Source organism: Dendrobium catenatum, unplaced genomic scaffold, assembly GCF_001605985.2.
Source record: "Dendrobium catenatum unplaced genomic scaffold, ASM160598v2 fragScaff_scaffold_819, whole genome shotgun sequence".
Lineage (NCBI taxonomy): Eukaryota > Viridiplantae > Streptophyta > Magnoliopsida > Asparagales > Orchidaceae > Dendrobium > Dendrobium catenatum.
The window spans coordinates 689,177-761,265 of record NW_021319281.1 but is presented as its reverse complement, the minus strand read 5'-3'; the positions used below and the strand labels follow the sequence as shown (position 1 = coordinate 761,265).

Sequence of the window (72,089 nt, the reverse complement as noted above, 5' to 3'; positions counted from 1 at the left end):
TCGAGGTCCATGCGGGTTATAATTGTATTTTTCCCTTTATTGTACCTATGTGTATATAATTTATGGTACACGTGTAGGGATATTTTGAAATATTTAAAAATGCCTTATGTCCGCTTGTATGAATGTTGCGGATTCAGTGGCGATGCGTTGTAGATTATAGACGCCTTCTGTTTGCTTGCATAAGTGTTGCAGATCCGGTGGCGTTATAGTCTTGATGTTATGAGGCATCTCCTCATCTTGATGTTGACTCCCCCTTTTCTCATTCACCGGGAAGGGTTCTTCTTGAAGTCCATGGCCATTGCTTTGGAATGGACTCTTTTCAAGCTCTTTAGCATAATCATTTTCTTCTTAAATATAGGACTAAAAAGAAGCTTTGGAACAACAGGAAGTTTAGTTCTAATTTGTTCAAACATCTCTTCCATTCTACCATGAGGTGTCCTTTTTCGTACATCTAGTTGTCGTTGTACCCGACGTACTTAAAGATCTTAATCACCATTGCCGTAGGTGATATTTGTACTTGTGCCCACAGTGGTTTGTTATACCAACGATATATCCACTGTTGTTATCCACAAGTGGCTCATGTATACTTGCAGGGGACCGCTGTATCTACTACGATCTCCTGGAAGTGTTCGTAGAAGACCCATTGTTTCTGCATCATATCCATCTTTCACCAATCTCAGGTGGTTTGATGATTGTATTTGTTTGTAGGGACAGGTTTCCTACTATCAGATGACATTATTGCCATCTCAATCTTATAGGAATTGTCGTAAGAGTTCGTTGCACTGTGTATAAGAGGAGAATAATCATAGCACTAAGGATTCCCCACATGATTAAAAGAATAAGGTAAAACATTCAACCAATGACAGTTAACCAAAACCCCATCTAATTTAATATGAATAGAAGAATCCACTTGCTAATTATACCAAGTGAAAAAATGCCCAACTGAAGAAAGATCATGAAGACTAACATAAAAAATAAAGTTATTAAAATCCCACAAGTTGGCATTTGGGATAAAATTACCTCCAGATTTCTCATTAGCAAATCTACAATAGTTTAAATCCCCTAAAATAATCCACGGGGAAGAAACATTATTTGCCAAATTAAGGAGATCTTCCCAAAGAGAAATTCTATCAACAACAGAATTTGTAGCATAACTCATAGTTATAAAAATAGAAGAAGAAGAATCTAAAATAGTGAACCATGTATAAATTGATTAGAAGAAATAATGCAATTAAAAGCAATACGAGAAGCAAATAATGCAATTAAAAGCAATACGAGAAGCATCCCATTTCAACCAAATTCTACTAGGATAAGAGCACGCAAAATTATGACAACTGCCTTCTTGAAGGTAAATTCTATGTTTAGCATCAAACTCGGTATCATTAACCTGATCTAATTTAATCTTAGTTTGAAGAATACAAAAAAGCTCAACATCAAATTTATTAACAATTTTCTTGCAAGCATTAACTCAATCTAAATGGTGAAAACATCTAACATTCCAAGAAGCAATATCAGACATTAACATTAATATTTATAAGAAGAGTTTGCTATCTTTTTGACATTTTTTGATCTAGCAGGCTTACCAGAAGCTAAAGAAACCTTTAGAGCATGTTGAACTTTAGTAATATTATTCAACAATTCAATAACTTTATTTTGGATATTCAAAGTAGAATCACCAACTTTACCAGCCTGTGATTCCACTAATTGCTCCTCCAACCCTTGCAAAACTTGAAACTTATTTACCATATTAGCATCCTTATATATAACATCACTAATAAGAATATTTAAAACCGAATTAGTATTATCTAATAAACCGCAAGAAGGATCTTCTGAAGGAGAATTAAGATTCGACAAAATTTCTTTCAATCTAGAAGAATTAACATCTAATTTATCCAAAATAATATTATCAAGAATAGAAATTACATTTTTCATGTTAATATTCTCATAAGACAAAATAACATGTCAAGAATCTATCACATCCGCTGAATTCAAAGATTGCAAATTAGAATCCGATTGAAGAACCGAACCAGAATGAACCTAAATATTAGAATTATGCAGAGCATGTTGATGAAATTGAGATTTAGGAGTTTGAGAAGATTTAGAAGAACAAGAAGACAACTTCCAAATTTTCCTTGTCCTACTTGTCCCTCTATTAGATTATAGAAAAACCTTCTCTTTATCTTTTTGATCTAGAGGTTTAGACGGAAAAAGAGAGACAAAATGGACTAGAGAACCACACTCAGAATAAAAGAGATGACTTTCAATCATAAACAATTTTTAAAGAAAATGCGTTACCCGCCATAGAAACTTTAATTTCCTTAGGAAGAGGGGAATTTTTATTAATAATAACACAAACGCTAGCAAACATATGCCTAACTTGATCAGCCGTTAAGGCATCCAAAGATAAAGGAATTCCCACTAAACTTACAATCTTTGAAATACCTTCTGGAGTCCAGCAAACGAGCGGTAAATAATAATTTTAATCGAGAGAGGAATATAAGCAAATTCCTCTCGTTTAGGTCGGAACAAAGGTGACCAAAGTTGAATTATAAATGGTTTTCCAAAATAGAACCATGGTCCTCCAAACCAAACCAAGTCATAATCCTCAGGGCATGAAAATTTCATCAAGAAAAAGTCTTCACTTAAAGCAATAAGTGTAAGAGTACCTTTCAGCTTTCAGGTTTTAAGCATTACCGAAAATAATAATTCAAAATAAGGTCGCTTTCCCAACGAGTACACAACTAGAGTTTATCCCCATTTTTTGACCAAATGCAATATCTTCCTTAAAGAAATGAGCAAGATTATCCGAAGAGGGAACAAAAGAAAAACAAAAAGAAAAAAATGGTTGGAGAAAAATTGACGGGAAGTCAATAGCCCATTCCAAGATTTCTTGCCATTCGGAGAGATCCCGAATGAAGAATCCAGGGCCTTAGCACAGAAATTTTTTTCGAAATATCCCTAAAAACACAAGGGATGATGAAGAGAAAAAACCTCATAGAATTTTACAGACACCCTAAACTCTATGGCACACATTCTTGGATGCAAACTTCACCGAATCATACTATACTAAAGTTAAATATTACTTCTGCCAAACAGCCTCTTAGTGCTGGAGAGAAAATATTTTTCATTTGGGATTACTTATGTACCTTTCCAAAAGTATTCGTCTTCCCCGCCAACCCTCACGACCAGAAAACATGCTTATGATATCAACGCCCCAACTGCCTCCCACCTTCTGATGCAAATGCCCCAACTACTGTACTCAGTTCTCCTTCCTCTACCTACAAAGCGCCCGACTCATTTGGAGATGCCTCCATCTGTTTCCAGAGTTGGGGGGTTACGAGATTGGGCGTGCTTTGAGGTGAGAAAGTGGAAGGATGATGGAATCCGGTATCCCTCTCTGCAGCACCTACGGCGAGCCAGTGGGATTCTCATCTTCGTCGAGCGATGAGGTTTTCGTTGCCTGCCCTAACTGCAATTATCCTCTCTGCCGATCCTGTCTAGAAGAGATCAGAGAAGATCGGGAAAGCTGCTTGAGGTGTGGCGAGCCTTATTTTCATGCCGGAGGTCTGCTCTTGTTTCTTTTTCTAGACTTTTGCATGCTGATTACTGAGAGAGCTTAAATTTTGAGCATGTATACTTATCTTTTTCACTTGAGGTGTCGGTTGCAACATTTAGCCTAAATATTGCCATGAGCCACATAAATTCTACTACCTTTCTAAATCCCATTTTCTTCAAATTTTACGCTACATTCCGGATTTCGTAAATCATGTGAGAGAAATAGGATTTAAGAGATTTAATAAACAACTTCTCAATTCTCATTATGCATCTTCTAAATTTAAATCCAAAAATCTGAAAATATATGCCAAAAAATTTACTAGAATTTAACATCGATCATGCCAAACATTTCTCTGGGTGTAACACTTTCTAGCATTTATTAAATCTGGATTTACCGGATTTACTAACCGCTAATAGATTTAAATCCTATTTGTAGCAAACAGCCCCGTAAAGTTCCATTCTATTCACAGCTGGAGTGATGCCTTGTTGTAAATCTCGGATGGTAAAATAAAATTGTTTTCTAATTTTGGCACTTAATCTGCTCTGGGAAAGATTCCCTGAAAGACATGGAATCTGTGGAGCATGTAACCATGGCATCTCGTTTACAAGATGACCAGGTAGGATATTTGAAAAACTGATAGGGTATTTTGATGTTGTTACATAATCTTGTCGGGAGAATGATGGATTATCTGAGTTTCTTGCATTTTCAGGATAATGGGGTTCATGCTAGAAACATAAGCAATCTGTCCATGACGGAGAGTAGTGAACATAGGGTTTTTTAGTTTTTTGTTGTCTGAGAAATTTTAACTTCCATGAATTTTTTAAAATTTAAGTAATAAACGTCTCTTTATAATTTTTTTTGAAGAGTTAAATGATGCATCTGGAAACCCTATATGGAAGAACAGAGTACAGAGTTGGAAAGAGAAGAAAATTATAAAGAATGCTGACAAGAAGGCATTGAAGAAAACTCAGGTCCCTTTGGATCAGCAGATGGAAGCCAAAGAGTATGTATCAATATATATTGAATAAAAAGTGATTAAAATCCTATAATTTGCACTTCTTTGTTGATTAACCTTGAGCCAAATGGTCGGTCATCATATTAGTATGTTAACACAGAACACTCTATGACAACATAAATAATCATATATATTACTGGAATATTAGGAGTTGGTTGTTCTCTTAGGTTAAATGCTATTTTACACAACACCAATTGTTGTGTGACAAATGAAATCTTATGATATGAAATTGTCTCTCAGGCAGCATGAAGTTGTCATTTTCCATTGGAAAGGAGATGGCGCTCATATAATATTGCGGTATATTTTGTCAAATTTGCATTGAGGTTCCAAATTTCGAGGATTGTTTCACATCGATTTATTTTCTTAGATATTATTCGTATAGGTTCTCAACATATAGTAAACTTTCATATAGGTCAATGTTGCCTGTTATTAGCTTGTGTATATTGATTAGATTATCCTCATAAATTTGAAGTACTAAAATGAAATAAACCTATTTGGTCACCCATATTCTTTTGGCATTGACATCCACCTTTGTGGTTGTTTGTGATTGCCTCTACAGGCAACTGCTATCATCTTCTCACTTTTCCAAGAACCCCCAACCACACCCCCTCTCCTTGTTATCATTTATGTTTATTCCAATTGACATTAGAAAGAGACAACAAATATAGAGCCCCACCTAGTCCAGAACTCTATTTGCTTGTTGTATTGTCCCCTATTTCTTTTCACACTTTTTCTACTAATATTTAATTCTAAAACTAAACCATGAAGCATGGTTAATTTGCAGCATTCATCTTTATAGATAGCTAGATTTTATAGTGGCATAAAAAGGGTATTCATTATTAATAAATGATGAATGTAATAGAGACATTTCTGTGGTGAAATGGCAATTAAAAGGGCATAATTATGGTGAGATGTTATCAACCTACCTTCTTTCTCTTTATTTGATTTACCTCTTTCCTTTTTGTTTTTTGTAAAGATAGCTAGATGAAAGCAACAAAAGTGGCCTCCTTACCCTCCTTGCATGCTCTCATTCTCCACTCTCTACCTCATTTCCTTTGAAAAGATGAGGATGTAAGTTTCGGTTGCAAAATTGTAGTTAGGTGTGTAAATTTTTTTTTCCTAGTTTAGAGGTATTATTATTCGGTAAAAGATTCTCCTTTTGTTTTATATCATGTGTGTGTTCATGTAAAATTTAATCACTTACGACATTAATACTAATTGTTCTTGATGAGGATAGGAAAGTGGGGCTAGGAACACATATAAATTTTAAAATGGCACTTCACAAGTAAAAAAAACTTAAAACTTGAACCAATATTGAATTGCCTAGTTTTGTCAAAGGCAAGCTTGAATTTTGCTTTAGCCATCGGTGCTAATACTTTTATTATTGATGATGAGTTTGTTTTTATTAGTAATAACTTGACATGGGATGATTTGAAAAGGATATGAATGGTTGGAGAAACATGTATGCACCATTGGAAAGAAATTCTATTAAATTCAGGTGCAAGAGCTTCAAGTCCTTGAGATACAACAACAATAACAAGATTTTATCCCACTATATATGGGGTCTACTACATGAATCATTTTTCTCCATTGCGTCCAATTAAGAGTCAAATTCTTATTTAAATCTAATAAAAAAATATTATTTTTAATAATTCATAACCAAATCATTTTATGTTTATGAACAACAATAACAATAACAAGATTTTATCCCACTATATATGGGGTCTACTACATGAATCATTTTTCTCCATTGCGTCCAATTAAGAGTCAAATTCTTATTTAAATCTAATAAAAAAATATTATTTTTAATAATTCATAACCAAATCATTTTATGTTTACCTTTACCTTTCTTAACATAGGTCAAATATAATATATTTACTCTCCAAACAAGGATATCACAAGGCCAACGTTTTATATGACCAAACCATCTAAGGCAACTCTCTCTAATCTTCTTTGCTACTAGTGCTACTCCAGCCTTCTCACGTATATGCTTGCATCGCATTTTAAGTGTAAAGCCACTCAGAATTGAGCATCCTCATTTCTGCTACACTTAATTTTATGCTTCTCTTTTAGTGGCCAATACTTTGCACCATAAAACATTGTAGGTCTCACCACTATCTTATAAAATTTTCCTTAAGTTTGAGTGGTGCACCTATCACACAATAAGTCTGATGCATTCCTCAACTTCAACATTTCTACTAATAATATCCCAATCTATTTCACCATCACATTGAATAATAAACCTGAAATATTTAAAACGTACACTTTTTTTAATGACTTGATCAACCAATGCCACAATCTCACCACTATATCTTTTACTATTGAAATTACACTCAATGTATCCAGTTTTAAATCAACTCAATGAAAATCATTAGACTCTAAGGTTGACCTCCATCATTAAAGTTTTTGTCAACTCCATCTCTATTCTTATCAACAAGAAAAATATCATTAGGAAAAGACCTACAACAAGGTACATCCTCTTGCAAATTTCTAATAAGAACATCCACGACTAAAACAAAAAGATATGAGCTTAAAATTTATCCTTGATGCAATCCATTTGTAGGAAAATACTTGGTCAAACCACATTGTGTTTGAACACTATTAACAACTCATGTAAACATATCATTAATGACTTAAATATGAGTATTTTTAACTCCTTTCTTTTCTAGAATTCTAAAGTGCTTGTCTTGGAACTTTATCATATGCTTTATCTAAATCAATAAATATCATATCCTTACTCTGTATACTTTTCCATCAAACCTCTAAGCAAATGTATAGCTTCCATAGTAGATCTAACCGACATGAATCTAAATTGATTTTGAGAAACATTAGTATCAAGTCGTAACTTATGCTCAGTTACTTTCTCCCATAATTTTAATGTATGACGCATTAATTTAATTCTTCTATAATTCATACACTCTTTTGCATCACATTTATTTTTAAAAATGGGATACAACAATCTTTTTTCACTAATCAGATATCTTTTTAGTTTTCAAAATAATATTGAAGAGTTTATTAAGTCAAAAAATTTCTTTATCTTTTAAGCATTTTCACGCTTCCATTAGAATATCATTAGGTTTATTATTTTTGTTTCACATTTCATTTTCTTTGAGTCCTCTCCAACTTTGATTTTATTAATATGATGATAAAAACAAAAATCTATATTTATACTTAGGGTGCTAAGATCACTAATGTCAATGTATTCTTATAATTGTTATTGAAAATTTTATCAAATATCTCATCAATCTATATTGAATATTTTTATAAGAGAAGTACATTTTGTAAAACCCGAAAAATGACGTTTTAGAACTCGCACGCTTTTCGATGAGTCACATAGAGTTTTAAGTGAAATTTTTAAGGTTGTCAGATTTTGACGGGAATAATTTTATAAATTTTTATGCAAAATTCTAAGAAATTTGATATATAGAACTCATTTAAAATTTGCTTATTTCAGAAGATAAAAATGTTTGAAGTTAAGATATACCCAAAGTACCCCTAATGTTTATTCATGCACAGGTTGTTTAAGTGAGGGCAAAATAGACATTTTGCCATCTCGAGGGAATTAAAGAAATCAAATCCATTCGGTCCCTCATTCATTTCGTTTGGCCGAAACTCAACCAAGCGGAAAAAAGGGAGAAGGGGCGGACGGGCAAGGCGACTCAAGGCTTGGGTGAGTGGCTCCGGCGGCGGTTTCCGGCGACCGGGCTTAGGGGAAATAGAAGAGGGGGATTCAAGGAGGCTAAGGTGAGTTTTTAAGAAAGAGATTCATTCTTTTCTCTTAGATTTTTGGAAGAGAAACTTTCTAGGGTTTGACAAAAACCTAGTTTTTCTTTACGAAATGAATAAGGAAGATGTTTTAATTGTAGGAACGAAATTTCCTCAAATTATTTTTGAGATTTGGAAAGTTAGGGTTTTGTAAATTTTTGTTTTCTATAAAATTTGGATTTTAGGCAAATCTGAAAATAGAAATTAGTATAAATAATTTAATGTTAGGGTGAAGGGTTATTTTGATTAAATTGTGTAATTAGACAAAACTATGAATTTTCAAAATATATGCTTGCTTTATGTGATTTCAAATTTGATGTTTTAGAGGCTATTTCAAATATTTTGGAGATGAATTTAGTAATTAGATAGTTTAGATATTTGACCTACCGTTCGACCTCTGTTTCCGCCTCACCTACGCGAGCTCACCGGATCGGGTCGTGACAAAAGTGGTATCAGAGCAATGATTTAGGAACATTAATCAATATGAAAGAGCCAATAGGATGATTCTCTAGGTTAGTTTAAGTATACGGTATGTGTGTTATAGATTTCTAATTTTGTTTCATCGGTTATATCTCAGAGCCATAAACCCTGAAAATGATGCCACTGATGGCACTACGAGAGAGATTAGGAGAGAGATACCAGTTGTAGTAGAGCCTTCGAGTAGTAGCATCAATGCTACTATGGATTCTTTCACACAAATGATAGCGGCTATGACACAAATGATAAAGAGTACTCAGACTCAGGCTGGAGGCAATGGAAGCACTGTAATAGATAAAAACTTGAAATTATTCCAAGATATGAAGCCTCCATCGTTTATAGGTGGTGGACCCATAGAGGCAGAGGATTGGTTAATGAGAATAGAAAAGATAATGGAAGGAATGCTATGCCCTCAAGATAGAAGGGTTACTTTAGCTGCCTATGCCTTCAATGGGAAAGCAGAGAGATGGTGGAGAAGTCAATTACGAGAGACTTTTGGAGGAAGACCTAGCAGCCAAGTGACATGGGAAGAGTTTGTCAAGGTGTTTAGAGACTGATATGTACCAATGTCTGCTAGGAGGCAGATGCAAGATAAATTCAATAGATTGGTGCAAGGTGATAAAATTATTACTGAGTATGAGGCCGAGTTCACTAGACTTTCCAGGTATGCCTCACATATGATACCCAATGCAGAAGAGAAATGTCATTGTTTCTTATCTGGTTTGAAGTATGTTATTAGACAACCCTTGATTCCTTTTGGCATTGAGGATTATGCTACCTTGGTAGAGAGGGCAAGAAGAATTGAGAGTGACTTGCAGAATACTTAGAGGAGAAGAGATTTTCAAAAAAGGAAGAGTTTTGAAGAGGATATTTAAAGCAATCTGACTGAGGGATCAAATGGGAAGAAGTCCAAGTTTAGTTCTAGTGGAGGCAGTGGTGCAATTGTAAGTAAAGTCACTGAACCTTGTGCTAAGTGTCGCAGATTACATAAAGGTGAATATCTGATTGGTTCCAACACTTGCTATTGGTGTCATCAGCCTGAACATATAGCAAAATGTTGTCCTACATTAGTTCAGAAGACTTCAGGAGAAATGAGACCAAGTGAAGCACCTTTACAGAGGAACTTTAGCAAACCCATGATGATAGAACCATCAGTTGCAGGTTCAGTGCAAAATCAATCCAAACACAATGTTTGACCGCGAGTTTACACTTTGACTCAGCAAGAGCCCGATGAATCTGTAGATGCTGACAATGACAATTGAGACGGCTCTATAGTTTATTTTTAGTGACTTGTAATGATAAACCTGATGTTTTGGTGTTTTGAATTTAGTAGTTTATCTTGTTATGTTATGTCGTATATTTTGGAGTTCATCAGACTATTTTGCTATGATATTTTAGATGTTTAGTTTGTCATGTTTCAATGTTGAGGTTTATGTTAATGAAATGGAAGCTGTCGGTTTATTTGCAACTAGAAGTTGTGTAAATTTTGAGGACAAAATTTTTATTAGGAGGGGAGAATTGTAAAACCCAAAAAATGCCGTTTTAGAACTCACACGCTTTTCGATGCGTCGCAATGAGTTTTAAGTGAAATTTTTAATGTTGTCGGATTTCGACGGGAATAATTTTATAAAATTCTAAGAAATTTGATATATAGAACTCATATTTAAATTTGCTTATTTTGGAAGATAAAAATGTTTGAAGTTAAGATATATCAAAAGTACCCCTAATGTTTATTCATGCATGGGTTGTTTAAGTGAGGGCAAAATAGACATTTTGCTATCTCAAGGGAATTAGAGGGACCGAGTCCATTCGGTCCCTCATTCATTTCGTTCGGCCAAAACTCAACCGAGCGGAAGAAAGGGAGAAGGGGAGGACGGGCAAGGCGACTCAAGGCTTGGGTGAGTGGCTTCGGTAGCGGTTTCCGGCGACCGGGCTTAGGGGAAATCGAAGAGGGAGATTTAAGGAGGCTAAGGCGAGTTTTTATGAAAGAGATTCATTCTTTTCTATTAGATTTTTTAAAGAGAAACTTTCTAGGGTTTGACAAAAAACCTAGTTTTTCTTTACGAAATGAATAAGGAAGATGTTTTAATTGTAGGAACGAAATTTCCTCAAACTATTTTTGAGATTTGGAAAGTTAGGGTTTTGCAAATTTTTGTTTTCTATAAAATTTGGATTTTAGGCAAATCCGAAAATAGAAATTAGTTTAAATAATTTTATGTTAGGGTGAAGGGTTATTTTGATTAAATTGTGTAATTAGACAAAACTATGAATTTTTAAAATTTATGCTTGCTTTATGTGACTTCAAATTTGATATTTTAGAGGCTCTTTCAAATATTTTGGAGATGAATTTAGTAATTAGAAAGTTTAGATATTTGACCTACCGTCCGACCTCTGTTTCTGCCTCGCCTACGCAAGCTCACCGAGCTGGGTCGTGACACATTTTGATCTTCATCTTTAATTTACTTCACTTAAACAAATCTTTACTTCTATTATCTATTTACTTGACTAACTTATACATACATCTTTTGCTCTTCTAAGCTTCTAATATATTATATAAATCACAAAAATCTATTTTTTATTATGTATTACTTTCTTAGGCTCCCTATAGGTTGCTCTATATTGTTTTTTCAAAATTTTTGAGATTTTAAATCTAAATTAATTTTTATAATATTTTTTTTTATTTTTTATCTTTTTTGCACATTTTGATTCCAACACCAACTACTTTTACTCTTAAGAGCTATTTTTATTCTTCTAATATATATTTTACAACACACTTAACCTCACTAGCTATTGTTTTCCCACAAAATATAAGCTTCTACATAAATAATTCAATTCTTAAGATCTTGAGTCTTACTTACAAAAATAATTTTAATAGCATTTTTTAAATACTCATATCTAATATTAAGACAATATTTTTCTTTAATTTTTATTTTACACTCCATCTTAAAATTTAAAACTAATTAGCATTGTTATGTACATGAACTTTCACTTAGATATGCTTTATAATTTTTGCAATCTAAACAATTTATTTTTCTTATAATAGGTAACAAATATTAGTTTTGCTATGTATCTTCTTATAAGTTACAAAATTCTCATATCTTTTTTTTAAATAAAGTATTAGCAATTACCATAAGCTAGAGCAAAATCTAATATGATCCTATCATCTTTATTAGTAGCTTCAAATTTATATTCATCATGAATGCTTTGAAAATCTTCTAACACTCTGCTAATATGTTCATTTGAATCTCATCCAATAAAAAATCATTTTTCAAGAGGTATCCTTTGTATTATTTCTTTTAAGTCATTCCAAAACGTTATTTTTGAATACATATGCAAGATTACTTGAGGGGTATAAACACTTATAATGTTAATAATCTTAACATCAACAACAATCTTTAAAACTATAATTTTATCTTCAATTCTATTAATTTCTATAACATTGTCCCTCGTACGCTTATTTACAATCACATCTATACTATTTTTAATATGACTCCTATATTAATATTATAGTTTAAATCTGAAATTATCAATCACTTTAGCTTTTTTTTCCAGCCAATTTAATTTTTTGAATATATGAAATTTTTATCTTTTTATAAATCATTGTATCTATTAATTTTATTATTTTTTCTATAAGAGAACTCATATTCTAAGTTATTATTTTAATTCTAGTTTCATGGACTAATTTCTTTGTCTTCATTCATCCATAATGTGGGAACCCTTTCTTATTTAATACTATACCCGGGTGCTGATGCATTGGCCCTTGCACAATTTTTACTATATTCAGGTCATACAACATGTCGCTTTTAGGGAATGCTCTAGCATTAACACTATATATTAAAGAATTTATGTCTTGATTGTTCAACAAGTTTTATGCTGGATATCGACTACTTAACGTAGCCATCTACTTTTCTTATCCAGGGCTTGTGATTTGATAATTATAGTGTTTAGGAGATTATGAAGAGATGAAAGGTTTTAAATCTAGGGATAGAGAAAATAGTATGAATCATGATAAAGATGAAATTGATAATAATGAATGCTATTAACTTTAGGCTATACTTAACTATAATCTTTTTTGTTAGATTATATATCCTTATAATAATTTATTTAGCTTGGTTTTTTAACTTATAAAATTGTGGAGCATGATTTTTTATAATTTAATGTGATAACTATCATTTTATACTCTTTGAAAATATTCCTTATAACAAAAATAAATTTAAATAAGTGATGTATCTATTTCTTTTCTTAGTGCCTTATGTTGTTTAGAAGAGTGCTTATGGTGATGCCTAACTCCTCAAGTGTTCAGAAGCCATATTTCCTTGAGGGTGTTTGATGCGTTGGGTAGCACTTAAGTGTTCTCTTAAGTCTCACCCTAAGGCCTTAAATGATCCTCATTTATTTAAGTTTTAAATCTGTATTTGTCTTCGTATGCACTACATCGTATTAGATCAATGAAAATTACAATTGTTGCTAAGGTGTTTTAGTAAAGCAAATTATAACCATGCACTCACGGGGAATTATTAGTTGTTAGAGTTGCTTGTCAAGAAATACGAAGAATTAAGATAAAATCATGTTTTAATTTGATATTTTACAAAATTTGCGATAGCTAAATAAGTATGAAGTAACCCTCCTATGTATATATGTTATCCTTTTGAAAATCATCTTACTCATTATATCAACTAATCCACCATAATTTATACTCTCATCATTTGCTTGATATAATTTTTTGCTTAAAAAAAAATTAGTTTCCAACAATTTGATTATTTATTTATTTTTTTAATTGTTTTTTTTTTAGTTTATGCTGCGTTCCTTCATGATAAGTTATACTTATTTTTTAAAGGGTTCTAGATATATATAACCATAATATGCACACCTCGTAACAAAAAGCATATAAGAATCTTATTTCATTCTGTATGTGCTTATACATTATGAAGGTCGTTTTTTGGCACCATTAAAAACGTTAAATTCAAATGCAGTCAGAATAACACTTGGTCTTTTAAGTCTCAACCTACGGCCTTAAATGCTCTTCATTCTGTTTGTGCTTATTTGTGTTGGCTCAAGATGAAAAAATTGTTTGGTGTCCTTATTTTTAGTGCAAATAATGCTTATACTGTTATATAGTAAGCCTGCAAAGCATGTTGATTTTCATTTCAAACTTACAATTTGCTACATATCATAATGAAGGGTGTTCTTATAAGTCACTCAAATGTTTTCATTGGCTGAATCCTACCAGGAAATAATCAAAGAATTATACGAAGGCATAGTTTGCTTCTGACCTTTTTTTCCATGTTATGAGGTTGACGAAAGAAACTCTTACTAAATTAATATTTATAATTCAATGATATGGTGATTGTGTGCCTTGAAGGGTAGCTTACTAAAATGCATATATGGGAAGTGTATAATTGTTAATTCTTGAATTTCTAAAATATTTCTCTTTAATGATTTAGTTAATGCTAAGGATAGGAACTTGGAATATTGTGATTCAAAATATTTCTCTTTAGGATAGGAACTTGGAATATAGGTTCCCTTACAGGAAAATTAATGGAATTAATAGATATTATGATTCATAGGAAGTTAAATATTTTGTGCATTCAGGAAGCTATCATTCCTATATCTCGTAATAAGCTCACACCTTATAGGACTGTGATTATATTGCGATTAATAATTCTTGGGTTGTTCTTCCATTATAGATTACAAATCCTGTTGATAGTGCTTATGGTCTATGGCTAAATTCAGTCATATGCGAGGTTTGGTTTGCATTCTCTTGGGTGTTGGATCAGTTTCCCAAGTGGTCTCCTATTTGCAGGGAGACATACATTGATACTCTTTCTGAAATGTATTAATTCGACTTTTGTGAGAATTCTTTTTTGCTACTTTCGATTGATATGTACTGGCATGATCAGTTAGGATTGTAGACCATTCATCGCAAGCTTATAGTACTTTGATAGTTTGATGAGATTTTTCCTTTTGATATTTTGATATTATTGCGTAACCTGCAACTTATGTTATTAGGGTCTTTCATTTAGAACTTTTATGTCTTGAAACTGAAAAATAATTTGCTGAAAAATGTTTACTAGTATTATATGTTACAGCTGTTTTTTTTTAAACATTTTTTTTGGTGAATTTTGTTATCATGGTCATCATTGCTGTTCGTAAATGTTATGACTGAGTATATTTAGTTTAATGGAAAGCCTTGTTTAAGACATGGCTTGTTATAAAAGGTCTGAAAACTGGAAATTATTTTCAAGACACTTGAGTGGCTTTGCTTACACAAGGCTTATATTCATCTGATTTATTGAGGCTAATAAAAACTGAATTATGGTTTTAAAGATCTGCAAGCAGGTTAGTCTGACTACATTTCTCTGCTTCCTTTAGATATGAAATGGAGGGTGAATCTTGCATGCTTGCTTCTGTGGGCTTTTTTGTTAGTACTGTGGATCCATTAAAAGAGCCTCCACTAGTTACTGCCAATACTGTTCTCTCAATCCTTGCTGTGGATTATCCAGTTGAAAAGTATCGTGTTATGTTTCCAACGATGGTGCTGCCATGCTTACATTTGAGGCCATGGCAGAAACAGCTGAGTTTGCAACAAAGTGGGTTCCATTTTGTAAGAAATACTTGATAGAACCTCGTGCGCCTGAGTTCTATTTTTCGCAGAAATTTGACTACCTGAAAGATAAAGTTCAGCCATCTTTTGTGAAGGAACGCAGGGCAATGAAAGTAAGCATTTTACTTCCATAAATTAATTTTTTTATTATTATTAGTAATTTTCTCAGCAATAGAATTTTCTTTCCATGCTTTTAGATGATCTCTTAAATCCACGTATTTTGAGGTATATGACAAATTTTCTCATTATAATTAAAAGCCATTACAAGTGAATGTGTTGAATGAATGTTGGCCATGAAATTAATTGCAGCGAGATTATGAGGAGTACATAGTCAGGATAAATGCTTTGGTTGCTAAAGCTCAAAAAACACCCGAGGATGGTTGGGTCATGCAAGATGGAACTCCTTGGCCAGGGAACAACACTCGTGATCATCCAGGCATGATCCAGGTCTGATGATGGAGTCTAATCTAAATGCTGGAGTCTAATCTAAATAGCATTTAGATTATTATTATTATTATTATTATTATTTGAGATTTATGACTTGAAAATTCTTGCTAATAAAAATAAAAATTTCTGCATGTCCTACATCAAAATTGTTTTGATTAATAAGGTGATCAGTGCAAGGTACTTGAATGTGTTAGATGATAGATAGAGAAGTTAATCATGTGTATCATTAGGATTAACGTTTAGATTGCTTTTTTGATTATGTTGAATGTTTAGCGAGAGGGACCTGGGATGTCTTATTGAATGATTCTATGAAGGCTCAATATAATTAGGTAAATTTCAATTGAACTTATCTGCCACTAAATATTTTAACAATTAAGGGTCTATTAGCAAATAAAAATATCTTCATGCATTAGAAACAACAACAACAATATCAAGCCTTTATCCTACTATGTGGAGTCAGCTATATAAATCATTTTTTGTTAAGAGTCAAATTCTCATTTAGATTTAATAAAGAAATGTCATTTATGATATTTTCTAATTAAGTTTTTTTGGGTCTATATCTACCTTTCTTGATATAAGTCAAATCTAATGCATCTATTCTTCTAATCGGGTCATCAGAAGGCCACTATTTTATGTGACCAAACCATTTAAGGCGACTTCTCTAATCTTATCTACAACTAGAGTTACTCCATTTTCACATATATGCTCGTTTTGTATCCTGATTCTAAGAGTAAAGCCACTCATCCACCTGAACATCCTTATCTCTGCAACACTTAACTTAATCTTATGCTTCTCTTTTAATGGACAATATTCTACTCCATAAAACATTGAAGGTCTAAACACCATCTTATAGAATTTTCCTTTTATGTTTGAGTGGCACTTTCTATCACATAAGGGCCCGATGCATTCCTCCATTTCAACCATCCAACTTGAATTCTACTTAAAATATCCCCATTTATTTCACCTTCACTCAAAACAACATTTCCATATAAGCGCAATGGGCAATAATTTTGAAGTTCATGATAGCCTTTTAATGTATAATTCTATAATGCAATCTCTAGTTGAATGTTCATTGATGCATTGTCTCTGACCAAGCAATTCGTAGTTGCTTCCAGTGTTGCGTGAATACTATTTAGGCCCAAACATGCTGAATACTCAAAACTAGCTCTGAGATTTTAGGACTCCCAGCGGCTGAGGAAGTTTGTAAAGTGATGGTGTGTGAGGAAAATTCAACTATGAATTTTAATATTAGATATTTGCTTGATTTTCAGAATCGGGCTAATTTCATTATTATAATAAAATATTGATGTTTTTCCTAATATCATCTGAGATGCTTGAGGTTGACATGACTGGGTTCTCTCAACGGCTAAGCACTTACTCATGAAACAAGTCAATTAAGTAAAAATAAATAAATATTATTGATATATCATCAAAAAATTATCTTGATTGAACACGAATCTCGAGGAAGAATCAAATTGAAAATTTCCGAAATTAAATCTGTGACCATTCAAACGCCACTTTCAGAAAACTTACTGTCGAATTGAACGTCTTGAAAATACGAACCCAACGACACCAAATTCGACCCAATCCGAGTCCAGATAGATTCAAACCGAAGACCTAAAGCGCATTTTGAAAGTTCAAACCAAAAATTGGAAAATCAAACAATTTTCGAACGTGACATGCTTATAGTCGAATCGATCGGCTTGACGAGATGAATCAAACGACCCCAAGATCGTTGAATTTTGATATCAATAAGACATTCAAAAGCCAAGTAAACGGTCAACAATCAAAGAGATCAACATCGGCCGTACATTCAAACAACTTCCAACTTATCCTTGATCTCCCACCTATTTACTGGCCATGCCACACTCAGAAAACTATAAATTGATCTCTCATTTCTCAAGGAAGAGGACCCAAACATGGAAGATAAGGAAGAGAGAAAAACTAGAGTTCTCTTGCCACAAGACTCCTCAACCACTACTAGACTTCTCGGCTACCGACCGTCACCAAACTTCTGCTTGGTCACCAATTGAAGCTGGACTTTCACCCAGCCACCGACTGACGCCAGACTTCTACTTGGCTACTAAGTGACGCCAGATTTCTTCACGGTCACCGATTGACGTCAGACTTCTTCCCGGCCATCAACTAACGCCAGACTTCTGCCCGGCCATCGACTGACGATGAAGTTTGCCAATTCGAACATCACCAGACCTTCACCTGATCACCGTTTGTTACTAGATTTTAACCCGATAGTAGACTATTGTAATATGATCATTCTCAATTTTTAGGACGAATCAATCACTTGTAATCTATTCAGACACTTGTGGAATCATTTCAACTAGGCATAGCCCCATCATTTTTCCTTTTTCTAGGATTTTTCACATAAAAAAATCTTGTGTCTATGAATTCCCTATTTGTGTTCTTGATATCAATACAATGTTGAGACAAAAAATTCTAACTCTATCGTTGTGGGCTCCGAAAATTCGGCCCTGGCCTCCCCATTATTTTTCGGGGGAGTTTTAACAAATTAAGTTTTGGGATAAATTTTGGGAAGACAGACTTGGTTTGTAGATAAGACAACTTAGATATTTTGCCTTCATTTTGCGATGACTTTATGAGATGAGTTATATTTTCCTATAGGTGCAAGCTCTTATAGTTAATTACCCCTCCTGGTAACGAGAGAGAACTTTCGATTAAAGCTAGTCATCAGTCAGATACGTGGAAACACGTAGTATCTGGCCTATAGTAGTAGTATAGTTTAGGTGTTTAAGAAAATTAATATTTAAAATTGGAAATGCACCATCTTGCACTTAAAGCAGATGGTGGGGAATGGATGCTAGACCCGATCAAGATCCCATCGTTCTGTGGTCTCAGGCTATCATGGTCCGTGGTTTACTTAGTCAGAGAAGCTAGTCGACCTAATATAAAGAAGGATCCTTATCGGCAGTCATGGATTGCATAGTCCATGGTTACCTTGTAGACATGTGATGAATATTTACCTAAGAAAAAAAATTTAAATCCACCTTAGCTAATAGAGGGTTTTTGTGCCTTATCGATTATATCCTATTAATTCATATCTCAAAGATTTAGTGCAATTGGGAAGCATACGGGCTCTGGCCATAACTGTAATTTAATGGTGCCATTTGGCGGCAAACCACCAAATTCAGAGGGCCCCGGTCATAACTATTTACATATAGTGTCATTTAGCGACAAAATCATCGGTTAGAGGATACGTGCCACATCCTTACTGATAAAAGACTATTTAAGAATGAATCTTAGTGATATTCTTAACTAGACATTAGCGCTTTATGAGCTAAAGTTATTTTCATATTTATCCACCTCGATAAATTGTTGCGGAGGGTGAATGGATTTTGTTTTAAGTGTTTAATGGTAGAATTTCAATTTGAAATATTTGAATTTTTGATTTTTTTGGTTTTTTGGATTTTATGGGTATTTGGGTAGTGTTTTGAGTATTTGGAATTAACCTTCTGGTTGATATCTACGCTCAACACGGCCATCATAGGGGTGTCTTATGGGCATTTCAATTTCATTGATTAGACCTTGTCGACTCTATCTATTGGTTGACAGAGGATCAGATTCGTCATTAGATTTTCTTGGTTATAAGCCTTAAAAGTCTAATATGAATGTATAAAATAAATATCCCGGTTGACTTCACAGCTGTATTTTTGTTTGATGGTTTGAACCATGTCGACTCCTATTAACCCCTATAGAAGGATTAGTTTCAAACTTGAATTCATCATTTGACCCGTGTAGCATCCTTAGATATTGTGTGTGTACCCATAATATGTTTGCCAGGCCCATGCGGGTATATTATACATACCCTTCTGTGTACCTATGTGTATACATACTATAGTGCATGAGCAGGGGCATTTTAGACATTTGAAGGGTCTTCGATGGCAGCTCAGAGGAACTCATATTTGTTGTAGCCCTTATGTATTTGACCGTAGGTGGTATGTTAGATGTATGACCATTGCTCATCAAGAATTTGCAAACCTCAATAATCTTGTCCAACTCGATATTCAGAACCTGGTTGAACTGATACTCACTCACTTCATCTTTGAAGGTAATTTGATCTGGCTTTCTCTTCTTAGAACCCATATAGAAATCAATAAACAACTTCCTAATTATGCCATAATTATCATTTTCTGTTGTTGGCTTAAATAAAGAATTAATCACTTTAACCTTGGATGACTGCTTTTTATTGATACCCTATATTTCAAAACCAATGGCCACTGCCCTGAACTAATGGTTTGCGTTTCCAATGTATATCAGATCCTACTAGTTACAAGGAATCAGTACTTTTGACTAATATTAAGTGGTTGTTTATTATGGGATGGTTTAGCATCCGCTACATATTTTTCGTCATCACATTTGATCAAACTTTTATATGAGTGAGACCTCTCATATGTTTGTTTGTAGATGCCTTTGCTTATATGTGATGGGTCTCCAATGATAGTGCCCTTGAACCCTTGTGCTTGCAGAGGATTTGTGTTGTTGATTGATGAACTATTATATTTACCACTCATCACTATGCACAAGAGAATTGGTGTACTTACTGTTCAGTTGATCATTGACACTTATAGGTATACTGCTCTTCATATGGAGGGTCTTCTATTATTGTCGTATATCTACTACTTCCACTTATATGTAGATTGTGTATGTGTCAGTTCTTTTGCAGTGTGCATCTTTCATAATGTTCATTAATCATTGCTTGTAGGCACATTGTCATATTCTTCATTTAATCATTGCATGGATATCAACTTGATTGAATATCTTGAGCCACTTTAGTTTCATCATTTCTTGCTTCAGTGATGATTCTCATTTCGATGAATAGGCTCGTTCATCAGTGATTATGTATATATCATTTGAGGGACCAATCTACCGCTCAGTGAATTATGTCCTCTATTGAACATGCATCCTCCATTTGATCTTGATTGAGCAATCGTGATTGTCAATTAATGCTTGGATATCAAAAATCCTTTATGAGTCCATTATGATGATCATTTGCTATTTGATTACATTTTCATTTAATTCTTGTTTGCATGTTGTTATCTTTTTATGTAGTTCAATTAGGTCTAATATTATGCTCCTTTGCACTTAGTCCATTTGAAATCAAGTTATAGTATGATCTTTTATAATTTTCATTTAGGTTTAAATTAAGTCAAGGTCTCTAAGTCCAAGCAAGTTGTCCAAATCTTGTCTTAGTATCCTGTGGTCCAACTTAAGCCTTTGCTTGAGTTCAAATGTTCAAGCCAATGCCCAAATAAAGTCCCTCATTTCGCTAAAAAATTTAGCAGTCTTCCTCTTTTAGGGGAAACTACAAGAAACTGGGTCATCCTAGCACATTATAAGAGCATGTATGGTTGGTGTCGGGTGACACCGTGGTCTTACATCTTCGATCCCACTATGCTACAAAAGCATGTATGGGGGCTTCAAATACCTGTTGGAAGACACAAGTGGCTTTCCCTGCCACATCACAAGGGCATATACAGTTAATTAGGGACTCCACACCATGCTATAAGAGTGTATATAGAGCTTACCCGCCTCGCCGTATGTGTCACATCGAGCTTCCTCCTACTATGCTACGAGAGAATTTATAGGGCGTTTTCCAGCTCGACACAAATATCAAATGCAGGATTTTTATGTTTAGAAATTATACCTTCACGGGGATGACATTGACAAGTGGTAAAAATGCACAAGAGATTTCCCCTTTTTTTTTGAAGCTATTGTTCTCTTTTTCTTCTATTTTTAATCTTTTTATATTTTAATCTTTTTTTTAATCATATCCCCCTCCTTTTGAAACTTCTTCTCTTTCTTTTTACATATACACATACGAGCATATATACATATTTGAATGTGACGGCAACCAAGATATAAAGTAAACATTGACTAATCCACATAAGTAGTAATATTAACTTCAAATAATAATAATAGTTACTGTTAACTAATAATAATAAAGCAGGAGAAAAAATGAAATGATAGAAATGGTTTTCTGATCAGTCGGCTTTGGCTTTGTTAATTAGGAGGAATGTGTTGCTTTGGTGGGGATAATGGGCTCAGGTTGCTGTTTGGGTTTTTGCCAAATGGACTCACTAGACAAGCTACATGGGCTTTTGGAGTATGGGAGATGGTTGGGCTGCTGTAAGAATTTTTGAGAAGATGAACTAGGCTAAATATGGGCTAGTTTGAGGATACAATCAGGTTGTCGGAGTGTTGGTTTTGGGCTTACTTGAAGGTAGTTTACTACAGATTTTGGGCTGATTTTGATGGGTATATGGGCTATTTGTAACAGGTTTAGAGGGTTTATGTAGTGGGCAAATAATGAGCTTGTGATGGGATGATTTTTGTGTGCTAAAATTTGGTTGGGGAAAGAAGATATACAATGGGCTGAATTTTGTCATTACTTGGATTGATTTTTGGTTGGAGAAAGAAGATGTGTAACAAGCTTTAAACTATATTGGTAGGAGAATGTAAATAGGCTGCTAATGGGGGAAAACTCAAACAGTAGGTTTCATGTGAAAGCAATGTAGGAATTTTTGTACGAGAAGCTGCTTTGGTGCTATCCAATAAAGTGAACATGGGTAAATTTAAATCAATAATACAATTAGTGAGGAAGCTCCCTAACTATGCACTGGAATGTTTTTCTCTACTAGGGTTTCCATTTTCTCATGTGTCTGGGTTCCTCCCGACTCCATTCCCCTCCGGCTGGGAGGGAATCCTCCTCCCCTCCCTCATCTTTTATGGCCCTCAATCCAAATGACTTCCCTCTTTCCAATACATCCTTGCTTTGCCCTGTCCCCTCTTCTTTGACCCCGTTCTATGCAGATACCACCATCGCCTCTATTGATGAAACCCCTATTTTCACCATGTCTTTTGTTCCCCCCAGCCCATAAATTTCTTTTACTGCCGATGATTTGTCTGAAGGAACTTCCATCTGGAACCTTGTTTCTGGTTGGGTATTCATTGGGCCAACATCCTTATTACGAAAGGCTACTTGCGACTATGAAAATGTTTGGTAACTCAAAGGTTTGCTTACTCTTCTGTCTCACAGATGGATTCTTTTTGCATTAGAAGACTATGAAATGGTTTAGGCTGGTAGCCCTTGGTTTTTACTTGGAAAACCATTCATTCTTCAAAAATGGTCTCCCAAGTTCAAAATCAAAAAGAGATGAGTCAGCTTCTATTCCTTTATGGATCAAAATAATGGATCTTCTGTTGGCTCTTTGGACCCAATCTGGCATTTCCAAAATTACGAGTTTCATAGGTATATCATTAGCTGTTGATTCTCTTACAGCTAAAAGAAAGCATCTGACTTTTGCTAGAGTTTGTGTGCAAATTTCTAAAAACTCACCCTACCGGAGGAAATTCCCTTGGTTATTGATGGAGAAGAACTCATTCTCAAAGTTGTTTATGATTTGAAGCCTACCCCATGTGAAGGATGTGGCTCTCTCATTCATCCCTTTTCTCTTTGTTCGAACAATCCAAACCCAAAACCTCCTTTACCTCCAAAACTCCTAAGATTGCTGACTGCCCCTCAAAATCAGAACCTACAACAATCCCCACCTCCTCCAGAATCCATTTCCAACCCGGATACCTCCATTCCTTCAAAACCTGATCTCCCTCCCAGTGGAGATAAAGACCATATTATTCCAAACTTAAACTTCCCAAGTGTTGCTTCTCAAGCCACCACTTCTTCCCATTCTTCTCTTTAAGGCCTCTCTAACCCTCCCCTCATTCTTGTGAATAATAAGTTTGCTTCTCTTATATCTTCTGATCCTCCTCCTTAGGATTTGCTGGAGTGCTAACTAGAAGATAGTAATCCTTTCTCTTCTAATTCCACCTCCGAATCTTCTCCATTTAAAACGTCCTCATCCAGTCAGCAATCTCCTACACCTTCCAAAAATTCTAAAGCTAAAGCAGCCAAAAAGGCCAAATCATGCTCCCTAAACATTAATGTCTATGCCCTAATTTGCTTGCTGGAATGTCAAGGGTTTCAATAACCCTATCAAATAAGAGCTTGCAAATATCTGGTTAGATCTTATAAATTAAAGTTTTTATGCATTTTGGAAGAAAAAATTCATCATGCTGTTGTTTTGGATCCTTGGTTTCTGAATACTCATCGTATTTTTGAGAATGAAGGCTCTTGTGAGAATTTTAATCAATCTAACCTTCGTAAAATTTGGCCTAAGTGGGATGCCTCTCACTTGTCCTTTATCCCCTCCTCCTCCCCCCAAATCATACATGGTTCTCTCTACCATGACTCCTCCCAATCAATTCAGATTTTGGTTGTTTATGCTGCCAACACTGTTGAGGATAAAAGAATTCTTTGGGATACTCTGAGGGAACTTAATCCTGGTTCCCCTTAATTGTAGATCATCATTGAGGATTTTAATTGTTGTAAGCTTCCTACTAAAAAAGCTGGGGGCTCCCCCTTCTAGCTGACAGACTTGGGGAAGTCAATAATGTGATTTATGATTGTGGCCTGGTTAACTTGAGCTCTGTGGGGTTGTTCTACACTTGGTTCAACCAAAGGGTTGACCAACTAATTAATATTAAGTTAAACAGGGTTTTGGTTAATACTGCTCTTCTGGAGGCTTTCCCCCATACCTACTATAATGTTTTACCTCCCCTCTGCTCGGATCATTCGCCTCTCCTCATGATTACGGAGCCTTTTTTCATATAATCCTTGTAGATTCCTTTTCAAAATTTTTTTTGGGTTAACTTTGATGGTTTCTGGGAAGAAGTTATTTCTTCCTTCTCTCACATGGTTTCAGCAAGTCTGATTTCTGCATTTTATGGTTGTTTGCATAAATTGAAAGAGACCCTTAAGAGAAGAATTGGCCTTCTTATACCTTTATTGCTAGCTCTATCAGGGATCTTAAAAATAAACAATCAATTTATATCTCCAATTTGCAAAGTAATCCCCTTAATTATCAACTCAATGCCTCTTTTAAAAATATTACGACTAATTTATATTTGCTGGAGGCCACCTAGGCTTCTTGGATCTCTCAGTGTGCAAAAGCTAAGTGGTTGTCTTAGGGGATAACGATCTTGGGTTCCTTTATGCTAAAATTCGGGAAAGTTGTAGTCATAATATTTTGAAAGAGATCAAAACTTCCATGGGGCGGTTTAATAACCAATATGAGATTGTGACTACTCTTACAAAACATTTTGATAATCTTTTCAATGCTCCAAAACCCCTTAATGCAGATACTTATTGTATTCCTGATGGGGTCCTCGTCCCTGAGCAATTTGCTATGGATTTGATTGCTCCTTTCTCTTATGAGGAAATTAAAGATGTGGTTTTTCAAGGGCTATTAATTCGGCCCCTGGACCTGATGGATTCACCTTTGAATTTTATAAACAATCTTGGTACATCATTGGGCCTAAGGTTTGTAATGTTATTCAAAGTTACTTCTCTTCTGGAGCTTTACCTAGGGGCGTTAAAACTATTGCTCATGCTCTTATCCCCAAATGCTCCCATGCTTCCAATATTTTTTATTTCCTGCCGATTCTCTATGTAATATTTTTTACAAGATTGTTGCCAAACTGCTAGCCAATATACTCAAAAAATTTCTTCCTATAATTATTCATGATAGTCAGGCGGATTTTATTCATAAAAGAAGTTCCACTGATAATATTTTGCTTACTGCTGAAGTTCTTCGTGAATTCAAAACATCTGCCAACCTTTTTTGGGGTAAGTTGGATGTTAAGATAGCTTTTGACACTATTTATCATGAATTTCTCTTTAATCGCATAAAGCAAAAATTATTTCCTGAAAAGTTTATTCAGTGGATTAAAGGTTGTATTTTTGAGGTCTTCTTCTCTATTTGCCTCAATGGATCTCTTGAAGGCTTTTTCAAGTCCACTTCTGGTCTTCATCAAGGATGCCCACTCTCTCCTATTTTATTTAGTATAGTGATGAATGGACTTTCTTGCTTACTTAACTCCTCACATTCTGAAGCCAACTTTGAAGGTTTAAACTTGAATGGGATAAGTTTCAGTCATCTTATGTATGAGGAAGACTAATTGGATTTTGGCTCTGCTTCTTCTAGAAATGCGTCCAATCTGATGTATATCTTGGATCTTTTTTTGGAACCATCTGATCTTCATATTAATAAGGAGAAAAGCTCTATCATTCTTTCTAACAATATTTCTTCTGTTGAGGAGATTTGTGACATTCTTGGAATTTTCAATGTGGGATCTTCACTTATCTATCTGGGACTTATAATATCTTCCAAAAGACATAATTCTTCTCACTTCCAATCACTACAGAGTAGAATTTCTACTCTACTTGATGGTTGGAATGTAAAATTTCATTCTTTTGCAGGGAAAGTTTAATTTTTAAAATTCACTATTACAAATACTATTGCTTACCAAAAGGGTGCCGTAAAATCATCACTGGATGTGCTCCAAATTTCCATTCCATGGAAATATTAATGAGAAAAAAATTGTATGTCATTTCTTGGAATACTGCTGCTTGGCCTAAACATAATGGGGGATTGGACATTCATACTTTTGACTTCATTTATCATGGACTGTTTTGTTCCTTTATATGCAGGATGTACAGTCAACAATCTCTTATTGGACTTTGGTTTAAAAACAAATACATCTCTCCTTAGAAACCCCCTACTAATTCTTCCAAAACTTGGAAACTCATTTGTTCTACTGCTCATCTGATCAAACACAAAATTGGTCTCACTGTGTCTTTCTCTTATAGTTTATCCATGTTTTGGGATCCATGGTGTAATGGGAGAGCTTTGGCGAAATTTTTTGAACCTGATAGAATTTGCCCCCAACTGGTATCTAATTATATTTATAATTCTCAACGGATGCTTCCTATGGCTTTGCCAGATCATGTTTCTGATGCAATTCTTAAAATCCCTATTCATGATAGTTCTAGCATTACTCGGGATAATTCTTGCGTAATCCATTTTAAGAGCTTCACTGATCAGTTTTTCTCGGGTTTGGAGATGGTTAGCTGGTATAAAATTATTTGGCACAAAAATCATGCTCTCAAGTATTCTTCATATGCATGGATGGCTTTGATTGGTAAACTCAAAACTGCGGATGTGTTACTCACCCTCTCTATCAATATTTGTCACTATTGCCCCTTCTGCAGAGGGTATCCTGAATCACATGGGCACCTATTTTTTGAATGCAATTTTTGTATTTGGTTCTTACAACTCTTTTCATGTGGATGGATACTTTTCTTTTAAGGTCGAACCTTCTTCAAGTTTTTGATTATATTAAGGGCATGCAAAGCTTCAACATTTGAGATAAAAGCTTATGTTTTCTTACTGTCAATGGGGCTATTTATCATATATGGAAAGAGCAGAATTTTAGAAGATTTAGCGGTTCTTGGAATTTCCCGACAACTATTATTACTTCTATTTATCTTAATTTTTTCTGTTGACCTTTTGGTCGGATCACTAGGCGTGTTGTTTTGGTGAAATATAGGAAATGGTTTTATCAGTCTGCTTTTGGATTTGAATTGCTTTTAGTTGCTTAGGGCTCTGAATTTGTGAAACTTATATGAACTGTGCTTACTGGCTTGGGTTCTTGTTGGGCGATTATATTTTTTCCTTCTGTTGCTGCGTTGGGACATCTGTAACCCTCCTGGGCTTGGATTGGCTACTTTCTCTCTTTGGTTGCTACTGCTGCTTCGAGTATTCGAGATGGATGTGGGATAATTTTGGGGGTGATGCCATAGTATTATTACTCTGGATGGTGGCTATATGCAACTTACAAATGTATTGATGGCATTTTTTGCAACCGAAGGGTTCGTGGGGCGTTTTGGGTGCAATCCATTTCTTGCTGAGCCCTTCATCTTCTGCTGCCGCTCCTTTTGCCTGAAATGGAACATTTTGCTGAGTTCTTGGATGGTCTATTTTCTTTTACTCAATTTTTGACATGTGTAATCTTTTGCACCATCTTGGTAGTTCTACATTTTGAGGACTTGTTTCACTCTTTTGTATTTTCTTTTCTTCATTTTACACATGTAACTAGCTCTCTTTATCAATGAAAATTGGGCTTTGCCCTTAATTTTCCCAAAAAAAATTTAAATCAATAATGAGGTGTTGTGATGAAAGGGAATTTGAACAGATTTTAGTGGAAAAAAGACGAGGATTTTGCTACAGTTATAGGCTGAAAGAAATTTGTCGTTGCTATTGCATGGAATCTTACTGGTTTTTTTTTTTTCTTTTAAATACTGGACTTGAGGTTAGGTTGTGAAGAAATCAAAGCAGAAATTGAATACTAGCTGAACGTAGTAGTTTCAAACGGTTGGTGTAGGGGAAGATGGGAGATCGTCAACCATGGGTTGTTTGACTAAGTTGGGAAGTGAAGACCGTGGACTAAGGGGCTTCAGTGAACAGTAACTTTCTTTGCTTATTGTTGGAGACGTTCTGGCCGATTGGACTTGGTGGATCGATCTCAGCAAGCGTCTACTGCAGAGGGGGAAATTATTGGGTTAGGACACCGAACACAGCTTACATTCGGTATTTCACAATACCGAGCAGTGCTAAGCTCGGTACTGTGAAATACTGAGTACCGAGCAGTACCGAGCTCAGTACTGAGGTCAGTACCGAGTAGGAGGTGATGTGACGCATTTTCATTGGCTCCGGATATCGTTCGGTGTCCGAACCCAACAATTTCCCCTGGAGAGGAGGTTAGGAAAGCACCTATTCTTGAGGAAGAAAGCTGCAACTGTAGTTTCACTTAAAGGGGAGGAGGGCTTATACTGTGGTCTGCTAAGGAGAAGGAAGGGTTGGCTAGATTCGTTGAAGAGACCAGAGGGATTATTGGTTTAAAGAAATTTGGAAGTGTGGAGTTGGATCGGGTGAGTGGGGTTTCCCTACGTGTGGAAGCTTTGAGGATTTTGAAGAGAAGACCGAGGTGACATGAAGGGGGATTCAGTATTTTTTTTTTGGCAGCTGCAGCGTGAGTCTTCTTGCAGTAAAAAACAACTGCAAGGCTCCGTCTAATCTCGTTTTAACAACGAAATAGGGAGTGACGAACGAACACGAACAGTGATTTAGTGATTGACATAATAAGGGGATTTCATCAATACGAGGTAAAATGCATTAATGACATTAAATTAATTATAGCTTTTCCTCAATTTAGCATATAATTTTCTACTGAAAAATTTTAATTTATAAACTATATTAGTGTTTTGTCAATAAGCAAATATTCAAAAATTCCTCAATCAGTCCAAAATGGCATCGGTTCGCATGTAATTTTCTCATTTTACGTGTATTGCGCCTTGCTTTACGTGCCAATTTTGCCACATTTTTTAATTGAACAAATCGACAGTGCATTTTAGGTATTGTCAATGTTCCAGTCACAACGGCGAAGTCCGTTTTATAATCGAATGTCATTTGGTTAACATCACATATAATTTTCCTTGAAATGCATGTTATTGCTTGGGAACCACCTCTCGATTACATGCACAACCCCAATTGAATAAATTGGCAATCAATTTAGAGCATGGGCGGTGTTCCGGACATAACAGTGATGTCTGTTTGTCAATCGGACATCATTTGGGTATCATCGAGCGACATTTTTCTTAAAATTTATGCGTCAACTCAGGATGTGTGTCAACCTCCTCGCATGTCTTTAATTTAATCAAATTGACCTCAACCTTGGGTATTGTCGATGATGTTCTGAACATAACAGTGAAGTTCGTTTCTCGAACGGACATCATTTGGATAGTGTCAATGTCTCCTTTTCTCGATATATGTGTCCTTGCACTGGGATCCATGCCACCACCCCGGACAATCCTACTTGGGCAAACAAAATGTTGTTTTTAAAAATTGAGAATGTCTCGAGCACAACGATGAAGTCCATTTTGCGATCGGAGGTCATTTGGATAGTATTGAGGTCCCTTTACCTTGATATGTGTCGTCACTTTGGGATCGAGGCCACCACTTTGAATGATCCTAATTGAATAAGTAAAATGCATATTTTTAATGTCGACGATGTTTCAAATGTAACGACAAAGTTTGTTCTATGATCGGGCGTCATTTGGAAGACATTGACTGCTAAATTTCTGGACATACTCATTCTTTTCTTAGGATACGTGACGCCACCTTGGTCGATCCCAATTGATCAAATAAGATATATATTTTGAATGGCTATGATCCCTTGCTTAGTAGATTTGAACTAGGGAAATGTAGGGAGAGTATAGAGCCAAAAAGAAAATAGCTCTGGTTTGGAAGAGGCGAGAGAATCAATAATTACTTAAATGAGTGGTTTGGACCCTTCTTACCCAATTCAAATGCCTTAGCTTGTTTGGACGGCTATGATCGATTTGGAAGCTTCCTAGGATGCTTGACACATGTCCCTAGCTGATTAGGGGCCTGAGCAAAGGGCAGTAGCAAGGACTATGATGTGGAAAGCCTTATTTGTCTTCACATGGGGAGGGGACCACTTGGCTTAGCTTAGGCTTAATCCATGGGTTTAAGGATAGTTCAGATGAGGTTTAGGAAGGTTCCAGAAGTAATTCAAGCACTTAAATATGGTTGCCTTAGAGGGAAATGAATTAGATTAGGCAATTCAATCCTATGAGCTTCCTTGACCAATTGTTCACTATTTGACCAGTTAAACTGGTCAAGGGAGCTGAGGTGGAACTTGAGGAGTTTGAATTGCTGGTGGAATGAATTCAAAGGAGTTTGAAGTGATGAGTTAAGTTTCTGAGCAAGTTAGTGAGTGTGTAGTGAGATTTGACCAAGTTCCAATGAGTTGATTTGGTCAAATCCACTAGGATTTAACTCATTCATAGTTTAGATAGATTTAGGCCATTTAATGAAGTGATTGTGAAGACTTGATAAAATTTGGAGAATTAGATTTGGTTGAATGCATTAATTTGACTAAAGCTGACTTGGATATACTAAGATTGGGTCCAATTGACCAAGTCAAATATTGAATGGGCCAGCGTGACCAATCATATCCATTTCACTAGGAAAGAAGTTTAAATGAGTTTGATGAAAATTAAATATCATTTAATAGTTTTATTGGAGGTAGTGGTGGCTAATGATCAATTGAGCTAACTTGAGCTAGCTCAACTGGGTCAAATTGGGCCAATCACTGGCAAAGGAGCCGGTGATGATTGGTTTGATGTATAGAACTCCTAGTGAAGTGATTTGAACATGATTGAAGTCATGAGTGCTAGTGCACTGAACAAGGTAATGCACTGAGTCAACTGATTATAGTGCAGAGCAGCAACTTCATGTGATTTTAACTTTGATTGGATATTGGATTGAGATGTTGATTGAATGTTGGGAGTGCAAGCTAATTGATGTTTGATTGACTGTAGATTGGAAGCTGGTTTTTTAACTGTGATTGAAGTATGCTTATAGATATTGTTGAAAATGCATGCTAGATTGATTGATTGACTGTATAGATTGTTGATTAAGGGTTTTAATTGATTGAATGCATACCATTTATATTTAATTGAATACTGGCTTGATTGCATGTTGTAGGTTAAATGATTGAAATTTAATTAAAGGTGTGGCGATTGATGATTGCAAGATAGTTGAAATGCTTGATGATTAAAATGCTGAATGATTGATTAATTAATCATGAGCTGGAGGATTATTGACTGGAGGCTGGATAGGTCTTGATGATGGCCTCATATAAAAATGAGGTCAACACCAACCTATGATGCCCTAGGATCTAATTGAAGGTTTAAATATCTCGACCTATAATTATCTAACTCAACCATCAAATAAATAACAAAAGCTACTATAAAATACAAATAATAAAGTTTTAAATGCATATCATTTAACAAAAATTCATATACATTACTCAATTCTAATATTTTATACATTAAAATAATAAAATACTATATTATAAAAATAGTACCTTGTTAACCAGTCCCAAAGATCCTGCTACTACACCTATTGTACTCTTATGGACCTTCCAATTTTCTTAAAATATTAAATATAATGGAATGATTACAACTAGCCAGTAAACTTCCTTCCAATACCCATCACCGATGTCAATATCAAAACTAAAAGAAGAAATTTCAATATAATAAAAATGCAACATGGAATAAACTAAGGATTAGTGCAATGGTAAACCATAATTTTTCAAAGGTTCCAATGTATACTTGAAACTTTTACTAACTTGTAAAATCACTTCTGTATAAGTTTCTAAATACTTTATAGAATACTCACTTTCAGTGATTCACTTGCACTTAGCTTTAATATTTCATTAGAGTTCGGTCAAAATTTCAAAATTTTCAACAATTATTTTAGATTATTACCAATACTTATTTCAATAATACAAATGTGATGCAATGATTATAATGCACATATTCTGATACTAATAGCTTCAATTTTGCTTATGCCACCCTTTTTACCTCCTACATCTACATGTAGCAAGTGGGGATTGAATCGCTCCAATATTTGCACTAGGTAAATGAGCCAAGAATATTACATACAATGTTACATAACCTCTCGCACCTTACTTCAATAAGTAGGGCTAGAATTCTTTCCACATCTACACTAGACATATGGGCCAGAATAGCTCATACAATGTTATATAACCTCTCATACATGATTTTACCAAGTGGGGCAAGAAACCCTCTCATATTTGTATTATATATATGGGATCATAATAGAACATATATGACCTTTATTACACATTAGAGTGTACTTTTACACATATTAGATCTCCAATATCATGTCATGAACAGTATAATGTAATTGGCATATTAACTAAAGTGTACTTTTCAATGCAATGCTTGTTTAATGCATATATTGAAAATAGAAGCCACAATACTTGTAAAACATGATACCCACAAAAACTTTTATAATCAATTTCTAACTTTAGAGGAATATTTACGTGAAAATTTTAAGACCTTTATATAACTACTATAATGACCATAAAAATCTCAATCGGATTATATACTCAGAAATTTGTATAGAAAAAACTAACTGATAAAAATTTGATTTCTTATAGTTAAAACATTCATGGTAGAGCATGCATTGAAGTATAAAAGTTACATGGAAAAAAATTATAAAATCTGAGAAAAATATATTTTAATCCTAGCTTTTTATAAAATAGTTAAAATTGAAATTAGAGATAGCGGTTCAGAAGTCTACATTATACTATATAATACCTATACTGGCTCGACGAACGAAACCTAAACTTTGCCCTCCAAATCACTCTTTCCTCTTTCTATTTCCTCTCTTTCATACATCCTATTTCCCTTTCTTCTCCGACAAGGTTGGCTAGGGAATGAATTTTGTGTAATTGACTTTAAATATTTATTTATCTAAAAATCACTAACTTGACCTAGCACCGTGACACACAACTTTCCAACATCAATACATTCTTAGAGAATCTTATAGATTCTCCTAGAATCTATCCACATGAGACAGCTACCATGGAAAAGACCCCTCGTGCCAATGTGCTTAATATTTTCTCCCATTTCTATGAGAGCTCAATGTAGGGGTGCTGCTAATCCCGACATCGCGTCACCGATAGAGCAATTTTCCCCAACTTGGGTTTTCACTTCACCAATCTAATCCTTGATTACTATAAGCCCCATTAAATATTCTAATACTTATAATTGCTAATAAAATTAGAATTAACAATGGTTAATGGAAATTTACTTGAATTTTTTATGGTGAGCATTACACCTTGCATACCTCAAATAGGATAGTAAGGCTCGTCTAATTAGTAACAACCTGAATCTTCTTAGGATCTACAAAGAAGCATGAATTGCTTACCAAATTCCTCAAAAAGATATAATTTTTAGCCAGAAATCACACTTTGAAAATTTTGCATACAATTGATACTACTTCAGTATCTCCAAAATAATTCTCTAATGGACTATATAATCCTCTTCAAAAGCTAACTAACCTATAATATAATATATGAACATGACCATGAATTGATCCAGATATTCTCTAAATATCAGATTCATCATATCTATAATGAACGGAGGCACAATCGTAACCCAAAAAGCCATTACTAAGAACTCATATTATCAATATCATATATTGAATACAATTTTTGCCACATATTCTTCTATTACATTCACCCGATAATATCAAGATCTCAAGTCAATCTTGAAAATATAGAATTCTCACAATCATATTAAATAGATCATTAGTCCTTAGAAGAACCTTGTACAATTCTTTGTAGTAAATATACACGTGCACAATACAATCCTTCTTCTCACAAATAGAATAGGAGCTCCCCATGAAGATACACTAGGAAGAATAAAACCTCAATTGATTAACTCCTGAAGCTACATCTTCAACTCTTAAAGCTCCTCGAGTTCCATTCAATACAAAGTATTAGATATATCAGAGCAATATCAAGAAATACATTATTACAAAACTCAATCTCCCTATCTCGAGGTAAACTCGCCAACTCCTTGAAAAAAAACATCAAAAATTTCTTGTACTACCAACACATCATACAAATATCCAGATTCTATGCCCCTATCATAAATAGATGCTAGAAATACCATATAACATTTCCTCAATAACCTATTTACTTGCACAACAAATATTAGATAAGATATAACTCCTCTTACTCCCAAAAATAAACAATCTTGCTACCCAGGAATAACAACCCTCTTTTTTAATCAATCAATTTGACTCCCATATTGACTCAACCAATCCATATCCAAATAATATGAAACTAAAAAATAGTCAGTAAAATCAAACCAACCCTCTATTTCATACAAGAAGTTGTTATGTTACAGAAGCATGCTCTATTAGCTACCATACAACCCCAATAGTCTAAATAACAGCCAAAGAAAAAGGCAACAATACAGGTGTGGAAATGCTTAGGAGATGAAGGAATTTTTTGGCCTACTAAACTTTTTAATATTATTTTGAAGACTAAAAAGATGTCAGATAAGTGGAGAATGAGTGTGTTGATTCCAATTTTTAAGACTAAAGGTGACGCACAAGATTCTGTGAATTATAGAGGAATTAAGTTAATGTGTCATACTTTAAAACTATGGGAGAGAGTTATGAAGCATTGGTTGCGGTGTGATTCTAATATTTCTCAAAATCAATTTGGATTCATATCAAGTAAGTCTACTATGGAAGCTATACATTTATTAAGAGGTTTGATAGAGAAATATAGAGAGAATAATGAGGGTCTACATATGATATTTATTGGTTTAGAGAAAGCATATGATAAAGTTCCAAGAGAAGTGCTATGGAGAGTTCTAAAAAACAAAGGGTTAATAATGCTTATATTTAAGTCATAAAGGATATGTATGAAGAAGTTGTTACTTGTGTTCAGACATAAGGTAGGTTGACTAAGTATTTTCCTATTTTAGTTGAATTTCATCAAAGCCTTAAGCCCGTGTCTTTTTTTCTTTAGTCATGGATGTTCTCACAAGATATTTGCAAGAGGTTGATAATGCTTGATATTCAAGTCATTAAAGATATGTATGCAAAAGCTTTTACTTGTGTTCTTCCTATTTCAGTTGGATTTCATCAAGGATCAGCCTTAAGCCCATATCCTTTTGCTTTAGTCATGGATGTTCTCACAAGATATTTGCTAAAGGTTGTAACCTAGTGTATGCTTTTTGCTGAGGATGTTCTTCATTTTAATAAAACTACAGAGCGAGTTGACGGTATACTTGAATTATGGAGGTCCATCTTAGAGCCGAAAGGCTCTTGTTTGAGTAGATCTAAAATTTAATATATGGAATATAATTTTGGTAATAATAGTTTTAGTGGGGGGATTTTGATTTTGGGTGATCAAGTCATTAATAAGAGTACATATTTTAAATATCTTGGGTTTGTTGTTCATAGTGATTGTAAAATAGATGGATATGTTATAAGTAGAATTTAAGTTGGATGGTCAAAGTGGAGGAATGAATCAGGCTTGTTGTGTGACAGAAAAATCTCCCTCAAACCCAAGGGAAAATTCTATAAGATTGTGGTTATACCTACAATGCTTTATGGTGCATGTTGGCCATTAAAAGTGAAGCATAATATTAAGTTATGTTTTGAAGAGATAAGGATGCTTTGGTGGAAGAGTGGCTTTAGTCTTAGAGACAGTAAATGAAATGAGCATAAACATGAAAAAGTTAGAGTAGCTCCAGTGAAACATAACATTAGAAAGAGTCGGCTTAGATGGTTTGGTCATATAAAATGGCAGCCTTCCGATGACCCAATTAGGAAATTATATGCATTAGATTTGACTTATGTTAAGAAAGGTAAAGATAAACCAAAAAAAACTTGGTTAGAAAATATTTGAAATGACCTTTCTTTATTAGATTTGAATAAAAATTTAACTTTTAACATTACATAATGGAGAAAAATAATTCATGAAACCAAACCCACATAGTGGGATAAAGGCTTGATTTTGTTGTTGTTGTTTGTTGTATAGGGTATGTATTAACTAAAGAAATATTTGATGAAATAACAAAATGATCATGTAAAATATGCAAAATGATCATATTACAATATATCAAAATTTACATAATAAATATTCGCTAGAAATCCAAGTATCACATCTTTTATCTATTTTAATAAAATTAAAACCTAAAAATCCTACAAATTTTCAAAACCACTTAAAATAGACATAAGAGTATCGGCTGCCACTTGGAGAGAAACACTTTTTCTAACTAGCTCGACAAACAAAACTTGCTCTACAACCTCAAACCCGACTTTCTCTCTATCTTCTCTTTTCTTCTTCTCCTTTTTTTTTCTTCCTCATTCTTCTACTTTTCTCCCGACCAAAGGGGGAATAATATGGGACTTAGAGAAGGTGGGTTTATTTATTTATATAAAAACTATGAAAAGTGACCAGTGTTGTGGTGGGTTTGCCAATTGTACTTAAAATTCTTATTAGGTCCTATTTGGCTCAATATATATCCTAATTATTGTATAAGTGTATATTACACTTTAACCGAGTGATTTTATCATAGAAAAGCACCATTAAATTATGGTTAAGGCCACAACTCGTATGCTTCCAAATGGCCAAAAACCTTGAGTATGAATCATAAGGTAAAGTTAATAATGCACAAAACCTTTTGTTAGTTAAGTTCAACTTAAATTTTTCCCCTTAAAAAAACATGTACACCAGTCAACAATGTAGCATTAGATGAAGCAACTCAAGGTTGCTAACAAGAACCTTTAGTTAGGTTAGGTCAACTATATCCTCCGACCAAAAAGACTAGGAATCATGATAATTTAGGATAACATAGCAATAAGGCATTTATCAAGTTCATCATCATCCACCCCAACATTCGCTTTAAGTATAAGATGATAAATTTCAATTCAATTTATTGCTACATCGCCCTATTCATTTTTTATTCTTCATCACAACATAATGTTTTATTTACTCATGCAGATTCTTTAAAGCTTTTCATGTGATGCTTTTTTCATTTTGTTTACTAATTTGTATGTGGATTGTCGAAGATTCATACAACTTGTGGTAGGCTCTTAAACTGAAACTTTTTCATTAACTTAAATAAATTGATTAAAAAAAACTTTAAAAATAAATTTAGAAAATTTTCTTCTCAAAATTAAGACTGTCTAGAAAACTTCTTAAATAAAAAATCTCTCTTTGTATGTCTTGGACAAGATATTAAGTAGAGCTAGCCGGGGTCTATTACCTTTATTGCTTAATTATATCAAGTTTGATGACCTAGATTGACTTACCAATAAAATTCTGGTCGAGACTATTTCTATCTTGTCTTAGACTCTCAACATCTATTTATCACCCTTTTGAGCTTATTAAATCATTTTCCAAGTCTTAGGTAATTTATAGATCATTATCACACAGGAATTCTATGTGAAGAGACAATCATTTCATTTGGTTACGATAATTCATCCTTAGCCTTGTGATTCGACCCATTTCAAAGAGTATATTGTTCTATTTGTATAACAAACTTTGAATCCCTTCGATGTTTTCTCGGGAAAACAAAACAAAGACATATTTTGTTTACTATGATGAGTATCTCACATCATCATCATTTTGCCCATAACAAAAGAATTGGCAGCTTTATTGGGAAGCATTCTCTCTCTCCACACTCAGAAAAATGCTTTGGACATAACATTCAACTTTGATTCTCGATTGATCTTTTCAGTGCACTTGCCACTATGACGAGATTAGTTATTGTTGCACAAAATAACTAATTTCACTCCTTCCAGCCCTTTTCTTCGCGTCATTTTAATTCTAATAATAATTTCTGGGTAAACCTACGTCTCATTCATAAAATCGTGTGATTAATTTCTAGTCGCTTACTCTAGTATTCTTATTTCCTAGTTTTTATATAGCTCTTGATTAGTGATACTCCTATTTGCTAATGGAAGATAAAAAAAATCACAATCAGGTCTTCTACTAGGCAAATATCACTTTAACTCAAGCAAATTCTTACACTAGCATAGGCGCATATAATTTTAGTGTGGCAAACTACAGTTACTATAGGTGATATTATGCTTATACATGCCCCTTTATGCCGAGAAATTATTCTGTGCGGATGCCGAACGCAGTTTACCGTCCGGAATTCAATCAGTGCGTCACGTCAGCAGTACCGAGCCAGGTACCGAGCCGCGGTACCGAGCAATACCGAGCCGGGTACCGAGCAAGGGTGACATGCCTCATTCTATTTGGTCTCTGCGCCGTCCACACAGAATAATTTCTCCTTCATGCCCTCCCAAGAGGAAGGGGCAAAACATATAATGGTGCTTCTACTATTCTCATACATACTATAGTTTCTAATAGGTGCTAATGGCATCCCTTATAGGAAGAGGTTAGTATCTGACACAGTACTAAACCATCTATCTTTAGTAGGTTGTATGGTATTCCTTCTATATATTTGCCTTCTTGGCCACCTACCCACAAACTTCCAGGTGGTCCTTCTTAGACCTTTGTTGATTTAACTGCCCATACAGTGGGTACGCTCTATTGAATTAACGCCCACCTTGTTGTTTCTCAATAGTCTCATAGCTTTCCTACTCCACGACTAGGTAGGGGAGCAAGACGTATTAGAAATAAGTGTATTCGAGCATAGCAACAACAATAGTATCAACCTACTTCTATGTTCCAGATATTCTAATATCACTAAATCATTATGATTTTGGGGCATATTACATGGCTGAAAAGATAGTAAAGATCGTTAGGAGAATTTAGTGAATGATCTTATCTATGTCAAGCAAGGGACCAATTACTAAACAAGAGTTGATTACTCATATCGTTTCTAATAATAGAAATGTTTTGCAGGATTTCTCCTACTATCCTCCCTCCAGAAAAAGTGTCTCGGACATCTATAGGGATCAACCGGGTAGTTAGCATCTATAGTTATGATATCTCGTGGTCCTATTTATACTATTGTGTCAAAATCTCATTTACATAAGTCTGTATGTAGAGCAATAATTAATTCTAAAGTTGTGATACCTATTAATGCTATTGTTTATAGCAGTATACCTTCTACTTTTGATGCAAAAAAAAGAGAAGAATTTTCTTTCTTACTTTTTGTATGAACTTTCAAAATAGCTTGTTGATACATATGAGAAGAAAAAAAACTTCTCTGCAGACTTGCCATGCACAAGTAGGTACCAAAGGATGTTCTCCCAAGCCACTTGTAACTACTATTGTCCCATCTACTACATTAATGTTTTATTTGGGACGACTCTCTTACTACTTCTTAAAGCAGCTTTCTAAAACAGAAAATAATTTTTTTACTAGAAAGCTGCTTTAAGAAACAGTTAATTTCCAAGTCCTATTGAGCATGCACTCTAATTTCATCTTGTGCATCAAGCTCTTCCATCCTCATGTGAGCATTTTGCTCCTGAGTGAGATCATACAGAACAGCTACCCGAAGTGACAGTAAATCAATCTCCAGTGGCAGCACTGCTTCAACTCCGAACACTAGTGCATATGGAGTGGCTTTTGTTGGTGCCTTGTAAGTTATACGATATGCCCACAATGCTTCCACCATATTAATGTATCACTACCTTATTCTTGTTAAGAATATTCTTCAACAAATTCACCATCTTGTTGAAGGCCTCCGTCAGGCCATTCACCCTTAGGTTATATATAGACGAGTATCGTCAATCAATTTTGTGTCGATTGACAAACTTGTAGATCTTTATACTTTTGAATGTTATCCCATTGTCTGAGATTATACAGCATGATACACCAAATATGTAGACAACATTGTGGGTGAAGAAGTTGATCACATGTTGTGACTTATTTGAATGGAGCTGCTTCTGTTCACTTAAAGAAGTAGTCAGTTGTTAGTGGTATGAAGTAGTGTGCAACTGACGACGATCTATTGGCCTGATTATATCGATGCCCCATCATTCAAATGGCCATGATACTACTGTAGGATGCAATGAATTCGATGGCTAATGTATAACATCATCATGGATCTGACATTCATAGCACATATTAGCATGATCAATACAATTCTTCACCATTGAGGGCCAATAATAACCCATACTCTTTATTTTAGCATTCATGTTGGGACCTGACTGGTGTGTTCGACAAAGTCCTTTATGAACTTTTGTTACCACTCTATCAACCTCTTTGGTCCCTAAGTACCGCAGTCATATTTGTTCAAAAGCTCTTTGATACAACATATTATTGACAAAAGCATATTGCAACGCTCTTTTCTTGATCTGTGCAGCTAGTGATTTATTCGACGGTTGTTTGGTTTCGCTGAAGTAGACGATGAACGGATGCCTCTAATCATCTTCTTCTTCGACGTCAAGCCACCATGATTTTGAAGCGACGCTAGCCTTGCGCCTCCTTTTGACAATTTAAAATTCACTTGGTGGGTCTTTAATGATGATTTGTTGGCAAGATTATGGATTAACCAGAATTGTATCATGTTGGCTTGGATTTGAAAGTCAATCTTCCTATGAGAATTATAGAATTGCTGGCTCTAAGATCGGTGAGTGTATACCCCCATCGTCATTCATACTCATCATTTCCTTAGCCAATTTGGCTAGATAATCAGCCTTGCTATTTTAGGCTCATAGAACTCGAGCTAAATTAATGGTCAAAATTTGCTTCATAAGCTCAAAGACCCACCAGCGATAGTAGGCCAACCCAAGCTTGATAATTTTGTAGATGCCCCGCACCTGATTTATAATAAGCTGAGAATCACCATAAATTTGGAGGTTTCGAATTTCGACTGAAATATCAATCTACATACCCTCTATTAGAGCCACATATTCAGTATCGTTATTGGTTAGGGGTTTGGTTAAACCAAATGAATGTCTCATTATGCCTCTCTCAGGCGTTTTGAAAATGAGACCAATATTGACTCGTGCTTTTGTTAGATTATGAGGCTAGACAGGTTTTATCGAAGATGCTTTGTCGAAATATATCTCCCAAACTCATAATTTCTCCTCTCCTTCGACATGCATGATTTGTTCATCAGGAAGACCATCATTGAGCGATGAATATACATGAATGGAATATGTAGTGAGCAAATCTACTAAAACTTGCCCTTTCACTATTTTTTATGGGAAATTCATGATATCAAACTGCAAAAGTATCACCACCCACCTGACTAAACGACATGTCAATGTTAGCCTTATCATCAAGAACTTCAGCGGATCAATAATTGATATTAATGTAATTTTATAAGATAGAATATAGTGGCAATGTTTCTGGACATTGAAAATTAAAGCCAGATAATGCTTCTCAATGGGAGAATAACATATTTCTGCCACAACCAATCTTCGATTGATGTAGTAGATCGCATTCCCCTTTCCCTCGTCATTATGTTGGGTCAATAATGCTCTTAGGAACTCTTCTAGTGCTGCTTTATACATGATAAGAGGCTTTCACATAATTAGCGCTGCAAGAAAAGATGCATTTAACAAGTATATCTTGATATAGTCGAACGCTTCTTGACATTCGCTAATCCATGCGAAGTAAGCATCCTTCCACATCAATTTGGAAAATGGTTGGCACCTACCTAACAGATTTGATATGAATCGTCAAATAAAAACAGTTACCCTTACAACGAGCAAAGCTGTTGAATGTTCTTTGGCAGAGGCACCTCCATAATAGCCTTGATTTTGTTGGGGTCAATTTCGATTTTTCGATGACAGATAACACCCTAAAATTTTTTTTGAAGAGACTCTGAAAGCACACTTGTGAAGATTCATCTTTAGATCAAACTTCTTGATTCTCTTGAACACCGTTCTCAAGTCACTTTGGTGGTCTCTCTAGTCTATGCTTTCGACGACTAGGTCATCCACGTAGCATTCGACCTTCTGATAAATCACCTCATCAAAGATGCGCATCATCACCCGCTGATAGGTAGCATCAACATTATTCAGGCAGAAAGGCATGACCGTATAGCGGAATATAATGATGGGTGTCCTAATTGAGATATGATTTTCATCTTCAAGTGCCATCATGATCTGATTATACCATGATGATCCATCCATTAAGGAGAACATGTCACAGTTGGAAGTATTATCAACTAAGAGCTCTGACAATGAGAGTGAAAAGTAATCTTTTCGACATACCTTATTGAGGTCCCAAAAGTCGATATAAACATGGATATAATTGTTCTTCTTCTAGACGGGGATAATGTTGGTGATTCAATTGACATATTTTTCTTCATGAATGAAGCCTGCATCTATGAGCTTCTTTGTCCCTGCGATCATTTGTTCTTCAATTTTCAATCTCATTCTCCTTAGATCTTATTTAACGGGCACTGCATCTGATTTAATATCTAATTTGTGAACTACTACATCATGGGAAAAGCCAAGCATCTCCGCATATGTCTATGCAAAGTAATCCCTGAATTCATAGAGCTGTTTTATTTATTCAACTTGATCTTTGGGGAGAAGCGAACTGATGAAGGTCGGACGAGGATCTTCTTCAGTCCCTAAGTTGACTTGTTTTAACTCATCAATCATGGCAGCATGTCCATCATCTTCAAGCTCTTCTGTTGCAGGTTTAGCTTCAACGGGTTGATCATTTGAAAAATTAATTTTGTAGAGCTTTACCTCACTAACATCATCAGATTCAATTTCCCATATGTTATTGCACATCAACTCTCCCTTTGAGGGTACTTCTGTATAATAAATCTGAGAACCTTTTTGCAAGAATATCCTTTCTATATAATACGTGAGAGTTTCTTCGATATCATATATACCTCAACCTTTCTTAACATAAGTCAAATATAATACCTCAACTTTCCTAACTGGGTCATCAGAAGGCCTCCGTTTAATGTGACCAAACCATTAAGGCGACTCTCTCTAATCATATCTTCCACTGGAGCTACTCCAACCTTTTCACGCATCTGCTCATTTCATATCATATATCTAAGGGTAAAGCCACTCATCCACCTAAGCATTCTCATCTTTACAACACTTAACTTAGTATTATGCTTCTCTTTTAATTAATGACAAACATTCGGCACCATAAAACATTGCAGGTCTCACCATCATCTTATAGAATTTTCCCTTAAGTTTGAGGGAGACTTTTCTATCGCACAACAAGCCCGATGCATTCCTCCACTTAAATCAACCAACTTGAATTCTGCTGATAATATCCCCATCTATTTCACCATCACTCTGAATAATAGATCTAAGATATCTAAAATGTGTACTCTTATTAATAACTTGATCGCCCAAAGTAACAATCCCCTCACTAGGTCTATTGCTACTAAAATTACACTCTATATATTCAATTTTAAATCTACTCAAGCAAAAACCTTTAGACTCTAAGGTTGACATCCATAATTTAAGTTTTCCTTCAACTCCCTCTCTAGTCTTATCAACAAGAAGAATATCATCAGCAAAAAGCATACAACAAGGTACATCCTCTTGCAAATGTCTAGTGAGAACATCTATGACTAAAACAAAAAGATATGAACTTAAGGTTGATCCTTGATTTAATCCAACCGAAATAGGAAAATACTTGGTCAAACCACTTTGTGTTTGAACACAAGTAATAGCTCCTACATACATATCTTTAATGATTTGAATATAAGCATTATTAACTCATTTCTTTTCAAGAACTCTCCATAACACTTCTCTTGGAACTTTATCATATTCCCTAAATCAATAAATATCATATGTAGATCCTCCTTATTCTCTCTATATTTCTCCATCAAAACTCTCAATAAATGTATGGCTTTCATAGTAGACCGACCCGGCATGAATCCAATTTGATTTTAAGAAACATTAGTATTACGCCACAACCTACGCTCCATAACTTGTTCCCAAAGTTTTAAAGTATGACACATTAACTTAATTCCTTTATAATTTGCACACTCCTGTGCATCATCTTTATTCTAAAAAATTGGAATTAACGCACTCATTCTCCACTGATCTGGCATCTTTTTAGCCTTCAAAACAATATAAAAAAGTTTAGTAAGCCAAGAAATTCCTACATCTCCTAAGCATTTTCACATCTCTATTGGAATATCATCAGGTCCAACAGCTTTTCCACACTTCATTTTCTTTAAAACCTCTCTAACTTTGATTTTTACTAATACGCCGATAAAAACAAAAATCTTTATTTTCATTTAGAATGTTAAAGTCACTAAATACAATCGTATTTTCACATTCTTCATTAAAAAGTTTAATAAAATATCTCATCCACCTTTGTTGAATATCATCTTCTAAGAAAAGTATTTTTTTATCTTCATCCTTAATACACTTCACTTGAAGTAAATCCTTACTACTCCTATCTCTTTGTTTGGCTAACTTATACATATATATTTTGTAAAACATAAAATCGATGTTCGTAGGTCGTCACACATTTTTCGATACGTAGCGACGAGACTTAAGTGAAATTTTCAAAGTTAATGGAATTTGACGAAAATATTTTATAGAATTCTACGCAAAATTCTGATCAATTTGATATATAAAATATATACCTAATTTTGCCTATTTTAAGAAAAAAAAATTATCAAAGTTCCATAATGACAATTTTACCGCTAACCTTCTATTATGCCAGAATTGTTTAAGTGAGGGCATATATGTCATTTGGATTTCCTATTTTTCCTAAATGAGCACCCGCCCCCTTCCCCTTCTCATTTTCGTTCGGCCAAACCGAAACTGAGCAGACAAGGGGCGGAAGACGGACGGCAAGGGCGGAAGACGGACGATAGGGGCGGAAGACGGACGGCTCGGCTTGGCGGGGGTGGCTCCGGCAACTTTCTTCCGGCGAGAAATTTAGTCCAAGTCGAAGAAACTGAGCAGACAAGGGGCGGAAGACGGACGACAGGGGCGGAAGACGGACGGCTCGGCTCGATGGGGGTGGCTCCGGCAACTTTCTTCCGGCGAGAAATTTAGTCCAAATCGAAGAGGACGACGAGAGGATTACAAAAGTATGATTATTTCTAAACGAATCCCTCTCGATCTTAAAATTTTTTTAGAAGAAAAATGTAGGATTTTTCCAAAATTTGATGTTCTTTCGTAATTTCTTTATGAAACTTTTAAGGAATGATTAGATGAACGTTTTAATAATGAAAACGAAGAAATTTGAGGAATTTTTTGAGAAAGAAAAATTAGGGCTTTTTATCAAAACCTAATTTTTATTAAGTGCTTTTAAAAAAGATATTTCTAAGGATCTTATGAATGATTTTAAAACAAAAATTTTGATTTTTAGTGAAATTTTCATTTTTATAATTTTCTTAATTTAATTAATCCGAAAATAAATTAGATAATTATTACATATTATTTAGGAATAATTTTAGAATAGAGATTTGAGCGAAATTTAAGATGGATTTCTAATTTTTAGATTTATGATAATTCCGAAAATAGAAATTAATTATGTTAATTATTGAAAATAATTATGATGTATGCTTAGTTCAATAGTAATTGTCTTTTAGGTGTGGATTAAGGTGAAGGCAAGTGGTTAGACAGCGTCGTAAAACGTTGTGGTGTTTATTCGCTGGTTGCAATGTAGGTGAATTGCATTTAAATTGAATTTATGAAATTTTAATTAAATAGTTCTGCACTTTTACAAACTTATGTTTTTGAATTCGTTATCATGACTTTAGTTTTTCAATCTTTGTTTATATTCATGATATGTTGTTTAAAATATTCACATTAAGTAAATAATTTAAGACATAAGATATGCAAAGTTTTCATTTACCCGATAAAACATTTAAGATCATATGAGGCATTGAATAATTTCAAATCCTTTGATGAAAATAAATAGTATTATAAAGTGCATATGCATGTTGATCCGGAAATGCCAAAATGCTAATGGGACTTACAAAAGTTAAATGGTAATTGGGCTTGCAAAAGCCAAATGGTAATGGGGTTCTTCGGAGCCAAATGGTAAAGGAAATGGCCAAAAGACTGTGTACTTGATCAGTACAAAAATCAGACATTTCCGGGACGGGTGATTATCATATTATGACTTTGAAAGTTATGCATTTAATGAAATGATTTAAGAAAAATGAAATTTTATGGAAAAGAAAGAAAAGAATGATATGGAATAAGAAAAATATTTTAAGAACAATTATTGAAACTATTTTATAAATTCAAGCATCAATGTTTATACTGATCCTTTTTCAATTTCATGCTTAATGATATGTTAAGAAAAATATTTTATGAATTTGAGATATATGTTTTTCACCTACTGAGCGTTGGCTCATCTTACTTTTAAAAATATTTTTCAGGATAACCAATTAAGAAGTAATAGCTACGAGACTGCAGTATACCTACCGTCGTAGAGGACCTCGAGAAGAAGAAATGTTTTCATGTTTTATGTTTTATGTTAAGTCTTTGTTCTGTCCGTGTAGTTTGTGAAAGCTTATGTAACTGTTGATGATTTAAAAGTTTTAGTAGTTGTGTGAGAAGAACTATTTGGAACACTTTTATTTGACGTTATTAGTGGCTCTTTTATATATATTTGGATGATGTTTAGGTCATGACATTAAAGTTTTAATGAAATTGTTTATGTTTTATATATGCTTTTCTGTACGACCGACTATTCCCGCCCCGTTATTTTCAGGCTAGTCGGGTCAGGTCGTGACATATTTCCCCCTCCTTAGTATCTAATATATTATATAAATCATTAAAAGATAAGCTCTTTGCATCGCAAATAGCTTTCTTAGATTCCTTACGAACCACTTTAAAGATTTCCCAATTATTAGAATTTTTACATCTAAACCAATTTTTATAACAAATCTTCTTATTTTTTATCTTTTCTTACATGGATTAAAAAATTATGACCAAATCCAAAATGAAAATAATATAATAAAAAAGACATGACTAAACTAAGGATGAATTTATCTAGACGAGCATAGCACGTGCAGGATATTTCTCATCCAAAAAAGGATGGATAAGAGGACATGTTCCATAGAAAAATTAGTATATCCAAACTAGGAGTAGGCTAGGTTCAAAAAATATGACTAGTCTAGGAAGATTCTGACCTGAAAGGGCATGGTTGAGGGAAAAATACACAATAAAAAAGCATGATTATACTAAGAATAACTCTAGTCAAAGTAAAATTATTGAATTTAAAATGAAGCCTAGCATAAAGAAAGTGACCAAACTATTAAAATAAGTCAAATAAAGATATCAATTAGAGTGATGAATGCATACTAATGCTACAAATAGAACAGACCAAAATGATCTATAGAGATGTTTTTGATATGGGTTGTGACATTCAATGTCACCTAAGCCTATAAGGAGTAATAATAAACTGTCCTACAACATTGTGTGCTCCATCCTAAAGAGTATAATCCCCTACTGAATTGATATCAAATTAATCAAATTAAGAGTCTAAAATGAGGTGCAATGATCATATAACTCTAGACATATGTTTAAATGTAAATGTTGAGTACAAAATACATATAACCAACTAAATGCTATAAGGAAGGTTAAGCCAAGTTGATTAACAATGAATTTGATTTGGCAATGGCACCACCACACAAGTGTATGCGTAAAATTTTATAGGGAATTTTACTGTGAACAACCTGAGTTAAACTAGTATGTCCTCTCGTTCAAATCAACATCACTATGAAGGCCAAAATCAAGAATATGCAATTCAAATTGACTAACGAGGTGAAACAAGCTTTGAGGCGTAATTAGGAGCTTCCACAACGCTTTTTTAATTTCTTTAATTAAAATAATTTTTGAAGCTCTTTGCAATACCAATTATCATTAAGTTTTATCAATTTTTGAAAAAAAAAAATACAAGTTCATCACTTAAAGACAACTTCATTCTCTAAATAAGGTATTATGCTTGGATTCTTTACATGTATTTTATCGAAGTGCCCGTAAAACTCAGCTCTTCTATAAGCCTTGAAAGTTAAGTGATATTCCTCATAGTAACTATTATTTTTTTATTCATTGTGATATTCATTATGCCATAATAAATGCAAGCTCCATAACATGCCTCTAAGAAAATAATTGATAAATCATTGACAATATTGTTATGTCTATTAGAGATGACCACTATGTTTTCTATTGTGTATATTGGCTCCCTTAACCTTGGTCATAAAATACATCCATGACTTATTATTTTCTAAGTCCAATACTATAAATGTCATTGAATAAACCTAAATATTGATATCTTACGCCATTGCATAAGTACCTCCATAATGTGTATTAAAAAAAAATTCCTTCCACACTAAACACTAGACGACATGCACTTAAGAAGACTTGAATACAAATACCGAAAAACAAATATACATACTTGAGACATCCATCACTATTAAGCTAAAAATCAACAATTGTTCATGAATTTTTCCTAATTAACAAAATAAGATATGATTGCACCTTCCAAAAGGATGTTTAGGGGGATTCTTTTATAAATGTGATAGCTTCATCACAACACCACCAGGACTTCTCATAGAATAAATTAATATCATAATCCCTCTTCATATCAATTCTGTTCATCTTTGGCTTCATGTTAGGATCAGATCCAATGAGTTTATCCTTAATTATGTCTAATGAGCTATGATTGAGCTTGTCAGTGATCATGCAATCTAACATACAATGTGCTTGAGTTTGTCAATCTAACATCAATAATGTTTTGATTCAAAGCTCCTAATCACAAACATACTTGAGTTTGCCAATTTTGTTGATCTCAAGCTCATGAGCATTTCTTCGAAGTAGAGCATATATACCATGCTTCTTTATCTGATTTCTTCAGCTTAAATTAAAATTCTTTTTTAAGTGCATAATTATGTGACATCTGCTTCAATTCTTCTTTACTCCAAAAAAGCTATCCAACCTATAATTGAGCAAAGAATAAACTCGAGCGTGATATCAACAACAATTGAATTCAAGTCACTTTCAAACATTGACTATTATAAGATGTGAGTTATCTATATGTTCTTTAGCCTAAATGTACATGGAGAATGAGAAAGCTTTACATGTTTGCCTGTTTCAAGTTGATGAAAAATGGGTTTGTAATCTCCCATGAATGCTCTAGCATTGAAGCATCTATTAAATTGGTATCATCTGCTCCTATATATTCACAACATCACTTACTTTTTTGCATATTATGTCCACATCATCACCTATTTCTGCATGTACTACACTCATATCATCACCTACACCAGTAGAATATGATGAATTAACTAATTTTGCATCATCTTTATTTACACAAAAAAATCGCAGTTGAAATCTTCTTGGGAGCAATAAAAACATATATGAGAGATCGTTATTGAATTGATAAGTATATCTCATTAAAAAATAAAATCATAATTTATAAGCTTTTCAATTGAAGGGTTTGAAATTGTTGGCTATGCTCTATCAAAGTGATAAATTATCTCCAACTTCAAACTAAATTGATTCTTAGCAACATTTCTCACTTTATCCATAGGACTTCATAAAATCTTCAAAGAAAACACTTATTTGTACTATCAATTATTTACATCAATTTCGGTGAATATCCAACCAACGTATCCATCTTCTTTCCAAATCACTTCATATAGTATAAGATTATTAATAATTCATTTTAAAAAAATCATTAGCATATAATTTTACTATTGTTCGAATAAGGATCTAATCATCTTAGAACATGGTTTGACAATGCTTGAACCTTAGTAGAACAATAATTGAACTATGTTTGAACAAGAGTTCATACCTTATTCAAAATATATTCTTAAATGTGTGCAAAAGTGTTTGGATCCCATTCGAACCATAATCGAACAATGTTTAAACATGATTTGAGTAATGATCTAATAACATGATTCAAATTAGAGACAAACATAATTAGCACATACTCTAACAATGATCAAAACACACTTTTGATATTCTATCAAGATCATAAAAACCTAAACCCTAATATACGATAATAACATCAAAAAATTAGTACACGTATATGTTGGAATCATCCATGAGTGAAGAATGTTCAACTTCATGTGGGCTCCGAAAATTCGGCCTCGGCCTCCCCGCCGCGTTTTTTTTTTTTCGACGAGGGAGTTTTAACGGAATTAAGTTCCGGGGTAAATTTTAGAAGGCAGATGGGTTTGTAGATAAGACACCACCCAGAGATTTCACCCTCATTTTGTGAGGACTTTATGATCTGAGTTCTGGTTTCCTATAGGCGCAAGCCCCTACAGTTAATTACCCTTCTCAATCATGAGAGAGAACTTTCGATTAAGGCTAGTCATATTCCATTGAAGATTTTCCATTCTATGAGCCTGCAAACAAAACTTAAGAAAAATACAAATTCTGCTATGGAAAAGATATCACATGCCCTAAAAAAAACTGGTCCTTAAGAAAAAACTTACCCAAAAAAAAAACAACGATGAGAGGTAGAAGACTTCACCCCCATGAAGGTAGCTCCGATTTACACCCACAAAAACCAGTCAAAACAGAAGACCTCACATACTCCATTTTCATTTTCATGTGATCCACGTTGATCAGATTAGAGACAAATGATCTTCAGCAGTAACCCTAATATTAATAGCAATTTAGCATCACAAAAGCCTGTTGAAAAAAGGCTGCCACGAAAGAAATACAAAGAAAAACATTAAATAATGCAGCGATTGCAAAGGAGGATAAATAAGAATCTTTTCAATTGTGTTAAGAAGCTACTAATAATGAAAAAATAAATAAAGTTGCCTCATAATGCAAGCCAAACATTTCATTAGAAAACATGTTAATGTGTTGGAGGGTATTGTTTTCTTCGTCATGAACCTGATGGTCGCTTAGAGCCAGTCTGATTGGTTGCATTTCAATTTCTCTAATACTTTTCTGATATTTGACATGAAGTACACAATGGAGAAAAATGATTTATATAGTCAAATCCCGCATACTGGGATAAAAGCTTGATATTATTGTTGTAGTTCAGTATCTGAACTAAATGAAATAAAAATAAAAAAATTGATGAATTGAAACCCCAAAAATCTAAATTTTTCCTATATTTGAAAATGGCTTACATCAACAGATTTTCAAATTTTAATACATTTAAAATGCATCATAACAAACATTAAAAAAATACATTCCAATGTATTGCATCATTGAAACTTACATTTTACATATAAAAAAACCAAAAAATTACAAAGAAAAGACACACTACATGTGTATGCTTTTGTTACTTTTTTTTTATATGCTTATGTAACTATCTTTCTTCAAAAAAGGCGAAAAAAAGAAGGAAGGTGTTCTCCTTCTAAAATATATGATCACAATAGGCCATCCGTATGTGTCTGTTACTAGATGCACCCCTAGAAATGGTAAGAAAATTTGCCTGCTAATTATTTCATTCAATTCAACGGGTCGATCTGAAGCTCAAGCCTATAATTGTTTGATATCTCCCATCATATACCTTACAATAAAAAATATTGTATAACAAAAAATATATATCTGTTTGGTGTTGTGGGCTGAATGTAAGAAATCTTTCATGAATCTTGAATTTCACCGTACATTAGGCATCATACAACAACAAATCTTTATTCCATAGCATGGGGAACATTAGGCATCATATGAAACAAAAATAATTAACATATACTATGAATTGAAGTTCATAACATAGTTGGACTACTTCGCATTAAAACTTCCCAGTATGCTTCATAGCTGAATAAAATGGTGTCATTGAGTGAAAGAATCGTCATATCATTGAAGCTCTAAGGACCTTAATGCCTGATGCCAAAACATCTTTGTTTTGGGTAGATACATTACTCACCGCAGTGTATTTAATTAACAGACTTCCCTCTTCTACCACATCCAACTTCTCTCCCTATCAATTACTCTACAAAAAATCCCCTATGTACTACCATCTCAAAACTTTCAGATGTTTATGCTATCATTGGCTACTGGTTATTTCGAAACACTAAGTTGATTCAAAATTTGCTCCCCGTGTTTTCTTTAGTATGCTCCAAACTCTAAAAGTTACAAATGCTACAATCCCCGGACCAATACATTTTTTATTTCCCATCATGTCAAATTCTTTGAACATATATTTCTTTTTCATGCCTCACCCACCCCCTTCTCTCCCTCCAACAATTAAGCCTTACCATCCACCCTTAACATTAGTTCCAGCTACAACTACTCTTCCATCTCATTCCAGCAATGTTACTATTTCCAGCTCTTCTCTAAGTACACATAACCACTCTTCACCCGTTCTTTCTCCGCCTACATAGCCACTCCTTTCATCTACTTCTCCAGCCCCTATCCATTCAGCGACTCTATCTTCAAATTCTCCATCATCTCCTCCTCTCAGATCCAATCCTATGTTTACTCGGCTGCAAATAGGCTAGTTAAAACCCAAACATATTGTTAGCATATGTCTTCTTCCACGGCTCTCTTCATGAAATGGTTTATATGACTCAACCACATGAATTTGCTGGTCCACGCCATCTTTTTTTTTTTTTGACTTTTGAAGAAATCCATCTAAGGATTAAACAATCGCTAAGGAAATGGTTTGCTACTTTTTCCACTCATTTGCTAAATCTTGGTTTTCAGTCTAGCAGCCGACCCATCCATGTTAATTAATCACTGAGCCAACAATTCTCTTTACCTTTTGATCTATGTCAATAACATTCTATTGACCGGCAATAATGAAAATCTTATTCAAAAATTATTGGCTGATTTACATAAGACATTTCAATTGAAAAACCTGGGGAATATTCAGTACTTTCTTGGCATAATGTCCTGCAAACATTAAATGGCTTTTATCTAAACCAATCAACATATGTTGCTGTTGTTCTGAATCGTGCTGGAATGCTAGATTACAAGCCTCTTGCTACTCCAATGGCGTCTAAAATCATCCAATCCGCTGAGTGAACTGCTCCCATATCCTAACTGACGCCGGAGCTAAGGATGTATCTGAATCGTGTGGCCACAGCAATCATGTGCTATAAGAACTTCAGATATCTGTATTGCTTTTCTTTTATTTCATTCTTGTTTCTTGTGTAGCCGTCACTGTTTCTAAAAGTGACTATAAATAGCTGAAGGAACATTAATAAGAGATAGATGATTTTGAGCTGAGAATTAACTCTTTCGTTTGTATTTTGTATGCTGGCGCACTGTCAGGTGGTGGTGTTTGTTGTCCTTGCAGGAACAGTGGTGATCGGCGACGTCTCGGCGTCCCCGTTCAAGGTCCACTCTGTCTTGCCATTGCACTAGGTCGATCGACGAAACCCAGTCAGGGTTGTCCGGTGTCAAGTGGTATCAGAGCTGGCAAAGATGCCGCCTCGAAGAGCTCCTCAACGATCAGTCCAAGAAGTCTTGATCGAAGATCTACGGCGAGAAATCGAACAGTTGCAGCAGAGACTCGCCTGGAGTGAACAAAGAGAGAACCCAATGCTGGGCCGAATGAAGAAGAAGATCGTCAATCCCTTTCATCAAGAAAACTCCAGCGACGATGAAGTTGGACAGCGACTACGGGAGCGAAACAATAGGAAAATACCTAATGATTTTGGAATCAAGATGGAACTACCTGAATTTGATGGAAGAATGGATCCTGATGAGTTTATCGGCTGGTTACAAACCGTGGAGCGGATTCTTGATTTCAAAGAAGTTCCAGCTAATCGAATTGTTAAATTGGTAGCAATCAGATTGAAGAAAGCCGCCTCGTTATGGTGGGAAAACCTGAAGAGATCAAGAACTCGGGAAGGGCGGAGTAAGATCGAGACCTGGAACAAAATGAAGAGGGAGCTACAACGGAAATACATTCCCGATCAATACAGGCAAGATTTGTTCTTAAAATTCACACAGTTAAAACAAAAACAATTGTCGGTAGAAGATTACGTCGCTGAATTCGAACAACTAGCCGTAAAATGTGATGTGGTAGAACCGGAAGAACATACAGTGGCTTGATTCTTAGGAGGTCTAAATATCGCTAACAGCAATGTAGTTCAACTCCAGTCCTACTGGACATTTCAAGATGTGGTAAATTTAGCTTTAAAAGTGGAAAAACAACAAAATCGATTCAAGAAGCCCGTGAACAAGATCGTTCCAACAGAAAACGTGATTGAACAAGAAGCTAAGCCACACAAATATACAGGGGGATCTAGTAGATTATCAGAAGATCGATTACCACGGACTGTGGCCCGCAATGGTCAAATTCCTGCTCCATTACCTCCCCGCAAATGTTTTAAGTGTCAGGGTTTTGGGCATATAGCATCTAATTTCCCCAACATACGAGTCGTCACATTGATAGAAGAACCTGAATTAGAAGAAATCCCTCTGAACTCCTTTGTTGAGTCGAGTGAAGCGGAAACATCGTATCTACATGGCGATGATGGAGACCTATTGGTATTAATACATGCTCTTAATATTCATAAAGAAGAATTATGGCTACGGCACAACATCTTTAGAACCAGACGCACCGTCAAGAATAAGGTGTGAGACGTGATCATCGATAGCGGGAGATGTGAAAACGTGGTGTCCAATCTTATGGTTGAAAAATTACAACTACCCACCAGGGATCACCCAAATCCCTATTCACTATCTTGGATACAGAAAAATGCAGAAGTCCAAGTTTGCAAAAGATGCCTGGTCTGCCATTTTAGTGATCAAGTCCTCTGTGACGTGGTTCCTATGGATGTCTGTCACCTACTGTTAGGACGGCCATGGCAGTTCGACAAGAACACTACTCATCACGGTACTTCCAATACTTATTCATTCCTTCATAACCATCAACAAATTGTGCTTGTACCGTTACAGATCAAAGAACCAGAGAAATCAACTGTGTCAACTATAGTGGGCCGTAGCTTATTTCTTAAAGAATTAAGGAATAATCAGGAGGGCTTCCTAATTCTGCTAATAGAAGAAAATGAAGAGCACATGGTCGTTCCGGAAGAGGTTCGTCCTTTATTACGAATCTACGAAGATGTTCTAGTTAACGAACTACCAAATGGACTGCCACCACTACGTGATATACAACAACATATGGAATTAATTCCAGGTTCTGTTCTCCCGAATCGACCCGCATACCGCTTACGTCCGGATGAACACTCAGAACTACAACGGCAGGTCAATGACTTGGTCGGGAAAGGCTTTGTCCGACCGAGTGCCAGCCCGTGTGCCATCCCGGCCTTATTGGTGCCGAAGAAAGACGGAACTTTCCGTATGTGCATAGACAGTAGATCCATCAACAAAATTACCATCAAGTACAGATTTCCAATACCTCGCATCGACGACCTTTTCGATCAGTTACACGGAGCTGCCATTTTTTCCAAAATTGATCTACGGAGCGGATATCACCAAATCCGCCTCCGGCCAGGCGACGAGTGGAAAACCGTGTTTAAGACGCGGGAGGGTTATAAGAATGGACTGTGATGCCCTTCGGAGTATCCATCCCAGTACATTCATGAGACTCATGAACCAGGTCTTTCAACCTCTGCTGAGTAAATGTGTGGTTGTCTATTTCGACGACATTTTAATCTACAGCTCATCCATTGAAGAGCATTTGTTGCATTTAAGAAATGTGTTGGATATTCTCAGAGCACAACAGCTTTATGCTAATCCACAAAAATGTCAATACCTGACCCCTAAAGTGTCATTTTTGGGATTCATGGTGTCTTCCTACGATATTGAAGCAGACCCTTGCAAGGTGGAAGCCATTCTGCAGTGGCCAGCTCCCCGATCTATCACTGAAGTCAGACAATTCCTTGGGCTGGCATCATTCTACCGCCGATTTATAAGAGACTTCAGCATTGTAGCTGCACCTATCACAGAACTGCTGAAAGGCGATAAATTCCACTGGGATGACAATGCTGCCCACAGTTTCGAACAACTCAATTCGATTGTCTCAACCGCACCCGTTCTTGCCTTACCCAATTTCAATGATGTTTTTGAATTGGACTGTGATGCATCCAATGTGGGAATAGGGGCTGTCTTAAGCCAAAGGGATCATCCCATTGCGTTCTTTAGCGAAAAGCTTAATGAGGCACGGCATAAATATTCAGTTTATGACAAGGAGTTCTATGCTATTATCCGAGCCCTGCATCATTGGGATCATTATCTGTTACCTAATGAATTCAATCTGTTTTCAGATCATGAGTCCTTACGTTATAATAACAGTCAAAAAAAGTTAAAAGGAAGACACGCATCCTGGGTGGAGTTCATGGGTGCTTTCCATTTTGTGCTTAGGCACAAATCTGGTAAACACAACCAAGTGGCAGATGCACTTAGTCGACGACTGTTATCAGTCCACACGTTACAGACCAAGGTGATTGGATTTGAATTACTCAAAGACGTGTATCCTCAAGACTCTGATTTTGGTTCCATTTGGATAAAATGCCAACAGGGACCACACCAGTTATATCACATTCAACAAGACCTCCTCTTCTTGGGGAATCGAATCTGTATTCCTCATGGCTCTATGAGGTTAGCCATCATTAGCGAATGCCATGAAGCCGGAATTGCCAGACATTTTGGGCGAGATAAGACTTTGTTCTTAATTAAAGAACATTTCTTTTGGCCACTGTTAGCTAGAGATGTTGATCGTTTTATAAAATGATGAAGAATTTGTGTATTAGCAAAAACACACGGCCAAAAATTGGGACTGTATACTCCTATTCCCGTTCCTGAAGGTCCTTGGATTGATGTCAGCCTTGATTTTGTGCTGGGTCTTCCCCGAACTCAACGGAACAAGGATTCCATTATGACAGTGGTTGATCGATTTTCCAAGATGGCGCATTTTGTGCCATGTAATAAAACCTTGGATGCAACTCACATAGCTGACTTATATTTCAAAGAGATCGTGCGTTTACACGGTATTCCCAAAACTATAACATCTGATAGAGATGTCAAATTCTTAAGCCATTTTTGGAAAATTTTATGGGGCAAGCTCGGTACTAAGCTTCAGTTCAGCTGAACAGCTCATCCTCAAACTGACGGTCAAACAGAGACCGTTAATAGAAGTCTCGGTAATCTCCTCAGGTGTTTTGTGGGGAAAATTTTGAAACAATGGGATCTTATTTTGCCTCAGATCGAGTTTGCATTTAACAGATCTGTTAATCAGGCTACAAGACACAGCCCCTTCCATGTGGTTTACGGTATGAATCCTTCTTCTCCATTTGAATTGATTCCACAGATTAAAAACAAACATTACAGCAACGAAGGAGAACAACGAAGTAAAGAGATTCAACAGCTACATCGAGAGGTACAAGATCTTATTAGCAAGCATAATCAGAAATGCCAAAACACTGCCAACAAGACGCGACGATATGCTACATTCAACGAGATCGAGTATGGATACGTCTACGGCGGGATCGGTTTCCTCCAGGAGCATTTGGCAAACTCAAACCAAAAGCGGACGGTCCCTTCTGCATTATCAAAAAGATCGGCGACAACGCTTACCAGATTGATCTACCTGGCGAATATAATGTTTCAGCCACATTCAACGTCGCCGACTTATCGCCTTACTTTGAACCTGAAGTTCCACCTACCCCGGTGAACTGACGCCGGAGCTAAGGATGTATCTGAATCGTGTGGCCACAGCAACCATGTGCTATAAGAACTTCAGATATTTGTATTGCTTTTCTTTTATTTCATTCTTGTTTCTTGTGTAGCCGTCACTGTTTCTAAAAGTGACTATAAATAGCTGAAGGAACATTAATAAGAGATAGATGATTTTGAGCTGAGAATTAATTCTTTCGTTTGTATTTTGTATCCTGGCGCACTGTCAGGTGGTGGTGTTTATAGTCCTTGTAGAAACAGTGGTGATCGGCGAGGTCTCGGCGTCCCCGTTCAAGGTCCACTCTGTCTTGCCATTGCACTAGGCCGATCGACGAAACCCAGTCAGGGTTGTCCGGTGTCACTAACCCTGATCTTTGAACATCTATTTGGTTCTTTACACTAGTTAATCAAAAGTATACCTGATATTTCGTGCACTATCAATAAACTCTATTAATATATGCAGCAACCCCTGAATTCGCACTATTACTTACTAAAATGTCTTCTACATTATATTAAAGGCACACTCGCATTTGGTCTTTCTATTCAACCTAGCACCCCTACACTTCATCTCTTTTCATATTCTGATTGGGCTGAAGATCCTGTGGATCGGAAATAAACAACAAGATATTATGCGTATCTTGGAAATAATTATATATCTTGGCAAGTTAAAAAACAAAAGATTGTTGCTTGGTCATTAACTGAAGATGAATATCATGATTTAGCTACAGCTGCCTCCAATCTGATATGATTGAGACGCCTTCTGCAAGAATTTTGCATTCCTATCACAATTCCAACGAACTATTTTGTCATAATATTTGTGCACTAGCACTTGCTAACAATCATTTTTTTCATCATTAAACCAAGCATATTGAGATTGACTTTCATTTTATTTGGAATTGTGTTAAAAACAAAAGACTCTCCATTAAATATGTCAATATTATGGATTAAACAGCTGATATCATCACCAAACCACTACCCATCAAATGATTTCATGAGCTTCGTCCCAAGTTAACAATCACTAAGAGGATTGTTAACTTGAGGGGGGATGATGTTAAAACGAGAATTTGAGAGGGAAAGGCTTTTTTTTTCATTACAATCTTCCCTATTTATAAATCTATACAAGATATCCTAATGAGGAAATAATAAATTGCAGATTTAATACATAAATAAGAAAATAGAAATCTTTCCTAAATTCGTTCCCTCATTATAGCGTGATCCATGAGAGTATCCCATGGATTGATCTTTGTGTCCGTCGGATCCTTTGCACTAGGAACGGCTGGATTTCAACACTCTCCCTCAAGCTGGGAAATATGGATCCGTCATTCCCAGCTTGTCAATCATACGGAGAAAGACAGAACTGTCCAATCCTTTAGTAAGGAAATCTGCAAGTTGATCCTTTGATGATACATGGTCAACACTTACTAGACCACTGTCTAGTTTTTCTTTAATGAAATGTCGGTCCACTTCTATGTGCTTGGTCCTATCATGCTGGACTGGATTGTGGGCTATGCTGATTGCTGATTTGTTGTCACAATGTAGCTTCATGGGCTCATCCCACTTAACCTTCAGATCTTCTAGGATTATTTTGATCCACAGTAGCTCATATATTCCCAAGGCCATAGCTCGATATTCTGCTTCTGCACTAGACGGACATCTGGTTTCTATGCACCTATAGTGATCAAGTTCTTGCCACAGATTTTGTAGAATGGTGGCATATTCCGTCACGGTCTTACTCCCCTGTTTCGTGCTTCCAACTTTGACTTTAACTTCAAAGATTTGGGCCGCGTCACGAGCTTTGGAGTAGGTTTGTCTGACAGCATCCCATATGTCCTTTGCCGTTAAAAGGAACATAAATGTGTCACTAATTTCTGGAGTCATATAATTCCACATCCATGACATAATCATGGAGTCTGCTTCATCTCATGCCCCAAATTTGGGATATCCTTCTTTTGGTCCTCCTCCAAGGAGATGATGTATTTTACCTTTTCCCTTCAAGTAGGTCTTCACAAATTGAGACCACTTCAGGTAGTTCTTCCCATTTAGACGATAGGAAGGTTGCATGCTTTGGAGATCACCTCATCCTTGGTGCACCATCGACTCCTCGGTTTGGTCAATGCTCTGGGAGGAATTGATTTCTGACATGATGATAGTAGTATAGACTATCTATACACTCCTGGATAGCAATGAAGGCTTCCAAAAAATCCCTCCGATTTTAGTTGTCAGCAATAAAGACCAATAATTGAGTTTTTTTTTTTTTAACCACACTAGCCGAACTTAAAGGGCTCGGATCGGGACTGGCACAGGTCGGTCTTTTTCACCGAGCGGGAGCCAGAGACGGAGAAGGGATTCACTCGTGCGATCCTGGAAGCAAGCGAGATTTCGTGCGATATCTTCCTCTATCACTTGATCGGACGACACCTGCTTGCACGCAGGATTAGCTACCGCAAGGAGCCGCTCGGTTAGGGCACACACGCACACGGGGAGCCGCTCGGCAGGAGTCTTTTCTTCCGGTCAGGTCGGAACACCTTCGCCGATCTTCTCTTCCCGTCGGATCGGGTAAGTACGATGCTTCTTCGACTCCGTCTCCTACGTGGATGTTCGACTATCCTGCTGTCGACGTTGGCGGAATCGGAAGTTTTGCCTGCTGCAGCGACTTCCATCACTGTTCGTCCCGTCCGGCTTCGGCGCACACGGAGTCGGCAATGATCTGATGTCGGATGCTCCGAGCTTCTTCTTCTTTTTCTCCGACGATCTAGGATCGTTCTTCAACGGCAATTAAGGCCAGTGGCTCTGATACCATGTTAAAACAAGAATTTGAGAGCGAAAAGCTTTTTTTTTTCATTACAATCTTCCCTATTTATAGATCTATAAAAGATATCCTAATGAGGAAATAATAAATTGCAGATTTAATACATAAATAAGAAAATAGAAATCTTTCCTAAATTTGTTCCCTCATTATGGCGTGATCCATGAGAGTATCCCACGGATTGATCTTTGTGTCTGTTGGATCCTTTGAACTAGGAACGGCTGGATTTCAATAGATGATAAGCAGAATTTATGTGGTATAACTTATGATATACAGCAGCCCTTCTCTCAACTTTACAAGCACTTTCTTTGATTACCTCAGAGAACCTTTTGCATAGTTAAAGCTGCAGCTTTACTGTGCAACGATTTCAATCTAACAGTTCATTTGCTTTCTTCTTCCTTTAATATACTTAGATGCTCTCTCTATATTGGTTATAAAATATATTAACTATAGAACTCTCGCTGGATGCAATGCAGCGTTTTTCCATTTCTCTACTATAAATTCTATTAGAGTATTTGCTGAATTATGTGATTGTTGTTTCTAGCAGACAACAAAACAATCATATTTGACTAGAGCTTTTGTATCTATTTTTAGATATTTTTAATGACAAAAAAATTATAAATAAAATTATTGAAGTGTCATAGATGTAAGAAAATTATTTTTTGACAGGAAAAAATTTATAGTACCAATAACAGTCTTTAAAAAGTTTATTTTATCAATAATGGTTCTACAACAACTTTTAAAGACAAGCAACTGCCTAAACAGAACCTGAGTCTGAGTCCTAAACTTGTAATGTATGATAAACCAAACATACAATCTGATAGGTCTATTGTAAAGTACAACAGTAAAAATCTCATAATTCCTCTTCAAAGTGACAAAAATCCAGGTGAGACAACAAACTTTAAACTAAAAACAATTTAAAATGAATTTCACACTTACAATGATGACATTGAATTCTCCATTTATACGACAAAAAGCATTATGCAGCCAATGATTTGTACGAAATTAAGAACTTACCTCTTTAGTTTCATCATGAAGATCTTTGGACATATAAAATTTCAACTGTAACCCTAAGTGCATACTCTGAGAAGGCTGATGGGTATGTTTTAGTTAATCTTCATACCAGTATAGGAAAGCACTGATAAGCTCAGTAAAGCCTGCCACGACACTCATGAGAACCACAATAGCAAGCCTTCTGCTTTATGTTTCCCTCAGAATCACGGACTTGATCTATTGTGTAGTTGTAGTGATATGTTAACTCTTGTAATGGTGGAATATTATCAACAGCAAAGAACATTATGTGAGGAATCCTCTTGTCATCATGGTCATATAGAACATTCTGTGCATACAGATTAGGCGAGCAACTATGATTAATAAATCGCCCAATGTTTCCATATTCTGCTGCATCAATTGTAAAACCAACATTTTCTACAGTATCACAAACAGAGTTAGATTGCAGTTCTGGTATAAGATTTGGAAGGTCCTCCCATAAAGAGCGGTCATCATAATTATGGCCAATGTCAAAAAGATATTCATCATAAGTCCTCTGGTCAGCCTCACCATCTTGAAGCAACTCTCCTATATACTCACATATAAAACTGCCAGATGAAATAGATTTCAAGGATCTAACACCCCAACCTCTACCTCCAGTCTTGAAGACCTCCAATGGCATTCTGATACCATGTTGGCCGACCCTGTTGTAGCATGAAAGAGGACATTTACAGGAAGGTCCGCATTCATAAATAAGTGACTTCGCTTGTACAATAGCACCGCTGCAGTTATAAGGATTTTCCCCACCATTCTTAATGGCACAAGCACATTTATCGGAATCAGAGCAACCACCGATGCAATCACAACCCCTTGGAGGTATCTTGACATAGCATGAAGGGTAAATGTTCTTGGTTATATACTTAAAAGGTGTTGGACGGTCAGTGTCAATTGTATTAACTACAGAGATAGGAATTTTCTCCTTTCCCCGAGTTATATCCTCAACACAGAGACCTTCACGGATTCTTAACATCGTTGACCTTTTCAGTTCTTTAAAAGCAAGCTCCGGTTGCCCAGGCTTCCTTTTCAACTGGAACTTGAACACATTAAACCCATGAGAACCTCTCTCCTGCCAGTATGACTCCACATGATACAATCCAGCATAGGTGAATGTTGAGACTAGCTTGCCCCTTGCATCATGAGGATCACTTTTCTCTTTAAAACCAAGAATAACCCTCACAGGTGTTTGAGCTTCTATACTGTTCTTTAATGCCAAGTTACCACGCTCAAGTTTTTGATCTCCTGGTTGCTTATCTCCGCCAGCAGATATTCCACCTGAACCAGAATATATCAAAACATCTGAACCATCCACATCATCCTCATATCCACCAGAAGCCACAATGCTAACCGCCACTAGCATCCTATTTTGCTTCATACTATCTATACCGCCCTGAAATAGACGGTGAAGGCCAATTAATGAGAGCTCCACCCTGTAATGGAATTCATCACCAACTTCAACTCCATGAACATGCCCCAATATCGGTTCACCATTGCTCACCCATTCACCATTATCTTTGAGCACTTTAGAAGCCTGCAGATCAATCCTGTTTATTTTACCCAACTTTTTTGAGCTAGACTCTTCTGCTCGCAAAAGTTTCCTGCATATAAGCTGAAAAATTCGCAAAGCCCTCTTAACTCGGTGCCGAGCCAAAACTTCTTCATTATCACTACCTTTCTGACTCAATTTAAATGGGGTCATGGTAACACTAAATTCATTATGTTTTTTAAATGCAGTAATTTCTTTCCGGCTTGTATCTGCTCCTACCAAATGATCAATATCCTTAATTAAGCCTTTGTTCTTTTGTTGGGAAGAAGAAAAAACCTTTGAAGCATAGTTCCTGTCTACCAAACTCTTCTCCTTCTTTATTTTGCTTTGTACAAAGCCAGAACCAGAACCAACTGCACTGAATCTCTTGGAATTCCTCAAGGTGCAATTTTCAGCAGCCAACAGAGCCTGATTAATCATCCTCTCCCCATAAGCTTCAAGAAAATCTTCACCTTCATCTGGAATGTAGTCTTTAAAAAGAACCTCAGCTGACAACTTTCTCTTTAAACTATCACTAACTATTTGGGTAATTTCACATTCATTTACAGAATGTTTTCCTACCAATGGATTACCATCATTATCCAATAACTTACTTGCAAATGTAGATTTCACAACTACATGAGATGAACTGCCAGCATTTTCTTTGATTTGAAGGTTCTTGTTGGTTTGATAGCCTTTGCAACCACCTAATGTCTTATCAGAAATAGAGCGACCAAAGATCTTCTTTGAACCACGTTTCAATGAGGATTTTATCTGAACGTGACTAATATTGCCTTGAGTTCCACTACCATAGAAATTCTTGTCAGTATTTGATCTGACCAAAGTACATTCACCAAAGTTTTTCGCTTTCCCTTTTGTTATATCAGAATCATTTCTATCCTCAACACAAGCCATTTCAGAAAATGCAACCTTCACAGAGCTATCTGCTATTTTTGCCTGCTTCACCATAGACTTCTCATGATTCAAGTGTTTTTCAGCATCTGCAGCTCGTGCGGGTTTATGCATCACTAATGGCTGCTTCACCAAAGTCATATTCTTCATGGGATGCAAATTATTTCCAGAATATTTAATCAAAGCAGAACACCCTACCATTTCTTTCTGTTTTGAATCCGGTTTCTTTTTCTCCCCATCAAAAAATTTATATTTCATAGAAGAAATCTGAGGCCTGATTCCTGTCTCACGACAAATTCCGTGAATAGTTTCAGTAACCGCCTCAATATCATCATTCATTCTCATTTGTTCCCCAACAATTTCAGTAGCCGCAACACTAAGAGTATAACCCACTAAATGTTTGCTTGCTTCATCAATTTTCTTCCCCACCAAATTCTTAGCCTTTAGCGAATCTTTGTTGATACCGTCAGAACTTGGTCCACATCCAGGAGGAAATTGTCGGATAGAAAAAACTTTCCTCCTCTTTGGAGGTCCATACATCTTTGAAGAACAATGCCCATTCTGAAACTTGGATAACTCTGAACTCTCCCTCACTAATTCCCGCACTTCAAGTTTCTCATGCTCAGGACTGGCTTCTAAATAGTTTTCTGATCCAGTGAGCTTAACATTCTCCAACCCCACCACAGAAGACGCTTGTTCTACAGGTTTAGTATACAATTTGACTTCATGAGGGCTACATCCCTGGGGGAAATTGCGGATGGCGAAGGCCTTCGGCCGCTTGTACTTTGGCAGAGTGTCCACTTGAAACATTACTATTCGAGAATGGAGAGATTCACTCTCCCATGAGAAATCCAAGCGGCAACCTTAAAATAGTCATGGGATTGAGAGGCAAGAAAAGGAACTAACCGTATAGGACGTAAAACGGGAGGAATAGCTTAAAGCGACAATGCTGGCCGCCACTTGGGCAGTGGAGAGAGAGGGGTCTGTGTTCCGGCAAGGGAGCAACGACGAAACCTTCGCTCATGGCCCAGGAAAATGGATTGGCAGGCTTTTCTCTAGGGTTTTTCTTGGCCTGAATAGTTCAAACTGTAGCAGTCACTTTCAGGAACTCCGAAATCCCATCACTCTCCTTCATTTTGTGCGAGATTCCAGGCTCAGGCAAGTAACAGCCCAGAATTCTTAAAAGCAAATTACTAAGTTTGATTAATAATTTTCTCTACGATATGATATAATTTTTACTTTATTAATTAGAAATAAAGGTATTTTTAATCTCATCTTCATTGATATTTTTAACTTATCTAAAATTGAGATATTATTTGTGATGACTTTTTATTATTTTTCAAAGCAGATTATAAAAAATTTTAATTTTTTATTAAAAAGCTATTTTAATAAATAGCAAGAAGGAAATCCCAAACCAAACCTAAATTTATTAGTATAATTTTTAATGTTAATACTCCTCTTGTTGATTTTTGCTACAAAGTTTATGACTCTTTATAGATCTAACTCTTAAGAAATGTCTCTTTTTTTAAACAATTTCACAAGATTGTCTATAGTTTTAGGAGTGTGATTGAGCTCAGCGTTTATGCTAACAATCACCTATTATTTTTTTTAACCCTTGGATTGATGGGATCTATCTCTTTCAAAAGTTCAGTGCCCAAAATTTTCAAACCTTTCAGTGTGATCAATATACTGGATTATTTGATTTCATTGATAATCTTCAATGGTGTCTTCCTCAAAGCCTTTGGATTCATTGGAGACAGGTGCAGCTGTCGGTAAAGTATATTGTGAAATTATTGTATAGAAAGCTGCTTTCTGAAGTTATTGTACAAAAATTAATATATTTTATTTGGGAAACATAACTGTCAAGTTGTTGTATTGCATCTATATCATAATAAATTACTTTGATATCCTTATATATATTGAGATGAAAGAAAATTATTTAAGTGTCAAAAATTTTTAAGAAGAATATGAAAAAAAAAACTAGCAATTTAAATTAAAATTGTATCCAATTTCAGCAAATATTTTATAAGTTTTATATATCAGAGCACTATAAATTTTTTTGATAATATACTATTATATTTTAAAATAATCTGAAAAAAATAGAATATATGATATTCCTTCATAAAAAATTTATTTTTTTAAAGAATAATAAAATATTTTTGAGTAAATTATAAAAAATAAGGATGTAAGTAGATATCATGAAAAAAATATATTTCTATATCTCTACATTATAATTTCAGTGCGAGGAAAATACAATTACATTTTTTTGAAATCAAGAATATTTTTCTACCTATTCAATTTGATAAATTTAGCTCAAAGAATATTAAATATTGAGCTAAAATAATATTAAATATCATAAAATTTACATTAATACACCCATTGTACATAGCAAAAATGTTTGAAAGTAAATTTAAAAGTTTTCAATTAAACAAAAATACATATAAGATTTTATTATTTATACAATGCATTGAATAAATATTAATGCTTGAATCATCTTTAAGGTCTAGCTTCTTGTAATCATTAATGCATGCATCATCTTCTTCCTTCTCCTCCTGTTCTTCTTTGTGACAAATTATTACGTGTTGAGGCCGGACGTAGCTTTGCGTTGGACTCCAATGAAATCGTGACATGTGGATTGGACACGTGAACATCTAATATAGATGTTGTATTTTGTTTTTCCCTTGCTAGCCTAACCGACCTAGCCTGGTCCAGAGGTGCAAATTTAATTTGAATTCGCATGAGATTTAAAGTTGAGGAACCAGTTCACTTTTCATCTTCGAATTCACTTTTCATCTTCGTCATTGGAGTCGGCTAACTTTTCATCTCCGGCATTGCAGACTGTTCATTGGCGTTCAAGCCCTATGAAAACTCATGGAGTTTATCATCATCCAACAAAGTTAGCCCCTCATTCTGGTTTATTTCATCTTCAAAGAGAGTTTTTTTTTTCTCTCAAAATAGTTTTTAGGGTTTACGTTTTTTTGTTTTTAGGGTTTAGGGTATTTATACGTCATTATTTTAAATTAGTCCATGAACCTCCGATGAACACAAAACATAAGGCACTATTAAAAAAAGTGAAAAGGTCATTCGGTTTGGTATATACGATTGGACGTTGTGGCAATGTAAAGTGGCGAGTGTAAAACTTCATGTAAAATTTTTATTGACTTTGTATTAATTGTGCAATAAATGTCTATGAGTTATTTTTATTCATTTTGTGGTTCTATTTTTAACTTATATTAATTGTGTATACTTGGTATTAATTATGTATTAACTACGTATGTATTGTATATTTAGTACGTATCAACTATGTTTCAACTATATATCGACTGTGTATGACATTATCTTCCATTTCTAAATTAGGTTTCACATATTTCAAAAGTCCATGAGTTTTTTTTTTTTTTTTTCATTTTGTGATTTTTTTAAAACTTGTATTAACTGTGTATTTTCTTGATATTAATTGTGTATTAATTATATATTTACTATGTATGTATTAATTATTTATTTACTATATATCGATTGTGTATGACATTATCTTCCATTTCTAAATTAAGTTGCACATATTACAAATGTCCATGAATTTTTTTTTTTTTCATTTTGTGATTCATTTTTAAACTTATATTAACTGTGTATTTACTTAGTATTGATTGTGTATTAATTGTATATTAACTATATATTTTTTTTATGTATTAACTGTGTATCAATAGAATATAGATATACACTCAATACAGTAAATATACAGTTAATATATAATTAATACATATTGAATAAACATTCAATAACATGATAGAATACATAAAACAACACATGTAATTACAATGAATAAAAAATCACTAAACCATCAATTATTAAAATAAATAACTCAAGTTATTATAATGAATAAAGAATGTCTGGACCATTACCTATTACAATGAACAACACACATTATTATAATGAAAGAAGAATGTCTGAAACATCAATTATTACAATAAATTATTTTAATTTAATAATTAGAATGTTATAATTAAATTTAAAATAATTAATATTCTAAAGTAATGATATTCGTCATCATTAGGGGTGTCAAAAATTGACATGACCCAAAACTTGACTTGGACCTGACCCAAAAAAATTTAGGTTCAGGTCAACTTATCTGTTAAATGGGTTGAGTCTAGGTTAAGATTTTTGACCCATATAAAATCGAGTCAGGTACGAGTTGACCTAAAAACCCAACTTCGACCTCGGTGATCGAGCCGCTAATCCGAACACCTCATCCACTAACAGAGATGCCTGGTCAGCTTGGGTTAAGCCTCTATGGTTTTGAGTTTGAACTAGTGCAGGCTACGCATGTGTAGCACCTTAATCGGGCCAGTCGACCCTACATCCCGCCTTTAACAATCCAGCCTTTGTTGATTCTCCCTCCCGCAACCAATTTAAAATGCGTCCAAATGATCCGGCCATGCCAGTAGCAGCCAACCTCACTCACCTGCAGGAGGACACCCACCAGAGGATAACGGTTCGACTCATTTGCTTACCTTTAGCCCCGTCACCGCGTTTAGCACATGCACATGTGCGGCTGTTTCATGTTTGCGAGTAGGGTCGGGTCATCCTAGTAACCTGTCGAGTCTGGTTTGGGTTGGATTTTCGAACCTGTTTGTAAAAATGGGTTAGGTTAAGGTCAACCCATTTAAATTCGGGTCAATCTGGGTTTGAACTGAACCCGACCTGCAGACCTATTTTGACACCCCTAATCATCATCTTGGAATACTCATGCCCCGTATATAAATTCCTCATTAAAGTATTCGGGTATGTTTGAGAACTTGATCTGCCTTGAAGGTGAAGACATTTATATTGTATTTCCTTTCATGGCAGGTTTCTCTGTTAAAAAAACTTAGCTCAGCAAAACATACATTGTCTTATAATATATAATGAAAAGTAATTAGAATGTAGGTTAAATAATACTCTTAGGCTTCTTTTTCATTTCTTAATGGCCCTGCAGCCTTGCATTAGATTTTCTTTTAGGCCTACACTTTAGTTGATCTTTTAATTTTTCAATGCCACCATCTATATTGCCTAGAAACTTGCCATTATTTATCTTACCATCAAAAATCAAGTTGACATTTTTAGTCATACCCTTCATTATAGCTATTATGTACTATTCTTCCTCCTCATTCCCTTATGCTCGTGCGACAATTTGATATGAAATTTTGTTCGTATTAATCCACTACCAGCTTTAGATGTCTTTCCTATACCTATGAATATGTGGCTAGTATATACATTTTTCCTTGTTATTGCTGACCACCACATTATAAGATACTTTTTAGGGATATTCACAATATCTAGCTACTTCAAAACTTTTATGCAATAAGAATATAGTAAACACATTGTCTTAAACTTTCCATAGGTGCATTGAATGTTACCCTTTTGCATCAAAATGAATAACCCTAGTGGCCGACTTATCCTTATTCCCTGTGCTCCTGATAAAAAACGTTGAAGAATCACTTGAAACATACTCTATACTCATTCCACCCACATCATTTAAAACTGCTTCCTCAAAAAATAAATAATTTTTTTCTTAAATAAAATTGAGCAGCTTGTTTTAATATTAGGCTGCTTTTGATTACAGGTACTGATGCGGACTTACCACATTTATAATCTTCATCTATTCATTTCGGCACCATGTCAATATCACCTTTTAGGCCCAGAAAATAATCAATTATTGAACTTATTGGCTTTGAAATGCCATGACACATATTATTAGTAGACTTGATATGTTGTGTGGATAGAATGACCATGCTAAAATAATCCTTATTGAAGCAGATTATACAAAAATTTTAATTTTTTATTAAAAAGCTATTTTAATAAATAGCAAGAAAGAAATCCCAAACCAAACCTAAATTTATTAGTATAATTTTTAATGTTAATACTCTTCTTATTGATTTTTGCTACAAAGTTTATGACTCTTTATGGATCTAACTCTCAAGAAATGCTTCTTTTTTTAAACAACTTCACAAGATTGTCTATAGTTTTAGGAGTATGATTGAGCTCAGGGTTTATGCTAACAATCACCTATTATTTTTTTTAACCCTTGGATTGATGGGATCTTATCTTTTTCAAAAGTTCAGTGCCCAAAATTTTCAAACCTTTCAGTGTGATCAATATACTGGATTATTTGATTTCATTGATAATCTTCAATGGTGTCTTCCTCAAAACCTTTGGGTTCATTGGAGATAGGTGCGGCTATCAGTAAAGTATGATGTGAAATTATTGTATAGAAAGCTACTTTTTGAAGTTGTTATACAAAAATCAATATATTTTATTTGGGAAGTATAACTGCCAAGTTATTGTGCTGCATCTGTATCAGAATAAATTACTTTGATATCCTTATATATATTGAGATGAAAGAAAATTATTTATGTGCCAAATTTTTTTAAGAAGAATATGATAAAAAAACTAGCAATTTAAATTAAAATCGTATCCAATTTCAGTAAATATTTTATAAGTTTTATATATCAAAGCACTATAAATTTTTTTGATAATATACTATTATATTTTAAAATAATCTGGGAAAAAATAGAATATATGATATTCCTTCATAAAAAATTATTTTTTAAAGAAAAATAAAATATTTTTTTAAAAATATTTTTGAGTAAATTATAAAAAATAAGGATGTAATTAGATATCATGAAAAAATTTATTTCACTTGCAATCATCTTGCTACGGAAGAGGAGAGCGCTCTGCTAGGGTTTCTGATCCTGTGTCGCGCCGCTTTCTTCTTTGCGCCACCTCCCTGCCGACGGAGGGATCTCGTGGATCCTCCCTCTCTAACACCGTTTCTCCACCGCTCCACTCTGGTAACCTTCCCCCGTCAAGCATGCAACATGACTCATCGCTAGTTTCATCGCAAAACCTGCTCCCCTATACTCGTATCCCAGCTGAAAACCCAAATCCTAGCAAAATTACTATCTCTGCTCTCCTGACTCCTATATAAATTATCCCTTTCGCCCATGGGGATATTGTAGATGCATATATCGAATGGAACCAAGCGCTAGTGGGATACTCCCATGGTAAGAGGCCATACTATGGTTCTTTACTAGCGGCGGTAAACAAGGTATGGAAGCTTAAAGGTAGTCTCAAAATGATTTCTCTTAGCGATGGTTTCTTTTCTGTTTAAGTTCTCTTCTGTCGAAGACTTTGATTATGTATGGAATAAAGAGCCTGGTTTATCTTGGGAAAGCCTTTCGTTCTTTAAAAGTGGTCGCCTCTGCTTAGCCCTAGAAGGGAGGAGTTCACCTCAGTCCCCATCTGGATCAAAATCCTTGATTTACCACTATGTTGTTGGACTCCTACTGGAATCTCTAAAATAGAGACCAAAATAGGAATCTCGCTTACGGTAGATGATCTTACGGCAGCTAAATCTCATTTAACTTATGCGAGGGTATGTGTGCAAGTGGATTCCACGGCCACATATCTGGATTTTGTTCCTATCCTGGTAGAAGGGAAAATTTTTAACTTGAAAATCCTTTATGAATGGAAACATGTACCTTATGAATGTTGCTCGTCTTTGATTCATTCTTTCGAATGCCCAAAAAACTCAAATGCGCAGCCGCTACCTCAGAAACACCTCATCCCCTCTCGTGGACGTGGCTCTAGTCGGAGACCCAGAAATGACCATGTTGTTCATAAAGGAATCCTTCCCACTCCGGCTGAAGCTAGCTATATACCAGAAAATTCTCTAATTACCCCCCACAAGATCCCTCACAATATTCCTAACATTCTCAACCTTAACTATCCCAATGAGGAACTATCTTCTTTAGAGTCCTCTAATCCCCCCACCCACTCTTCCCCACCTCTTAAATCTAAATCTCCTACTGTTGAGACCACGAACAATTTTTTTGCCTCACAAGACATCCCTGATCTAGAAACTGCTTCTTCCATCCAAGTTCAAATTTCGCAGACTAGGGAGCCTCAGATCAACCTAACATTTGGCAATCCCCCTCCTATGTCGGAAATTCTTCCCAGTAGCATTAATCAAACATCAATTTAAGGTCCTCCAGATAAGGTAATTCAAAAATAAGCCAGTACTAGAGGAAAAGGCTCTAAAAGGAGCAGCAATTCTAAATCCTGATGTTCATTCCACCCTTTGATGTGT

General features: G+C 35.1%; 1 protein-coding gene and 1 pseudogene across 2 annotated transcripts; one reads left to right on the top strand and one right to left on the bottom strand.

Annotated features, from left to right (window-relative positions):
- The first annotated feature begins 14,413 nt into the window (after positions 1-14,413).
- Positions 14,414-39,344, top strand: LOC110109811 (annotated as a pseudogene).
- An 11,100-nt stretch (positions 39,345-50,444) lies between these two features.
- Positions 50,445-65,163, bottom strand: LOC110109813 (histone-lysine N-methyltransferase, H3 lysine-9 specific SUVH5). 2 transcript variants are annotated; one of them, XM_020841010.2, is made up of 2 exons: positions 61,501-65,163; positions 50,445-50,773 (listed from the first exon to the last, which is right to left on the bottom strand). In XM_020841010.2, exon 1 carries the CDS (start codon positions 64,775-64,777, stop codon positions 61,631-61,633), a length of 3,147 nt encoding a protein of 1,048 aa, XP_020696669.1. In that variant the 5' UTR covers positions 64,778-65,163; the 3' UTR covers positions 50,445-50,773; positions 61,501-61,630. The 2 variants fall into 2 exon arrangements, with proteins under 2 accessions (XP_020696669.1, XP_020696670.1); XM_020841011.2 differs by having other exon boundaries at positions 50,445-50,726.
- Between the last annotated feature and the right edge of the window lie 6,926 nt (positions 65,164-72,089).

Coding starts and splice junctions, on each gene's coding strand:
- LOC110109813 (XM_020841010.2), bottom strand. CDS start 64,777: ATGTTTCAAGTGGACACTCTGCCAAAGTACAAGCGGCCGAAGGCCTTC.